Genomic DNA, 70,918 nt, shown 5'->3' on the forward strand with positions numbered 1-70,918 from the left:
TGTCATGACGTTGGCCTGTGGGTAAGGTTTATGACCCCCCCATAAATACCTTTCTCCCTTCCCTCTCTCTCTGACTCTACTGAAGGACTCTTGAATAGCCTTTGTTAAACATAGATAATCTGGGAACATCAAACAAGTGGGGGGAAAGGAACCATATTTCGGTAATAGAATCAGTTGAAAATATGCGTTGGTACTTAATGAATATGATGTCAGTTCGGTTGTCATCTGAGACATTATGACTGATGACATAAACTGTATCTGGTTAAGTCTACACATTCTAGATTCACATGGAATTGTTATGCAATTTAAATGTTTGAATATGAAACTATTTGTGAAAAGATTAAATGTAATTTTAGCTTCCAAATGAGAGAATTGGGTTTTCATAAGGTTAGAGCCCTGCTCAATCAGTGGTCTGCCCCTGTGAAGAGACATGGGTTATAAACTATGAAACACACCCTTCTCTCCCTCCACTATATAAGCCCTTGACGAAAATGTAACCTTCTGTTCCGAGGACGATAGGACGACGGTCCATACGTTAAAAACGACTAACATGTCAACTACAGAACTAAGCCAACCTCAGCGTGAGCTTTGGTTGTGAATGGTATGAACTTTGAACTCTTATTCACTAAAGACGTGAGATATCCTAGCCATTGAGTTAGCAACAGCAGCTGTAAACGTGGGCTAGGAAAGGACTGATGACGTATCCAGTCTAACACACAACGAAGATACTACAACGTATCCAATTTACCACCAGAGACATTATTCCGAGGACAGCAAGATCTCTGTTGGGCAACACGACCAGCATCTACGACCAAACTATCGAAGCGCAGCTCAGTGTAAATATTTATTGCATTTCCCTTTTCCAAATGGGCGGTAATTTAGAATGCATAAGATACTGTATTTACGAAAGCTTAGCCTCTCCCTTTGTTCCTCAGTCTTCCCGCTCTTTCATTCAAGCCCAACCCCCTCTCTTTGTGTAACCAGCCGTCATACAGGTTCCGTCCATCAGGGACGTTTTCTCTATGACATAATTTGCATTCTGTGTGTATGTAATTCTGTGTGATTAGTTAGGTATTTAGTAAATAAATAATTAAACCCGATTTTGTATTGCTGATTCAACTTGTTAGCCAGGGTTCGTGAAGATAACCAAGAATTTACAACTTTCAAATGAGACTGAAATAAGGTGACGATTAATATTGACTGCTATTGATGTAAAATATTACTAGGTCTTTAAGAGTTTATTTGAAAGATAACAGCTCTATAAACATTCTTTCGTGGTGCCCCAACTTTGTAGTTAATTACATTTACATGATTAGCATAATCAGGTAATATTAATTACAGAGAAAGGATTTTATAGAATAGCATGTCATATCACTTAATTCGGCATAGCCAAAGACACGACACTAGATTACAGAGACATCATTTATAGATCGGCAGGTAAGGGTGCTCTTGAGCGGCTAGATGCGCTTTACCATTCGGCCATCAGATTTGCCACCATTGAGAGTCATGCTGAAACTACACTTCCAGGACATCTCACTCGTTCACCCTGTGTATGTTACCAGCCTCGAAACTGTACCCCTGCTACTGGGAGCAGACTTGATGGATCGGTTACTCCCATTGATGGATTGGAAAACCAACCAGGTATGGTCACAGGCTACAGTGCCTTCTCCACCGACCACACTGTCTTCCCCTAACGCTAGCTGCAACGCAGTCATTCACGAGGGGTATCTGTCTAAAGTACCCCTTGGGAAATAGACGTTTAGAAACCGCTTGGTGCAGAATCCGATCCAAGGAGATATTACGATATCTCGACACATTCCATCAGCCAATCTGATTGACCATTCTTTTCATGATTTCGAGCCAGCTGTCTCTGTGAATGAGCAACTTCCCTCCTCCTTGCAGTCGTGCAATATGGTAGTTGAGATGAACTTCTCTTGCCCTTCGGACACTTCCGCAAGCACTGCGGCCATCTCAGCAAGAAAAACATTGATGCGCAGAGTATACTCTGCTTCCGATGATACACCTTCCGCTTTGTGGGGGACTGTCAGCCCTTACAATGACACTAATGGCGTCAGTCCAGCTTCTGACCCGATGACTCCCACTGGTGAAACACTTTGCGATATCACAGACCGATATCCTCGTCTCAGTTTGCAGCTACTGAAGAGGTTGCCACACGCGGACGCGGTGGTGACTGACAGACCTCGACAGCCACTGATTGTTTTGAAGCACAAACACCAGGAGATTTGGTTGAAAGGTTACAGCTATTCTCATAACAACGCGGCCTCTGACAACTCGCACATAGGGTCCGAACTTTTAGTTTGCGCCTCGGATACCAACACCACCCACTGGTGGGGGGGTCCCGAGACACAAAGGGGGGGAATAGTAGCCCAGATCCATGATGAGCCTTATCGAGACCGGTGGGGGGGTCGAGACTACGGACAACACTGTACGAGGCCGCCAGAGCATAAATCAAATCTAGTTGTAAACTCCCATTTGAGAACAGTGAGGAGCACAGGCCCCTAGACGGGGATTATCTTAGAACACACCTAAGATAGTACGGAGGTGTACCACACTGGTCATAAAGGAAGTCCAGTGGACTTGTCCACCTCCAAAACAAATGGCAACAATAATCATTCCTTGCCATGTGTAGTAGCCACTACAAGACAACTAGTAAAATGCTCTAATCATGTATTCCTGTAGGATAACATTTCAGAATAAATCGGTAGGACAACTGGACCCCTTGAATACCAGTACCAATACCACAGTCAGTCCAGCAACACTCAGTAAGAGGATTAGTAACCTCACAAGTTAAATTGCTATTGATAATAGCGACATAGGAGTAACTCAGAGTGCAACACGGGGAAGGGAATCTCCATTGCACTCTTCCAATGGTTAACACACGCCACTAATAAATAGAACCCTCCGTTCAGGAGAAAGGTTATTAGAAGTCATGAACCATGATCACACCATGTACGACTGGTCTAATACTTAGAGTACTTCCGTCGTGAGGTTAACTCCTCCATGGATAACATAGCTATGAAGTAGCTATCGGCCATCAGATTTGCCACCAATGCTCCTTATGGGACACATCACTGCACTCTGTAAACTGGTCATCTCTGTATACCCGTCGCAAGACCCACTGGTTAATGCTTATTTATAAAACCGTCTTAGGCTTCACTACGCCCTATCTGAGATATCTACTACAGCCCTCATCCTCCACACACAACACCTGTTCTGCCAGTCATATTCTTGTAAAGGTCCCCAAAGCACACACAACTCAGGGTCGCTCCTCTTTTCAGTTCGCTGCAGCTAGCGACTGCAACAAACCCTCAAACTGGACAGTTTTATCTCAATCTCTTCATTCAAAGACTCAATCATGGACACTGACAGTTGTGGCTGCTTTGTGTGATGTATTGTTGTCTCTACTTTCTTGCCCTTTGTGCTGTTGTCTGTGCCCAATAATGTTTGTACCATGTTTTGTGCTGCTACCATGTTGTATTGTCACGTGTTGCTGCCTTGATATGTTGTTGTCTTAGGTCTCTCTTTATGTAGTGTTGTGTCTCTTGTCGTGATGTGTGTTTTGTCTGTCGCCGCAGGAGGCATTTTTGCCTTTTGGTCAACCGTAATTGTAAATAAGAATTTGTTCTTAACTGACTTGCATAGTTAAATAAAGGTTAAATACATAAAATAAAGCCTTAGTGTTCTTGGGCACAGGGACAATGGTGGTCTGCTTGAAACATGTTGGTATTCCAGACTCAGTCAGGAACAGGTTGAAAATGTCAGTGAAGACACTTGCCAGTTGGTCAGCGCATGCTCGGAGTTCATGTCCTGGTAATCCGTCTGGCCCTGCGGCCTTGTGAATGTTGACCTGTTTAAAGGTCTTACTCACATCGGCTACGGAGAGCGTGATCACACAGCCGTCCGGATCAGCTGATGCTCTCATGCATGTTTCAGTGTTACTTGCCTCGAAGCGTATGGTAGGCTCGTGTCACCGGGCAGCTCGCGGCTGTGCTTCCCTTTATAGTTTGTAATAGTTTGCAAGCCTTGCCACATCCGACAAGCGTCAAAGCCAGTGTAGTACGATTCAAGTGTATAGGTGCAGGGTTAGATGGTGGTCCTATTCTCATTTTCCCTTTTTTCGGTGACCAAAATGTGCAATTCGCACTCCAACCTGCGAAACGCAGCAATATGCAACTAGCCACACAACTAGCCACACGGAAAAAGCCACACAAAGAAGAAAGTCGATTGTCCAGTGTTCTGGTACAGAATTTTAATAAAGTTTCTTTTAGGAATATCCCGTGGAATTGTGGGATAGCAATGGCGGCTTCTGTCTTTGTAAACAAAAAACGCATAATTTACAAAAGAAAATAGCTAATGGTTTGAATCATTTCAAGTGGGTGTCACAGTTTTCGTACTTACATGAATGTTATTTTCCCAATAACTCGGGTTGTTAATGTTATTGAAGATCGTTTTTTGATTTACAATAAATACATGTGGCAGGTTTAGCTAGCTCGCTAAAAAAAATACTAGCTAGCTAGTGTAAGCGTCTTGATAGACTCACCACCTATTGTTAAAGGTAAGCAAGCCCGTGTTTTATTAAATGGGATTTTACAACTGTACTGTAATATCGGGTGTATAGTCGTACCTATTAGTTTAATTTCCTTTTTGTAACGTAATAGCTAGCTCGCTATTTAATTCATTGGCTGAGCGATATCCAGTTATGTAGCTAGGTAACGTTATCTACTTTAAGGTGTTTTATTTGAAGTCACGTCTGTCACTAAATTATAATCGTTTCTGCCGGGCGTTAGATGTAGGTGTAACAAATATAATGTAAGTAGCTAGTGTAGCTACAGTACTGACTAAATAGCTACGTAGCTAGCTACTGTAGCAATCTAAAATGCATTCCGTGAATTATTCAAGCGATTTTATACTTTTGATCGATTAGTTTAATGTATTAATCTCTCAAGTCGTTCAAATTTCCGTATGCAAAGTGCCTTTGGTTAAGTGTTTCGGTCTAAATTATCTGACACATCCTTAACGTTACAGAATTAGTAGTTGGCTAATCTCCCCAAAAATGTGGTATCCAATCCAGACAGTTGTTTGAGACCATGGAGGATGATGCGTCACTGCATCGACTGGAGGGCAGTGACCTCACTGCGCAGGTTGGCGGGCTGATTGTGAAGAAGAAGAGTGCAGCAGTAGAGCCTCATGTCTTTCGTGCACCCACTCCACGCACCTCTCTCCTGGGCCTGGATCTGCTGGCAGCTCAAAAGAGAAAGGAGCGTGAGGGCAAGGAGCAGGCTGAGGCTGACAGTGATGACAGGAATAACAAGAAATCCAAGGTATCCTCCTACAAGGATTGGGAGGAAGGGAAAAGTGATTCTGGGTCTGATGAAGAAGACAAAGACGAGGAGGACCAGGGTGGTAAAAAAGAGAGGTATGTGATTTGGTTTGAGTTACTGTAGCCTCTTTTCGTACTGGCATAGAATACAAACTCTCCCTATCAAGAGATCGAAACTGATGCGTTCAGCGTTGTCTTATTGACACTTTATTCTATGTTTCATAAAGCAGCAGGAAGTACCGTGTGACTGGCTCAGAGACACCCTCTAACCCTGGAGGAGTCAGTGAAGAGTTCCGTCGCAAACACCAGCAGAGGGAGAAAGACCGGCGTGAGCATGGAATGTACGCCTCCTCCAAAGAGGACAAGAACAGAGAGAGGGAGAAGGACAGAGAGAGGATCAGAGATACAGACAGAGATCAAAGGGGTGAAAGAGGTGAGCAAAAAATGTATACATCTGCATGCACATTGTTAATATTCTGGCAATAGCAATCTTTTCTATCTGTTGTGTATTTCTGACTGAAGTAATTACTAACTGTTTTGATGGCAGATGAGCGGGAGCGCAGTCACAGCCGCGGTGGCGGCAGCAGCCGGTCGGAGCGTGGAGACCGCAGTGAGAGGAGTGAGCGCTCACAGAGAGAAGGCTGGTCCTCCGAACGCATCAGCCGGGGGAGCAAGAGAGAGGAGCCTCCAACGCCCCAGACACGCCCCAAAGGTCAGTAACCCTGCCACACCCCCGGACAGGCAGTCCTTTAACGTCCTTAGGTCACGCTTACAATACACAAACCACTCTCTCTCCCTCCATTCCTCATACCCTTTGAATCAGATGGCACTCCCTCGCGCACCAGCTGGGATGAGGATGACAGCGGCTATGCCAGCTCACGCCGTTCCCACTGGGAATCTCCCTCTCCTGCCCCTTCACACAAGGATTCTGACAAGTCTGAACGGTCGGAGCGCAGCCCCCGCTCTGGACGGGAGAGCGAGAGGAAGGACAAGTAAGCAACTGCAGCTCAACACTTGTATGTTAATTTAACTGGGTTTAATAGTACTATTAAAAGACTCCTTTTCAGTGGCTATTAGAAATGTTATTTTCAGCTTTTAAATTAACTTTTGTTGTTTCTGTTCCCAGGTCAGTCAGAGGCCGGTATCCTGATGACACACCCCTTCCCACCCCATCATACAAGTACAACGAATGGGCCAATGACAGGAAGCACTTGGGCTCCACTCCTCGTCTGTCCCGTGGGAAAGGTAAGCCCCTCCTCCTTCCCCTCTCCCTCTTCCCCCAGTCACATTTGAGCTCTTATTAATGCTCTGATAAGGCTTGCTGATGTTTGTGGATTGTGTCTCTGTGCCCCAGGTAAGAATGAAGGAGAGGATGGCATCACCTTTGATAATGATGATGAGAAGCAGCAGTGGGAGGAGGACCAGAAGGTCAGTGGACATGTGGAGTCTTGGTAGTAACACAAATTAATAGCTTTCCCAACATTCATAAATGCACATTTCTATGTATTGACTATTGCCCTGCGGTGTTGCAGCAAGCGGACAGAGACTGGTACATGATGGACGAAGGCTATGACGAGTTCCACAACCCACTGACCTCCACCTCTGAGGATTACGTGAAGAAAAGAGAGCAGATCCTGCAGAAGCAGACACAGAAACGCATCTCTGCCCAGAGACGACAGATCAATGAGGTATGGCACTGTGTTGCTACTCTATGACCACCTCCAGCCCTGGGTCATGTAGCCCGTTTAGTTATCGTTAATACCATCCATGGGTTTAAATTGTGTGTGTGTGTTGACTGTGTTTAACGATGCGTGTTGTGTTCCTCCTGCCAGGATAATGAGCGCTGGGAGACTAACCGTATGCTGACCAGTGGAGTGGTCCAGAGGCTGGAGGTGGATGATGACTTTGAGGAGGACAACGCTGCCAAGGTCCACCTGCTGGTTCACAACCTGGTCCCTCCCTTCCTGGACGGGAGGATTGTCTTCACCAAGCAGGTAATACATCATTACAGCACGTTATGGGCCAATGAAATTACCAACACTCCGCTTCCTATTTATTTGAACAGGGAAACTAAAACTTTTAATTTGGCTCTATACTCCAGCATTTTGGATTTGAGATCAAATGTTTTGTGAGGCGACACTAGGGCTTTGACGATAACAGTGTCGCAATATTTTTTTTCCATGGCAAAAATGAAAACGCAAAGCAGACCACTCTCTTTGGTCCTTTAAAAACCTGCTGTATGTAAAATATTCTGTACTATAGCTTGGAAAATAAATAAAGGTGATTCTAGTTGACAGTATAATGATGTTTGTCTCCAACATTAGGGCAGTTTTCCTAAAGAAGTGAAATTTGCTTCTGGTTTTGTTTCCTTTACCAATAACAGGGGAGGGTAGCATTTTTGGGGGGTATGATATTTATGCCTCTAACTTTCTCTCTCATCATTATTCACGATTCATTCAGGACTATCTGTAATCATGCTAGCATCCACATTAAAGTAGAAGTGTTCAGAAACATATTCTATTCTTCTTTACAATGAAAGTGAGTCCAAAATGACACAATTTACCATTCATTTCTATTGGGCATAACATAATCCGAAACACACCCAAAACCAACTGCACATGCTAGGTTAGGTTAGATTACTTGTTAAATATTACTGCATGTTTGGAACTAGAAGCACAAGCATTTCGCAACACTCGCATTAACATCTGCTAACCATGTGTATGTGACAAATAAAATTTGATTTGATTTGACATGCATTCAACAAGTTTCTAGGCTCAAAAGCTTAATGTAGTCATTGCTTGCTAGGAATATGGGACCAAATACTAAACTTTCACAGAATTTAATACATTATTAGTGAATTTGTCCAAATACAGTGTCTTCAGAAAGTATTCACACACCATTACTTTTCCACATTTTGTTGGTGCCTACCGGTACATTAAAACAAATGAACTTTACACAGGCTTTAACGAAAATAAATAGGCTTTAACAAAACACGGCTTGTAACAAAAATAAATAGGCTTTAACGAAACACGGCTTGTAACAAAAAATAAAAAATTAGCAGTAAGCTTTAGTTGTCTTTTTGCACTGAGTCAATTCCTCACGCTGCTGTTTCCAACGTCTTATCATCGACTCATTAAGACCAAGCTCCCGTGCAGCAGCTCTATTTCCTTTTCCAACAGCCAGATCAATCGCCTTCAACTTGAAAGCTGCATCATATGCATTTCTCCGTGTCTTTACCATGATGAGGGTGACAAAATGACTACCGTAATCAGAATGATGGGAAGTTTGAGAGCGCTCGATTTAATCTAAACAGTAAACAAAAAAGTTGTTTGACCTTAACCCGTTCGGCAATTTCATTGGTCTAATGAAAGCTTCATGCCACCAAAAAACTGAGCATGTCACAGAATGTGTTTTTTTGGAGAAAAAAAATTTGAAAGCGGGAAAAATCCATATATTAGCCGCGTCATTGTTTAAGCCGAGAGGTTCAAAGCCTGGGAAAAAAGTTGCGGCTTATAGTCCGGAATTTACGGTACCTCTGTACCTCACACATACAATTATCTCGGTAAGGTCCCTCAGTCGAGCAGTGAAATTCAAACACAGATTCAACCACAAAGACCAGGGAGGTTTTCCAACGCCTTGTAAAGTAGGGCACCTATTGGTAGACTGAAAAAAAAATCAAAAGAAGACATTGAATATCCCTTTGAGCAAGGTGAAGCTATTAATTACACTTTGGATGGCATATCAATACACCCAGTCACTAACAAGGTACAGGCGTCCTTCCTAACTCCGTTGCCGGTGAGGAAGGAAACCACTCAGGGATTTCACCATGAGGCCAATGGTAACTTTAAAACAGTTACAGAGTTCAATGGCTATGATAGGAGAATACTGAGGATGGATCAACAACATTGTCAATTAAGTTAGTATTGTGTAGTAACTACAGAGTGAAAAGCAGGAAGTCTGTGCACAATAAAAAAAAATATTCCAAAACATGCACCCTGTTTGCAGTAAGGCACTAAAGTAAAACTGCAAAGAATGTGACAAAAATGTTTGGGGAAAATTCAACACAACACATCACCGAGTACCACTCTTCATATTTTCAAGCATGGTGGTGGCTGCATCATGTTAGGGGTCATGGCGAGGAATAGGGAGTAGTTTTTTTGGGGGGGCTAAAAAGAAAAGGAATTGAGCTAAGCGCAGACAAAATCCTAGAGCAAAACCTTGTTGTCCGCTTTCCACCAGACACTGGGAGATAAATTCATCTTTCAGCAGCACATCACAGCAGCCAAATATCCAGTGAAAGTATTCAGACCCCTTGACTTTTTCCACATTTTGTTATGTTACAGCTTTATTCTAAAATTGATTTAATCGTCCCCCCCACCCCCCCCCCCCAACAATCTACACACAATGCCCCATAATGACAAAGCAAAAACAGGTTTTTAGAAATGTTTGCAAATGTATTAAAAATCTAAAATTAAATCATATTTACATAAATATTTAGACCCTTTACTCAGTACTTTGTTGAAGCACCTTTGGCAGCGATTACAGCCTCGAGTATTCTTGGGTATGACGCTACAAGCCTGGCACACTTGTATTTGGGGAGTTTCTCCTATTCTTCTCTGCAGATCCTCTCAAGCTCTGTCAGGTTGGATGGGGAGCGTCGCAGCACAGCTTTTTTCAGGTCTCCCCAGAGATGTTCGATTGGGTTCAACTCCAGGCTCTGGCTGGGCCACTCAAGGACATTCGGAAACTTGTCCCAAAGCCACTGCTGCATTGTCTTGGCTGTGTGCTTAGGATCGTTGTCCTGTTGGAAGGTGAACCTTCGCCCCAGTCTCAGGTCCTGAGTGCTCTGGAGCAGGTTTTCATCAAGGATCTCTCTCTACTTTGCTCCATTCATCTTTCCCTCGATCCTGACTAGTCTCCCAGTCCCTGCCGCTGAAAAACATCCCCACAGCATGATGCTGCCACCACCTTGCTTCACCGTAGGGATGGTGCCAGGTTTCCTCCATATGTGACGCTTGGCAGTCAGGCCAAAGAGATCAATCTTGTTTTCATCAGACCAAAGAATCTTGTTTCTCATGGTCTGAGAGTCCTGTCATGTGCCTTTTACTGAAGTGTGGCTTCCGTCTGGCCACTCTACAATGGCCTGATTTGGTGGAGCGCTTCAGAGATGGTTGTTCTTCTGGAAGGTTATCCCATCTCCACAGAGGAACTCTGGAGCTCTGTCAGAGTGACCATCGGGTTCTTAGTCACCTCCCTGACCAAGGCCCTTCTCCCCCGATTGTTCAGTTTGGCCGGGTAGCCAGCTCTTGGAAGAGTCTTGGTGGTTCCAAACTTCTTCCATTTAAGAATGATGGAGGCCACTGTGTTCTTGGGGACCTTCAATGCTCGAGACATTTTGTGGACCCTTCTCCAAGTCTTTTTGCTCTGATGTGCACTGTCAACTGTGGGACCTTATATACAGTTGACGTCGGAAGTTTGCATACACCTTAGCCAAATATATTTAAACTCAGTTTTTCACAATTCTTGACATTTAATCCTAGTAAAAATTAGGATCAGTTAGGATCATCACTTTACTTTAAGAATGTGAAATGTCAGAATAATAGTAGAGAGAATGATTTATTTCATCTTTTATTTATTTTATCACATTCCCAGTGGGTCAGAAGTTTACATGCATTCAATTACTATTTGGTAGCATTGCCTTTAATTTGTTTAACATGGGTCAAACGTTTTGGGTAGCCTTCCACAAGCTTCCCACAATAAGTTGGGTAAATATTGGCCCATTCCTCCTGATATAGCTGGTGTAACTGAGTCAGGTTTGTAGGCCTCCTTGCTCCCACATGCTTTTTCAGTTCTGCCCACAAATTTTCTATGGGATTGAGGTCAGGGCTTTGTGATGGCCACTCCAATGCCTTGTCTTTGTTGTCCTTAAGCCATTTTGCCACAACTTTGGAAGTATGCTTGGGGTCATTGTCCATTTGGGTGACCCATTTGCAACCAAGCTTTAACTTCCTGACTGATGTCTTGAGATGTTGCTTCAATGTATCCACATAATTTTCCTCCTTCATGATGCCATCTATTTTGTGAAGTGCACCAGTCCCTCCTGCAGCAAAACACCCCCACAACATGATGCTGCCACCCCCGTGCTTCACGGTTGGGATGGTGTTCTTCGGCTTGCAAGCCTCCCCCTTTTTCCTCCAAACATAACGATGGTCATTATGGCCAAACAGTTCTATTTTTGTTTCATCAGACCAGATTACATTTCTTCAAAAAGTACGATTTTTTTTTTGTCCCCATGTGCAGTTGCAAACCGTAGTCTGGCTTTTTTATGGCGGTTTTGGAGCAGTGGCTTCTTCCTTGCTGAGCGGCCTTTCAGGTTATGTCGATATAGGACTCGTTTTACTGTGGATATAGATAGTTTTGTACCTGTTTCCTCCAGCATCTTCACAAGGTCCTTTGCTGCTGTTCTGGGATTGATTTGCACTTTTCGCACCAAAGTACGTTCATCTCTAGGAGACAGAACGCGTCTCCTTCCTGAGCGGTATGACGGCTGCGTGGTCCCATGGTGTTTATACTTGCGTACTATTGTTTGTACAGATGAACGTGGTACCTTCAGGCGTTTGGAAATTGCTCCCAAGGATGAACCAGACTTGTGGAGGTCTACAGTTTTTGAGGCCTTGGCTGATTTCTTTTGATTTTCCCATGATGTCAAGCAAAGAGGCACAGAGTTTGAACGTAGGCCTTGGAATACATCCACAGCTACACCTCCAATTGACTCAAATGATGTCAATTAGCCTATCAGAAGCTTCTAAAGCCATTACATAATTTTCTGGAATTTTCCCAGCTGTTTAAAGGCACAGTCAACTTAGTGTATGTAAACTTCTGACCTACTGGAATTGTGATTAAGTGAAATAATCTGTAAACAATTGTTGGAAAAATTCCTTGTGTCATGCACAAAGTAGATGTCCTAACCGACTTGCAAAACTATAGTTTGTTAACTAGAAATTTGTGGAGTGGTTGAAAAACGAGTTTTAATGACTCCAAACTAAGTGTATGTAAACTTCTGACTTCAACTGTAGACATGTGTGTGCTTTTCCAAATCATGTCCAATCAATTTAATTTACCACAGTTGGACTCCAAGTTGTAGAAAAAATATCTCAAGGATGATCAATGGAAACAGGGTGCACCTGAGTTAAATTTTGAGGTTCTTAGGAAAGCATCTGAAGACTTATGCAAATAAGGTGACATACTGTTGTCACCTCGTATAAAACATTTGATCTCAAATTCAAAATGCTGGAGTATAGAGACAAATATTTTTTCTTCACTTTCCAAATATTTTGGGGAGTGTATATACTTTTAAGATCTGAGCCATTGGCGGAGAGCTGTTGCAGGCTTGTTGAGGGATTGTGAGAGTCTGCTGTAAAGTATTTGGAACTGGTTGAGTAATAACTAGTGGTCTTACTATCAGAGTTGCTGTGTACTGAATGCGTACTGTTGCTGATGGTTCTCTGTGCTGTAGCCGGAGCCTGTCATCCCTGTGAAAGACGCCACCTCTGACATGGCTATCATCTCCCGCAAGGGCAGCCAGCTGGTCCGCAAGCACCGCGAGCAGAAGGAACGCAAGAAGGTAGGCTGAGTGGAGTGGAGGCAATGTTTAAAACAGCTATACAGTACTTGATGGTATGGTTACTGGCTGAATAGCTGACTGTTATTTTGATTGTTTCTCCAGGCTCAACAGAAACACTGGGAGCTGGCAGGCACCAAGCTGGGTGACATTATGGGCATCAAGAAGACCGAGGACGGGGATAGCTCTGGGGGCAAACCAGTGGGCGAGGATGGCAAGGTGGACTACAGGTAACAAACAAGCCTTTTGCTAAAGGCTTATTTTGTCTCCATACTGAATGTTTATTAAACATCTGTTGTGACAAGGACATGTGACAAGATCAAGCTCATTAATTCCCTCCCTCTCCTTTCCTTCCTCCCTCCAGAACGGATCAGAAGTTTGCAGACCACATGAAAGATAAGAGTGAGGCCAGCAGTGAGTTTGCTAAGAAGAAGACCCTGCTGGAGCAGAGGCAGTATCTGCCCATCTTCGCTGTGAGGCAGCAGCTGCTCAACATCATCAGGTAGCTACTCTACTGGACCCGGCCTGGCTGTCCTGGGACCACGTCAGGGTGTTGGATAAGACATGTATGGCAATGAAGGGGGGAGTTTGGGACTGTGAAGTCAGAATGTTCATATGTGATTTACCTTTGGTTAGAGAATGACCACATCAAAGGTGACTTAGGTAATGTTAGACAGCATTTGTAAATCATTGACGAATACACTTCTGGATCTGTTTTCGTGAGCCGTTATTCATGTTTCCACAGTTTCGTAAGGTTGAAAGTCCCATCAGGATTGGAATGTTATTGGTTGTGATGTGATTCTCTCCAGGGACAACAGCATTGTGATCGTGGTGGGGGAGACGGGCAGTGGGAAGACCACCCAGCTGACCCAGTACCTTCACGAGGACGGCTACACCAGTTACGGCATGGTGGGCTGCACCCAGCCCCGCAGAGTGGCAGCCATGAGCGTGGCCAAGAGAGTCAGCGAGGAGCTGGGCAGCAACCTGGGAGAGGAGGTGAGCATTCAGCTGGCTGATGGAGGAGCTACTAGACAAACATTAACTAGGTCTTAGAAACACTGATCTATGGATCAGTCAAAGCAGTGGATAACTAGTCTTATCAGTTAACCCAGTGTAACAGACCTGGCAAGAGTTTATGAACTGCAATTAACTTGTTTATCGAGGAACGGAAGTACTCCAGAACACAGTAAGTGTTTTTTCCCCACCGGATATCAATGTTCACTGTCTGTCAGGTCACTATCAGCTTGAGGTCAGAACGCCTCGATACAACCTGGAAGAAAAGGACAGAGTTCTACTACTGCTTACAAGACAACCAAAGCCTCCGAATAAAAAATATGCACACAAAAGAATTACAATTGAATAACATCCAGGGAGTTGTAAAAGTGTCTCCCTGGTCTGGCAGTCTAAGCCACTGCCCTGTTCACTGTTCACAGTTCACTGTCTGTCACTGTCTGTCAGTTGATGTTGAGTCATGGTGCTGTCTTGGTTTTTTCCTTATGGATTTGACGCTTGTATTCATATGTTGTGCAACACCGCTATCTAGTGGTGATTCAGAGATTGTACACCGCTTCCATTCTACAACTTGTAATGGAACTCTCCTCGCCAGCTCGTTTCTTTGGTTGACCCGTAGCACTGTCGTTTGAAGGCCGTAGTTCATACGTGGAATGTAAATGTATGCAGTTCACTACTAAACTATTCCGTTTTTTTGCTTTGCAGGTGGGTTATGCGATCCGCTTTGAGGACTGTACGTCGGAGAAGACTGTGATAAAGTACATGACAGACGGCATCCTGCTGAGAGAGTCTCTCAGAGAGTCAGATCTGGACCACTACAGTGCTGTCATCATGGACGAGGCCCACGAACGCTCCCTCAACACAGATGTGCTGTTCGGCCTGCTACGAGAGGTGAGGGAGACACTTTTTCCCCCCCCAAGTCTTTTGTATGTTTATTGGATAGAGTGGTATAGAGGTGAAGGTAGGATCGAGAGTGCTGAAAGAGCAGTGGGCCGTATTCAAACCCATACTGGCAGTGATACATGTGGTCCAGGGCAGTGGCTTAGACTGCCAGACCAGGGAGACACTTTTACAACTCCCTGGATGTTATTCAATTGTAATTCTTTTGTGTGCATATTTTTTATTCGGAGGCTTTGGTTGTCTTGTAAGCAGTAGTAGAACTCTGTCCTTTTCTTCCAGGTTGTATCGAGGCGTTCTGACCTCAAGCTGATAGTCACCTCAGCCACCATGGACTCTGACAAATTTGCTGCATTTTTCGGCAACGTTCCCATATTCCACATTCCAGGAAGAACATTCCCTGTAGACATCTTATTCAGCAAGGTATTGTGTCCAACTCTCCATTCAACATCCATTCATTATTCTATATCTTTTTTTACAGGGAGTCAATGCAGCCATTTAATTTGTATAATGACTTATACCCTGACTAGACCGGCCACATTTCCTTGCGCGAGGGTTGCAAAATAAATGTACACATGCATGTTTTTCAGTCATTTCGTCCACTCTACTTGGTTCTATTTCAGATGCCTCTCCCATCTCCTTATTGGTTTTCACGAAGATACAATGTGGGTGCTTTAAAGACTAACAAGGAGAGATTAATCAAAGATAACTAAGAAGTAACTTAGTTATAACTAAGAATTAACTTAGTTATAACTAAGAAGTAACTTAGTTATAACTAAGGATTAACTTAGTTATAACTAAGAAGTAACTTGGTTTCACTTTTGTCCGTGGGTTAATTGTCATAGTAGAGAAACACACACATTTGTCAAATTTACAAAAAGAAGCAGCTAAAAAGAGGACTATTTGCATGTTGGGTAAAATAACATCCCTGGAGAAACTGCGAGCCACGGCTATCTAGCTAAATGTCCATGAACGTTTCATGTGTTTCGACCTTTCCTGAAATGAATAGAATTCATTCACAGTTGGTTTTGGTATTTTAACCTGCGTGTAATGATCGCGCCTGGTGGGGATAGAGAAAATGATCACGCGCACAATGGACGCAGCCGCGGGGCTGGTTTAGTCATGGGGTAAGACTACTGTTATTTGTACCAAGGGAGTGTGTGGTTGCTGTGTATTCTAACAGTGTTGTGTGTTATCTGAGTGCAGACTCCCCAGGAAGACTATGTGGAGGCAGCAGTGAAGCAGGCCCTACAGATCCACCTTAGTGGTATGGGGGGAGACATCCTCATCTTCATGCCTGGCCAGGAGGACATCGAGGTGACGTCAGACCAGATCGTGGAGCGTCTGGAGGATCTGGAGAGCGCCCCTCCTCTAACTGTACTGCCCATCTACTCCCAGCTGCCCTCTGACCTCCAGGCCAAGATCTTCCAGAAGGTAACCAATAACACCCAGTTACTGTTACACTAACATGTACAGTTGGAAATCTTAACATATTGCAGTATCCTTTGTACACAAGCATACTTGCTGTTAGGTTGTTGGAATGCATATACAGTGCATTCAGAAAGTATTCAGACCCCTTGACTTTCCACATTTTGTTAGGTTATAGCTTTATTCTAAAATGTATTAAATAAAACATTTCCTCATCAATCTACACATAATACCCCATAATGACAAAGCAAAACCAGTAAAAAATGTAAATTCTTTGGTCTGATGTAACCAAGATTGAACTCTTTGTCCTGAATGCCAAGCGTCACGTCTGGAGGAAACCTGGCACCATCCCTACGGTGAAGCATGGTGGTGGCAGCATCATGCTGTGGGGATGTTTTTCAGCGTCAGGGACTGGGAGACTAGTTAGGATTGAGGGAAAGATGAATGGAGGAAAGTACAGAGAGATCCTTGATGAAAACCTGCTCCAGAGCACTCAGGACCTCAGACTGGGGCGAAGGTTCACCGTCAAACAGGAAAACGATCCTAAGCACACAGCCAAGACAATGCAGCAGTGGCTTCGGGACAAGTTTACAAATGTCCTTGAGTGGCCCAGCCAGAGCCTGGACTTGAACCCGATCTCTAACATATCTGGAGAGACCTGAAAATAGCTGTGCAGCGACCATCCCTATCCAACCTGACAGAGTTTGAGAGGATCTGCAGAGAAGAATGGGAGAAAATCCCCAAATACAGGTGTGCCAAGCTTGTATCTTCATACCCAAGAAGACTGGAGGCTGTAATCGCTGCCAAAGGTGCTTCAACAAAGTACTGAGTAAAGGGTCTGAATACTTATGTAAAACATTTATTTTTGTCATTATGGGGTATTGTGTGTAGATTGATGAGGGGGAAACAGAAATGTAATCCATTTTAGAATTAGGCTGTAACGTAACAAAGTGGAAAAAGTCAAGGGGTTTGAATACTTTCCGAAGGCACTGTATATTACACAAAAAGAAACACGTCCTTCTTACTGGTAAAGTGACGTGTAGCTAATGTCTTTATGTTTTCTAACCGCCAGGCTCCAGATGGTGTGAGGAAGTGCATCGTTGCCACCAACATCGCCGAGACCTCCCTGACTGTGGATGGTATCATGTTTGTTGTGGATGCTGGATACTGCAAACTCAAGGTACCCTGTCACCCTCACTATCTTCCCCAGACTATCAAATGAAATAAGACACACCATGTTAGGATAGTATTTCTCTGTGTTTGTTGTTGATGTGTTCTCTTTGACAGGTGTTCAACCCTCGCATTGGCATGGATGCCCTGCAGGTGTACCCCATCAGCCAGGCTAACGCCAACCAGCGTGCAGGCAGAGCAGGACGTACAGGGCCGGGCCAGTGCTACAGGTCAGTCACTGTCTACACACTTACTCACACTCACGCAGTCTCACACTCCAAATGTGCAGTCCTCCCACTTTCCTCAGTTTCCAGAGGGCTTCCTTTCTCCTCCAGTTGTTGTAGAGAAGTATGGAGCCATAATGAAGGTGTCACCTTGGTGTGATGTTTGAGAGTTCCAGTCAGGGCTAGCAGGAAGGGAGTATTCACATGTCAAGAGTGTCCTGTCTTCTAGAAGGATACTTCAATACTCCTCTACATCTGACTGAAGCAGTCTGGAACTACAATATTAGATCAGCCATATCTTCCCCCTTTCATGTCTTTCTGGGCCTAGATATAGGAATAAACAGGCTGAATTACACAATTCTCCTCACTCTGCCTGCTATCTCATTCCAACCGCTCCTATCCACCAAAAAGGTAAAAAAACAGCTAACAACATTAGCATCCTTTTGTATGGTAAGCCGTGCTGAAACGGGTGTCTATCTGAAGCGTGATTGTGTGTGTGTTGTGTGTAATGCCGCCGCTGGTGTTTCATCCTCTGGCTGATGCACATCAGAGCTCCCCTCAGATGGGCTGTCCAGGCCTCTGATCTGCAAGGCGGCTGGGCTGCTTTCAAAGCCATCAGTGGCTGGGAGGGAGAGAAGGAGGGAGAATCCTAATCTCTACAGGATTTCATGCAGTTTAACTCTGTTTACAGCAGGGAGAATGTGACACAAAAGCCTGTTCTCTCTGAGATTTCACCTGACCTTTCACCTGACCTTTCACCTATCTGTCATACTTCCCCAAGTTGAGGGAGATGGTGACAAACACACCAGGCACATGATTGTTTTGCCTTGTAAATGAGCTGGGAATTTTATAAAAGCCCCCTCTACCAAGATTACCCCCCCCCCCCACACACACACACACTCTCTCAGATCTGTGAAGAATCTGCTACTCAAAGCACCTCTTAGCTGTGACTGCACCCAACACACACACACACCGCACATCTCCAGCCCCGAGGATAATCACACAACCCGGCGTAAACAAACGCAGATCATTCCCCCATAATGCACACACTTCAGAGGGATTAGCCACTAACTGAAATGGTTGAGAGATGCTTTGTTAGGCCAGACCTATCAGTCTGAAGCAGCAAATGGAGCTGCTCTAAGTAGTTTGGATAGTAAATACTTCATAAGTAGCTTGGTTAAATGTTTATAATGTGCAGTAGGCCTGTCTCTTTGCCCTTCTCTAAATGTCAGTTGGGGAGCGTTCAGCTTTCATGGAAACGGAGGCTTCTCAATCACGGTGCCATTGTTACAGGGTTAGAGCACTGTGCCATTGTTACAGGGTTAGAGCACTGTGCCATTGTTACAGGGTTAGAGCACTGTGCCATTGTTACAGGGTTAGAGCACTGTGCCATTGTTACAGGGTTAGAGCACTGTGCCATTGTTACAGGGTTAGAGCGCTGTGTGAAATCATATCGGTGCCATGCAGAGCGGGTTTAACCAGGTGGTGAAGACAGCATCTCCAGACCTGTCACTCTATGGAGCATTTGTGCATTTAGAAAAAATGTGTCTGCTAGATTATTCGCTCTCACTCCATCTCTCCCTCTCTCCTCCTCTGTCCATCCAGGCTGTACACCCAGAGCGCCTTCAAGAATGAGATGTTGACCACCACCATCCCAGAGATTCAGCGGACCAACCTGGCCAACGTGGTGCTGCTGCTCAAATCCCTGGGGGTCCAGGACCTGCTGCTCTTCCACTTCATGGACCCCCCGCCTGAGGACAACATGCTCAACTCCATGTACCAGCTGTGGATCCTGGGGGCCCTGGACAACACGGGTGGGTCTCTGCCCTGGCCTGGACCACATCACTCAAGATTAGGCCACTAAATGTACAAATTGATCAAATATAATAAATAATCTCAGAAAACAAGGTTAAAATAGGCTGGGATAAGTATGTGTTCCCCACCAGCATACAGCCAACAGATTAACAATAACTACTTCATGTGCTGCGAGGAGAGACTTGGATGATGGAACTAGTCAATAGTTTGCTGTAATGGTATGTACATGCACTGCACACCGTAAAGTACAGAGCTAGGTAGCACTGTGGTGTAGGTAGTGGAGTAATTGCATAGTGCTTTATCCTCTGTTAGATTTGACTGGCTGAGTCTCATCTCTGTCTCATCTGAGCCAGATCCCTGGGGATTAGGGGATTTGGTGTCTGTGGAGGACTTTTGACGTTTGCCTGTGTGGTGTGTTAACAGCAGATTATCTCTGATTAAGGTTTACCTGGCCATTACAGCCTGTTCTGCCTCTGCACTTTCCCTCTAAGCTCCTTTATAGTCTGTCATGTAATCATTTAAATCAGAGCTGGCAAAGTTTGATTTAAATATGTTTTTGTAACCATCCTCCTATGTTAGCACTTTATCTCTCTCTCTCTCGCTCGGTCTCTCTCTCGGTCTCTCTCTCTCTCTCTCTCTCTCTCTCAGGGCTATAGACAGGAAGGTGTCACCTTTATTGTGTTGCCCCTCTCCTCTGTAGACAGGAAGTGTTATTATTTGTGTCCCCCTCAGGTGCCCTGACGCCCACTGGGAGGCTGATGGTGGAGTTCCCTCTGGACCCGGCTCTGTCCAAGATGCTGATCGTATCATGTGACATGGGCTGCAGTGCTGACATCCTCATCATCGTCTCCATGCTGTCTGTACCGGCCATCTTCTACAGGCCTAAGGTAGATGTCATTGAGACCGCCAACCAATCAATGTCTTAATGTGTTGCCAATATTTGTTTATCTTACTGTTAAGAAAAATTCACATTACACACTGGACAGTTGTGACCCCTGTATTTCCTCTGTGTCCCGACCTTTCCAGGGTCGTGAGGAGGAGAGTGACCAGGTGAGGGAGAAGTTCTCGGTCCCAGAGAGCGACCACCTGACCTACCTGAACGTCTACCTGCAGTGGAAGAACAACAACTACTCCAGCATCTGGTGCAACGAACACTTCATCCACACCAAGGCCATGCGTAAGGTCAGACCACGCCCCTGTCCTTCACCCTCTCTGACCAGTCTCCCTGGCTTAGGATCCAAATGCACTTCATTACCACTTTGCATCACAATAGTCACACACTGAGCAATGCGTATTGAATGTCCTGTTGTGTTGGTTCTCCGGTAGCTAACGTGTCTCTGTGGGCGTTTCAGGTGCGCGAGGTGCGCTCCCAGCTCAAAGACATCATGGTGCAGCAGAGGATGAACCTGGTGTCCTGTGGCTCAGACTGGGACATCATCAGGAAGTGTATCTGTGCTGCCTACTTCCACCAGGCAGCCAAGCTGAAGGGCATAGGGGAGTATGTGAACGTGAGGACAGGCATGCCCTGCCACCTCCACCCCACCAGCTCTCTGTTTGGCATGGGCTACACCCCAGACTACATCACCTACCACGAGCTGGTCATGACCACCAAGGTAACAGACCCAGCCTCCACACAGCTATGCTATGATCTGGACTGTTCAGAGACGATGTTCTACACCTTGACTCACCAGAAAGAGCTGTCGTGTATATCATCCTTCTAGCTCTGTTACTGTGTTGTAATGGGTTGTAACCTGTGTTTGATGTCCCTCCTGTAGGAGTACATGCAGTGTGTGACTGCGGTGGATGGGGAGTGGCTGGCTGAGCTGGGGCCTATGTTCTACAGCGTCAAACAGGCAGGGAAGAGCAGGATGGTAAGCTCTTCGGCCTTTACTTCCTCCCTCCCTACGTCTCATGGTTAATTCCTCCTCCCTCTGTCCTTTTCTCTCCTCTCACCCCTCTGTTCCTCTCTCTCTGTGTGCAGGAGAACCGGCGGCGGGCCAAGGAGGAGATCACTAACATGGAGGAGGAGATGTCTCTGGCGGAGCAGCAACTGAGGAGCAGGAGAGAGGATCAGGACAGGAAGAGCAACGTGGGCACCGTCAGGTATACACTCATCTATTCTTCACAGAGAGGTTTCACTCTGACAATAGTCCCAGTCGCTATTAAATAGACCAGGAAAATGACCTGTGGTTACCTTGGTTACCCAATTGGTAAAATCTTGACCTTTCTGAAATGCAGGTTTCTTACAAAGCTACATTTTAAGAAAAGTACATGTCTAAAGATAACTTTTCAACATTGCCAAGCGTTCCCGCTACTTAGAAAAACGTAATATTGAAAGGCTTCCCTCATGGCCCTTTTCATGACGGCGCTAACGTTAGCCATGTGAGTGCTAGCTAGCTACCAACCAGAACATTAAGCTAGCCAAGACCAACACCACAAACAAATAGACTATACAGCTACAAGTGGTGAGTGGAATTACAACCAGACTGTACTTAACAAGTTAAATGTCTTACCTGTGATTAAATGTTTTACACACACATAGCTACGTGTAGCCTACTTGGACACCGCGTCCCTACATTTCCCACGCCGAATAGCCTGAAGCCACAGTGCTCTCCTCACAGGCTCTATTTCCCTACGTGGGAGCATTGCGAACCGTAGGTTGTGATTTTTGACCTGGCTACATGTACATTGAGCAATACTGCAGCTTTTCATCATGTTTTGTTATTTCTGTATAACAAAAAATCGACGGCGAAGTTTGCTCTTACAGTGGGGGTCAATGGGAAATGTTCGTTTTCCAGAATGGGCCCCTTCCGAGTCGTAGAAACTGGTTAATTTTGCTGCTTCTCTACCCATCTCTTTCTAATTATCTCTGCCTCTCCTCTCTTATCCTCTCTGTCTTCTCTACCCATCTCTTTCTAATTATCTCTGCCTCTCCTCTCTTATCCTCTCTGTCTTCTCTACCCATCTCTTTCTAATTATCTCTGCCTCTCCTCTCTTATCCTCTCTGTCTTCTCTACCCATCTCTTTCTAATTATCTCTGCCTCTCCTCTCTTATCCTCTCTGTCTTCTCTACCCATCTCTTTCTAATTATCTCTGCCTCTCCTCTCTTATCCTCTCTGTCTTCTCTACCCATCTCTCTCTAATGATCTCTGCCTCTCCTCTCTTATCCTCTCTGTCTTTTATACCTCTCTCTTTCCATGATGAGCTTTTCTCACCTCCAGTCCCTCCAGACGAGACAAAAATAAATAATATTGACTCCTGGCTGACCCCCATTACTGCTGCAATTTAAATGGTGCCACAGCAGAGGGGAGAAAGGAGACAGCGTTTATTTTCAAATTAGAAGGGACACTTTTTTATTTATTTTGCACCCGTTCCATAAGGCTCACAAAAGAGAGATGGGTTTGGGAGGAAAAAAATAACACTTTGATATAGCAATAAATCTGCTTATTAATTAACAATAAGAGTCTGTGTCTGTCAGACAGTCTCCAAAATAATCACCTTAAAACGCAGAGGATTAAGGAATAGATTAGAGAGCGAGCACCTCAGAATTATGATAATAAACATGGCCGGCTCTCGTGGGCTGTCAGCTGCTTTTGTCCGACTCTGCCTGTGAACACAAGCATCCCTTCACCGTGCCGGGGCCCCATGAAACACTTCTACTCCACTTTTTGATCTGGTTCCTGTCTGTCATTCAGCAACCCCCCCACCCTTACTCAGATAAGTGGACTCAAAGCTCTAAGTCAGTGATTTTATTCAATGTAAATGCAGAGCTGTGCGTAGTGTTCTGTCCTTGTATGTGAAGGTGGTGGTAGGAATGAGGGTGCTGTCTTCCCTCTGTGCTGTGTTCACCAAACACCTGTGTGTGGAAAGAAGAGTGGCCCTCAGACAGAGAGCTCTTAAAGCACTTGACAACAATATGTCTGTCTACTAGACCTAGAATGATCCATCCTGCTTCCAAACTCTGCTTTTTACTGAGGATTATGGAAAGGGAGGCACATTACTTATGGTTTGGCTTTAATCTCAGCCAGGCTGTCCTCCTCACTTCTCCATATCCTCCTACCAGCAGGCCTCTCAGGATGTGTGTGTGTGTGTGTGTGTGTGTGAAAGACATTGGAAAATAAAGGTGAAAGACTTTCTTAGCCTCTAGAAATAACCTTGTTAAATTAAAGTTTAATTTAATAAATAAATATATTTTTCAAATGTGACTTTAGCTGGGGGGGGGACTGAGGGATGAAGGGAAGGACTGGGTTATGACCTGATGGCTATAATTGCTGGTGTGTGTGAGGACTGAGGAGGGAATCCTGGGTAGTGTCAGTGTCGCGCTGCTGTAATTAAAGATTATAGATTTTGCTGTCAGCGGCGTCTGCTTATCCCTCCCTACTAGCCTGTCCCTCCCCCTCTGCTAGCCTGTCCCTCCCCCTCTGCTGGCCTGTGTCTCCCCCTCTGCTGGCCTGTGTCTCCCCCTCTGCTGGCCTGTGTCTCCCCCTCTGCTGGCCTGTGTCTCCCCCTCTGCTGGCCTGTGTCTCCCCCTCTGCTGGCCTGTGTCTCCCCCTCTGCTGGCCTGTGTCTCCCCCTCTGCTGGCCTGTGTCTCCCCCTCTGCTGGCCTGTGTCTCCCCCTCTGCTGGCCTGTGTCTCCCCCTCTGCTGGCCTGTGTCTCCCCCTCTGCTGGCCTGTGTCTCCCCCTCTGCTGGCCTGTGTCTCCCCCTCTGCTGGCCTGTGTCTCCCCCTCTGCTGGCCTGTGTCTCCCCCTCTGCTGGCCTGTGTCTCCCCCTCTGCTGGCCTGTGTCTCCCCCTCTGCTGGCCTGTGTCTCCCCCTCTGCTGGCCTGTGTCTCCCCCTCTGCTGGCCTGTGTCTCCCCCTCTGCTGGCCTGTGTCTCCCCCTCTGCTAGCCTGTGTCTCCCCCTCTGCTGGCCTGTGTCTCCCCCTCTGCTGGCCTGTGTCTCCCCCTCTGCTGGCCTGTGTCTCCCCCTCTGCTGGCCTGTGTCTCCCCCTCTGCTGGCCTGTGTCTCCCCCTCTGCTGGCCTGTGTCTCCCCCTCTGCTGGCCTGTGTCTCCCCCTCTGCTGGCCTGTGTCTCCCCCTCTGCTGGCCTGTGTCTCCCCCTCTGCTGGCCTGTGTCTCCCCCTCTGCTGGCCTGTGTCTCCCCCTCTGCTGGCCTGTGTCTCCCCCTCTGCTGGCCTGTGTCTCCCCCTCTGCTGGCCTGTGTCTCCCCCTCTGCTGGCCTGTGTCTCCCCCTCTGCTGGCCTGTGTCTCCCCCTCTGCTGGCCTGTGTCTCCCCCTCTGCTGGCCTGTGTCTCCCCCTCTGCTGGCCTGTGTCTCCCCCTCTGCTAGCCTGTGTCTCCCCCTCTGCTGGCCTGTGTCTCCCCCTCTGCTAGCCTGTTCCTCCCCCTCTGCTAGCCTGTTCCTCCCCCTCTGCTAGCCTGTTCCTCCCCCTCTGCTAGCCTGTTCCTCCCCCTCTGCTAGCCTGTTCCTCCCCCTCTGCTGGCCTGTGTCTCCCCCTCTGCTGGCCTGTGTCTCCCCCTCTGCTGGCCTGTGTCTCCCCCTCTGCTGGCCTGTGTCTCCCCCTCTGCTGGCCTGTGTCTCCCCCTCTGCTGGCCTGTGTCTCCCCCTCTGCTGGCCTGTGTCTCCCCCTCTGCTAGCCTGTTCCTCCCCCTCTGCTAGCCTGTTCCTCCCCCTCTGCTAGCCTGTTCCTCCCCCTCTGCTAGCCTGTTCCTCCCCCTCTGCTAGCCTGTTCCTCCCCCTCTGCTAGCCTGTTCCTCCCCCTCTGCTAGCCTGTTCCTCCCCCTCTGCTAGCCTGTTCCTCCCCCTCTGCTAGCCTGTTCCTCCCCCCCGCTAGCCTGACCCTCCCCCCGCTAGCCTGACCCTTCCCCCGCTAGCCTGTCTCTCTCCACCCCCCCGCTAGCCTGTCTCTCCCCCCCCCCCCGCTAGCCTGTCTCTCCCCCCCGCTAGCCTGTCTCTCCCCCCCCGCTAGCCTGTCTCTCTCCCCCCCGCTAGCCTGTCTCTCTCCCCCCCCGCTAGCCTGTCTCTCCCCCCCCCGCTAGCCTGTCTCTCCCCCCCCCGCTAGCCTGTCTCTCCCCCCCCCGCTAGCCTGTCTCTCCCCCCCCCGCTAGCCTGACCCTCCCCCCGCTAGCCTGACCCTTCCCCCGCTAGCCTGTCTCTCTCCACCCCCCCGCTAGCCTGTCTCTCCCCCCCCCCGCTAGCCTGTCTCTCCCCCCCGCTAGCCTGTCTCTCCCCCCCCCGCTAGCCTGTCTCTCTCCCCCCCGCTAGCCTGTCTCTCCCCCCCCCGCTAGCCTGTCTCTCCCCCCCCCGCTAGCCTGTCTCTCCCCCCCCCGCTAGCCTGTCTCTCCCCCCCCCGCTAGCCTGTCTCTCCCCCCCCCGCTAGCCTGACCCTCCCCCCCACTAGCCTGACCCTCCCCCCGCTAGCCTGACCCTCCCCCCCACTAGCCTGACCCTCCCCCCGCTAGCCTGACCCTCCCCCCGCTAGCCTGACCCTTCCCCCGCTAGCCTGTCTCTCTCCACCCCCCCCGCTAGCCTGTCTCTCCCCCCCCCCCGCTAGCCTCTCTCCCCCCCCCGCTAGCCTGTCTCTCCCCCCCCCCCCGCTAGCCTGTCTCTCCCCCCCCCCCCCCGCTAGCCTGTCTCTCCCCCCCCCCCCGCTAGCCTGTCTCTCTCCCCCCCCCCGCTAGCCTGTCTCTCTCCCCCCCGCTAGCCTGTCTCTCTCCCCCCCGCTAGCCTGTCTCTTTCCCCCCCGCTAGCCTGTCTCTCTCCCCCCCGCTAGCCTGTCTCTCTCCCCCCCGCTAGCCTGTCTCTCTCCCCCCCGCTAGCCTGTCTCTCTCCCCCCCGCTAGCCTGTCTCTCTCCCCCCCGCTAGCCTGTCTCTCTCCCCCCCCCGCTAGCCTGTTCCTCCCCCCCCCGCTAGCCTGTTCCTCCCCCCCCCGCTAGCCTGTTCCTCCCCCCTGCTAGCCTGTTCCTCCCCTCTGCTAGCCTGTCCCTCCCCCCCGCTAGCCTGTCCCCCCCCGCTAGCCTGTCCCTCCCTCTCTGCTAGCCTATCCCATTATCTTTGACATGGCAAGTTTTTAAAAATGTTTATTCTCTTCTGCCATTGACAATTGTTTATTCTTTTGTCTCGATAGGGCTGTGAAAATCTGCACCCCGGGAAGGAAGGAGGAGGCACCCATGACCCCAAAGCGCACCCCAGCTCGTTTTGGGCTCTAGATCTTCTCTGTTAAGACTTAAACACTTGAACTCATCACTAAATATCACCTGTATGTGTACCATACCATCACTGGATGAGCCTTGCTGAGAGGGCTTGGAAAGCTCCCCTCCTATTGTTCGGTACCAGCCGCAGTTCAGACATAGGCCAGCAGAGGTAGAACTTGTATAAGGCATGAGGCTCCCGTAACAGACATTTTCTGTCAGCAAATCCACATAGCGTCCCTCCATTTTTACGTGCAGAGAGATACAGTATACGGCTGTTAGAATGCAGTATTTTCTATTTCTGTGATAGTAAGAAAACAAACAAAAAAAAATGATGAAACATTGAAAAGGTATTGTCTTTAAAGGGTATTTGATATACCTTGAAAATCTGTCAAAGCCTTTATTATAATCCTTCACTGGCTACAGTGTCCAAGCAGGAAACCTTTAGTTGTTCCATCTCCTACTGTACCCTACAAGGGGCTGTTTTCTTGATGGTAGTCTCTCCAGATCAATATAAACTATGTTCAATAAGGCTGGGAATTGCCAGGGACCTCACGATTTAGGCATGATGTGCCGATTCGATATGTGTTGCGATTCGATACTGTGATTTTTATTGTGAGTCGATGTTCCGAACATATTGCTCACCATATATCTGCTGCAGAGGGACAAGAGAGAGATCCATGAGGAACGAATTTTGATCAGTCATGGAAATAAAAGTTGTGAATTCAAAATAAAATGGAGAACAAGAAATGGAAGGAAAAATACTGGTGTTTTGGTGCAGGTACAGGCAACTAGCGCCAAAATAATATTGCGATATTGTCAAAACAATACAAAATATTGTCAAATAATATCCCAATATGTAACTGTATAGACCCCCCCCCTTCCCCATCACTAGTGTTTAAGTAGTGCTGCATTGTGCTGTCAGTCATAAGTGGACAGCTGGTCCCAACTAGTCTGATCCCATAGTGTGTTCATTGGGCTGTATGTCATTCAGTGTGAGTAGAGAGAGGAGGCAGAAGTTGTACTGTCGTGTGTCCATGAATTCTGCCAGATTTTTTTATTTTTCAATTTCATCATGTCCCTCTCAAATCTCCTTCAAGAGATCATTTCCACATTGTACAACTGGCTGACCTCTGTATCCTTTTGTATGTCGTGTGTAGCAAATGGCCTGTGCCATGGTGAAGTGCCCCTTCACTGACTGAAGCATTATCCAAACTGTGCTTGTGGCATGAGTGGTTCAGACCTTCTATCTGGAGTTACCTTAACAACACCCTTCATGCAAACTGTTTGGAGGACAAGCTTTAGCAATTGAGCTTTTCCTAACCCCATTAGCCCTTCAAAGCACTGTAATATTCCTCAGCTTCTCTCCGTTTACACATGAATGTCAGAACCTGGATGAAACTCATGACGGCCTCAGCCTCTCATGGTCCTTGTGTTGAAAATGCCCACCAATTTTATCTTGAGATTCCCCTCCAAGTCAAGTGGGTGAATGATCCCAGAAATGTATTTTGCAGGGCCCATGGTTGGAGTTGATATGTGTGTGTAACTGTGGCATGTCTCCTAGATCAGGGTTTCCCAAACTTGGTCCCGGGTGCTGGTTTTGGTTGTTGCCCTAGCACTACACAGCTGATTCAAATAATCAAAGCATAATGATGAGTTGGTTATTTGATTCAGCTGTGTAGTCCTAGGGCAACAACCACAACGTGCACCTGGGGGGCCCCAGGACCGAGTTTGGGAAACCCTGTCTTACATCATGTCTCTTCACCAGACTGATATGTCCTGCACTTGAGTAGTCAGGTTTAGCAAGGTGGTTCAGCAAGTTCCAAGCGGTGGACTTGATTCTGAAGTCATTCATTCTCTGTGTACTAGATTTGACTTTGTATAGTTTTGTACAGACCAGTATCTTGTCTTGTTGGTGGTCAGTGATTCTGTTTTGTGATGTGAAATTAGGCTCTGGTAACACCAGCCCATGGTTTGCGAATATAATTTTTAACTTGACTACAGTTTGGGAACTGAAAATAAATTGTCTTATTTTTTACTCTGTTGGTTTATGTGTCCTTGATTCCCTCACCACAGGTAAAACGAAGTAAACACTATCTCAGTCAGAGCCTAAGGTCTCGATTCAATCTGCATTGCGGAAGTTCTGTAGTAAAGTGCAATTGAAATGTGAAGGTCATTTCTGATTGAGCCGACATGCAGCGTTTACTGTGAATGCAGTCTCCGTGAACGCGGGAGCATTGCCTTTAAGGGCTGGAATCAATCTGTAGCGCCGAAGATCAGCATTATGACGTGATTTGAAATTTAAAGGCAATGTATCCGCAGAGACTGCATGTACTCAATTGAAAATGATCTTATCATTTCTACTGCGCTACAACGCTAATCTTCGGTGCTACGGATTGAATCCAGCCCTACATTTCAATCATGCTATACCACGGAACTTCAGCGATTACGGATTGAATCCATCCCCTAAACCTCAAATCTGAGCTAATGATCAACGCTTGAAGGGCTGGATTCAATCCGTATCACGGAAGATCTGCGTTTTATAGCTCAAATTAAATTTTAAAGGCACTGTTTGCGGAGACAGCATTCACGGTAAACGCTGCATAGGCTATGTCGGCTCAATCGAAAATTACCTTTACATTTGAACACGGATCTTCTGTGATACAGATTTTACCCAGCCCATAGTCCATGTTTATGTAGTTTACATACAAGTAAAAGACTTGACTAATCACCTGCTAATGATTGACAGGTGGATAGGTTTTCATGTATATAACCTGCTAATGTCTGACTAGTAGTGACTACAGTTCCAACAGCTTTTCTGCCAGAGAATGGTGAACCTTGCCCAACAACCCAATGTGAATAAATATGCAGCTAATCATGGCCCGCTCATTAGTGGCGCCAGACCTGTGCGTAATTAATTTTGCTTTTCCCAGCAGCCCTTGGGTTTTACACACATGCTCGCACATACACACACAATTCAATTATTGGCTGCAGCCAGAGAATATTTAATCAGCCGCTGATCTGGCAGAAAGGTGAGGTGACACTTTCTAATTATAATTATGATGGATGACCCTCCTTGGCCAAACAAAGCAGTGTCTTTTTTACTATTTTCTAAATGTTTCTCCCAACCTGCTAGCATGAATTTTTTGGGTTATTTGTGCTTTCGTCTCATATGTTTGACCATAGGGGTGAAGTGCAAAGGTCATGATGACTGATTTCACTGTGATGTAGAGTAGAAATGGCTCAACACCTAGCTCTGACAGAAGATCAGATTGCGGTGACGTTCTGTTGATATAGGAGAGAGTGAACCTGTCAGATAAAACAAAAGAAATCAGTGCATCCCCCTCACACAAACACCGGTAGGTCGCCTGTCGGTTAGCAGTGTTGGGTCAGTAACCGAAAGGTCGCTGGTTAGAATCCCCAAGCCGGCATGGTGGAAAAATCGGCTGTTCTGCCCTTGAGCAAAGCAGTTAACCGCAGACAACTGTTCTGTGGACGTCGATTAAGGCAGCCCACCGCACCGCTCTGATTCAGAGGGGTTGGGTTAAAGTTGTGCAACTGACTAGCTATCCCCTTTCCCTTCAGATATGCAGTGGTTAAATTGAGCTGGGCTTCCCAGAGCCAGACTCCTGCACCTTGTTAAAGAGAGTGCCATGCTGAGCTTCAGCACCTTACGGGTCCAAAAAGAAAAGTAGGATAAAAGTATGATAAACCAAGGTTATGCCAAAATTAGGGTTGCAGGCAGCTAGGGTTAGGATTTAACCATGGTTTGGACTTAAAGCTAGGGATGTGGTTGATGTTAGGTTTGAACCTTGATGTGGACTTGAAGATAAATAGGGTTGTGGTTTAGGCTAGGGTAAGAGTTGAACCGTGATTGGGACTTGAAGCTAGGGTTAGAGGTTAGTTATTATTATATTTTTTTATTTCACCTTTATTTAACCAGGTAGGCCAGTTGAGAACAGGTCCTCATTTACAACTGCGACCTGGCCAAGATAAAGCAAAGCAGTGTGACAAAAACAACACAGTTACACATAAACAAATGTACAGTCAATAACACAATAGAAAAATCTATGTACAGTGTATGCAAATGTAGTAGAGTAGGGAGGTAAGGCAATAAATAGGCCATAGAGGTGAAATAATTACAATTTAGCATTAACACTGGAGTGATAGATGTGCAGATGATGTGCAAGTAGAGATACGGGTGTGCAAAACAGCAAGCGGATAAGTAACAATATGGGGATGAGGTAGTTGGGTGTGCTATTTACAGGTTGGCTGTGTACAGGTACAGTGATCTTGATTAGTGTTATGTTAGCTAGCTACATAGTTGCCTTTGTACCATGATAAAGGTGTAGTACTGAAACTATCGAGGTTAACTAGCCAGCTACACTTTCAAACAAAGTCAACAACGCAGCCACTGCTAGCTAGCCTACTTCACCAGCCAGCAGTACTGTATCATTCTACTCATTTTAGTCTAAGGTTTTTGCAACGTAAGCTTAACTTTCTGAACATTCGAGACGTGTAGTCCACTTGTCATTCCAATCTCCTTTGCATTAGCGTAGCCTCTTCTGTAGCCTGTCAACTATGTGTCTGTCTATCCCTGTTCTCTCCCCTCTGCACAGGCCATACAAACGCTTCACACCGCGTGGCCGCTGCCACACTAACCTGGTGGTCCCAGCGCGCACGACCCACGTGGAGTTCCAGGTCTCCGGCAGCCTCTGGAACTGCCGGTCTGCGGCCAACAAGGCAGAGTTCATCTCAGCCTATGCTACCCTCCAGTCCCTCGACTTCTTGGCGCTTACGGAAACATGGATTACCACAGATAACACTGCTACTCCTACTGCTCTCTCCTCGTCTGCCCAGGTGTTCTCGCATACCCCGAGAGCATCTGGCCAGCGGGGTGGTGGCACTGGAATCCTCATCTCTCCCAAGTGGACTTTCTCTCTTTCTCCCCTGACCCATCTGTCTATCGCCTCCTTTGAATTCCATGCTGTCACAGTTACCAGCCCGTTCAAGCTTAACATCCGTATCATTTATCGCCCTCTAGGTTCCCTTGGAGAGTTCATCAATGAGCTTGACGCCTTGATAAGTTCCTTTCCTGAGGATGGCTCACCTCTCACAGTTCTGGGTGACTTTAACCTCCCCACGTCTACCTTTGACTCATTCCTCTCTGCCTCCTTCTTTCCACTCCTCTCCTCTTTTGACCTCACCCTCTCACCTTCCCCCCCTACTCACAAGGCAGGCAATACGCTTGACCTCATCTTTACTAGATGCTGTTCTTCCACTAATCTCATTGCAACTCCCCTCCAAGTCTCCGACCACTACCTTGTATCCTTTTCCCTCTCTTTTCCCTCTCTCTCCAACACTTCTCACTCTGCCCCTACTCGGATGGTATTGCGCCGTCGCAACCTTCGCTCTCTCTCTCCCGCTACTCTCTCCTCTTCCATCCTATCATCTCTTCCCTCTGCTCAATCCTTCTCCAACCTATCTCCTGATTCTGCCTCCTCAACCCTCCTCTCCTCCCTTTCTGCATCCTTTGACTCTCTATGTCCCCTATCCTCCAGGCCGGCTCGGTCCTCCCCTCCTGCTCCGTGGCTCGACGACTCATTGCGAGCTCACAGAACAGGGCTCCGGGCAGCCGAGGGGAAATGGAGGACAACTCGCCTCCCTGCGGACCTGGCATTCTTTCACTCCCTCCTCTCTACATTTTCCTCTTCTGTTTCTGCTGCTAAAGCCACTTTCTACCACTCTAAATTCCAAGCATCTGCCTCTAACCCTAGGAAGCTCTTTGCCACCTTCTCCTCCCTCCTGAATCCTCCTCCCCCTCCTCCCTCTCTGCGGATGACTTCGTCAACCATTTTGAAAAGAAGGTCGACGACATCCGATCCTCGTTTTTTAAGTCAAACGACACCACTGGTCCTGCTCACACTGCCCTACCCTGTGCTTTGACCTCTTTCTCCCCTCTCTCTCCAGATGAAATCTTACGTCTTGTGACGGCCGGCCGCCCAACAACCTGGCCGCTTGACCCTATCCCCTCCTCTCTTCTCCAGACCATTTCCGAAGACCTTCTCCCTTACCTCACCTCGCTCATCAACTCATCCTTGACCGCTGGCTACGTCCCTTTCGTCTTCAAGAGAGCGAGAGTTGCACCCCTTCTGAAAAAACCTACACTCGATCCCTCCGATGTCAACAACTACAGACCAGTATCCCTTCTTTCTTTTCTCTCCAAAACTCTTGAACGTGCCGTCCTTGGCCAGCTCTCTTGCTATCTCTCTCAGAATGACCTTCTTGATCCAAATCAGTCAGGTTTCAAGACTGGTCACTCAACTGAGACTGCTCTTCTCTGTGTCACGGAGGCTCTCCGCACTGCTAAAGCTAACTCTCTCTCCTCTGCTCTCATCCTTCTAGACCTATCTGCTGCCTTTGATACTGTGAACCACCAGATCCTCCTCTCCACCCTCTCCGAGTTGGGCATCTCCGGCGCGGCCCACGCTTGGATTGCGTCCTACCTGACAGGTCGCTCCTACCAGGTGGCGTAGCGAGAATCTGTCTCCGCACCACGTGCTCTCACCACTGGTGTCCCCCAGGGCTCTGTTCTAGGCCCTCTCCTATTCTCGCTATACACCAAGTCACTTGGCTCTGTCATATCCTCACATGGTCTCTCCTATCATTGCTATGCAGACGACACACAATTCATTTTCTCCTTTCCCCCTTCTGATAACCAGGTGGCGAATCGCATCTCTGCATGTCTGGCAGACATATCAGTGTGGATGACGGATCACCACCTCAAGCTGAACCTCGGCAAGACGGAGCTGCTTTTCCTCCAGAGGAAGGACTGCCCGTTCCATGATCTCGCCATCACGGTTGACAACTCCATTGTGTCCTCCTCCCAGAGTTCTAAGAACCTTGGCGTGACCCTGGACAACACCCTGTCGTTCTCCACTAACATCAAGGCAGTGACCCGATCCTGTAGGTTCATGCTCTACAACATTCGCAGAGTACGACCCTGCCTCACACAGGAAGCGGCGCAGGTCCTAATCCAGGCACTTGTCATCTCCCGTCTGGATTACTGCAACTCGCTGTTGGCTGGGCTCCCTGCCTGTGCCATTAAACCCCTACAACTCATCCAGAACGCCGCAGCCCGTCTGGTGTTCAACCTTCAAGTTCTCTCACGTCACCCCGCTCCTCCGCTACCTCCACTGGCTTCCAGTTGAAGCTCGCATCCGCTACAAGACCATGGTGCTTGCCTACGGAGCCGTGAGGGGAACGGCACCTCCGTACCTTCAGGCTCTGATCAGTCCCTACTCCCAAACGAGGGCACTGCGCTCATCCACCGCTGGCCTGCTGGCCCCCCTATTTCTGAGGAAGCACAGTTCCCGCTCAGCCCAGTCCAAACTGTTCACTGCTCTGGCACCCCTATGGTGGAACAAGCTCCCTCACGACGCCAGGACAGCGGAGTCAATCACCACCTTCCAGAGACACCTGAAACCCCACCTCTTTAAGGAATACCTAGGATAGGATAAAGTAATCCTTCTAATCCCCCCCCCCAAAAAAATATTTAGATGCACTATTGTAAAGTGGTTGTTCCACTGGATATCATAAGGTGAATGCACCAATTTGTAAGTCGCTCTGGATAAGAGCGTCTGCTAAATGACTTAAATGTAAATGTAAATGTGATCGGTAAGCTGCTCTGACAGCTGATGCTTAAAGTTAGAGAGGGAGATATAAGACTCCAGCTTCAGTGATTTTTTTGTTGTTGTTGTTGTTGTTGCAATTCGTTCCAGTCATTGGCAGCAGAGAACTGGAAAGAAAGGCGATCAAAGGAAGTGTTGGCTTTGGGGGTGACCAGTAAAATATACCTGCTGGAGCGCATGCTATGGGTGGTTGTTGCTATGGTAACCAGTGAGATAAGGTGGGGCTTTACCTAGCAAAGACTTATACATGACCTGGAGCCAGTGGGTTTGGCGATGAATATGTAGTGAGGGACAGCCAACGAGAGCATACAGGTCGCAGTGGTGGGTAGTATATGGGGCTTTGGTGACAAAATGGATGGCACTGTGATAGATTACATCCAGTTTGCTGAGGCCATTTTGTAAATGACATCGCCGAATTCAAGGATTGGTAGCATAGTTAGTTTTACGAGGGTATGTTTGGCAGCATGAGTGAAGGATGCTTTGTTGCGAAATAGGAAGCCGATTCTAGATTTCATTTTGGATTGGAGATGCTTAATGTGAGTCTGGAAGGAGAGTTTACAGTCTAACCAGACACCTAGGTATTTGTAGCTTTCCACATATTCTAGGTCAGAACCGTCCAGAGTAGTGATGCTAGTCGGGCGGGAGGGTGCGGACTGCAATCGGTTGAAGAGCATGCACTTAGTTCTACTAGCATTTAAAAGCAGTTGGAGGCCACGGAAAGAGTGTTGTATGGCATTGAAGCTCGTTTGGAGGTTTGGTAGCACAGTGTCCAACGAAGGGCCAGATGTATACAGAATGGTGTCGTCTTCGTAGAGGTGGATCAGAGAATCACCAGCTGCAAGAGTGACATCATTGATATATACAGAGAAAAGAGTCGGCCCGAGAATTGAACCCTGTGCCACCCCCATAGAGACTGCCAGAGGTCCGGACAACAGGCCCTCCAATTTGACACACTGAACTCTATCTGAGAAGTAGTTGGTGAACCAGGCGAGGCAGTCATTTGAGAAGCCAAGGCTATTGAGTCTGCCGATAAGAATGCGGTGATTGACAGAGTCGAAAGCCTTGGCCAGGTCGATGAAGACAGCTGCACAGTACTGTCTTTTATCGATGGAGGCTATGATCTCGTTTAGGACCTTGAGTGTGGCTGAGGTGCACCCATGACCAGCTCGGAAACTAGATTGCATAGTGGAGAAGGGACGGTGGGATTCGAAATGGTTGGTGATCTGTTTGTTAACTTGGCTTTCGAAGATTTTAGAAAGGCAGGGCAGGATGGATATAGGTCTATAACAGTTCGGCTCTAGAGTGTCTCCCCCTTTGAAGAGGGGGGGATGACCGTGGCAGCTTTCCATTCTTTGGGGATCTCAGACGATACGAAAGAGGCTAGAAATAGGGGTTGCAACAATTTCAGCGGATAATTTTAGAAAGAGAGGGTCCAGATTGTCTAGCCCAATTGATTTGTAGGGATCCAGATTTTGCAGCTCTTTCAGAACATCAGCTGTCTGGATTTGGGTGAAGGGGGGGGGGGGGGGGCTTGGACAAGTTGCTGCAGGGGGTGCTGAGATGTTGGCCGGGGTAGGGGTAGCCAGGTGGAAAGCATGGCCAGCCGTAGAAAAATGCTTATTGAAATGATCGATTATCGTAGATTTATCGGTGATGAGTGTTTCCTAGCCTCAGTGCAGTGGACAGCTGGGAGGAGGTGCTCTTAATCTCCATGGACTTTACAGTGTCCCAAAACTTTAGGAATTAGTGCTACAGGGTGCAGATTTCCTTTTGAAAAAGCTACCCTTAGCTTTCCTAACTGACTGTGTATATTGGTTACTGATTTCCCTGAAAAGTTGCATATCACGGTGGCTATTCGATGCTAACGCAGAACACCACAGGATGTTTTTGTGCTGGTCAAGGGCAGTCAAGTCTGGGGTGAACCAAGGGATATATCTGTTCTTAGTTCTACATTTTTTGAATGGGGCATGCTTATTTAAGATGGTGAGGAAAGCACTTTGAAAGAGCAACCAGGCATCCTCTACTGACGGGATGAGGTCAATATCCTTCCAGGATACCCGGGCCAGGTTGATTAGAAAGGCCTACTCGCTGAAGAGTTTTAGGGAATGTTTGACATTGATGAGGGGTGGTCGTTTGACCGCGGACCCATTACACACGCAGGCAATGAGGCAGTGATCGCTGAAATCCTGGTTGAAGACAGCAGAGGTGTATTAAGAGGGCAAGTTGGTCAGGGTGATATCTAAGAGGGTGCCCATGGTTACGGATTTAGGGTTGTACCTGGTAGGTTCCTTGATAATTTGTGTGAGATTGAGGGCATCTAGCTTAGATTGTAGGACGGCCGGGGTGTTAAGCATGTCCCAGTTTAGGCCACCTAACAGTACGAACTCTGAAGACAGATGGGGGGCAATCAATCCACATATGGTGTCCAGGGCACAACTGGGGGCTGAAGGGGGTCTATAACAAGCGTCAACGGTGAGAGACTTGTTTCTGGAAAGGTGGATTTTTTTAAATAGAAGCTCGAATTGTTTGGGCACAGACCTGGATAGTATGACAGAACTCTGCAGGCTATCTCTGCAGTAGATTGCAACTCCGCCCCTTTTGGCAGTTTTATCTTGTCGGAAAATGTTATAGTTAGGGATGGAAATTTCAGGATTTTTGGTGGCCTTCCACAACCCTTCCTATAGGGTTGTGGTTGAGGTTAGGGTTGAACCGTGATGTGGACTTGAAGCTAGGGATAGGGTTGTGTTGGGATTGGGCTAGTGTTCTCCCAAGCCTTATCTTTGAATGCTAGCTCAACCATAACCCAGGCTCCAACCCTGACCCTAACCGTAGCTTAATGTCCACATCCAGGTTTCCTAGTTGATGCCCACATACCGGTGTAACCCTAGCCACAACCACAACCCTAATCTTCCGTATTGCGGAAGTTCATTTCTTTAGCGCAATTTAAAGGTAAAATGTAAAGGTCATTTACAATTGAGCCGACATATGCAGCGTATACCATGAATGCAGTCTGCACAAACGTAGGAACATTGGCTTTAAATTTCAATTGCCCTATAGTGCTGAACTTCCGTAATACGGATGGAATCGAGCCCTATGCCTAATCTTGGCATAACTCTCCAACCTCTGAATTCCGAATTAAACCCCAGCACATAAGGTCCAATTCAGACATAGGAAATGTATGCCTTTTTACGCATTTTGATTAAAGAACTTCTCAGTATTTGGTATTCAGACTTACCCTATGCATGTGCGTAACGAGGTTTATGGGTTTGGCTCCCTTCCACGCACTGAATACATTTTTATTAAATCCCAGAAAACACACCCACTGGGTGGCCTACCAATTTGGTCAGGGAGTTTTTCTTCAATTTGCTTTTCTCTTCATTTATCTAAAGCAATCCCTTTAAATACTGTGTACCTTTTCATTTGAATTGGATCAGCACAACAGTAGAATGTAGCCTATGGAGCACAAAAAAAATGAAACAGTGGTTGGATTCATTCTGAAAATGGCCACATTCAGTTCTTCAACCCATGGTAATGTTGGAATATTAATGTACATATAATTATAATAGGGAGAACAGTATACCCTGGCCTATTGCCCACACTGACCATGGAACTGTGTGATGACACACCAAGTTTTACACCATGCATCAGTTTCAATGCAGCATTTTTTATCTCAGTATCAAGTCATTTCTGGGTAACGATTAAGTACCTTACTGTAATTGTTTTAAATTAAAATGGTAAGAAAATAAAATAAAAATAGCTTCTTAGCAAAAAGCAATTTCTCAAGTAAGAGCTTTGCTAGGACTGTCTGTGAGTGGTCTGTCATTGGCAGAGAGGTTTGGAACTCTTTTATTAGTCTATTAACTAATTGATCGCCTGGTAATGTCACCAGGCAAGCCAAAACATGCAGAAATTTCAGGTGGCCTTTTCAACTAACACTAAAAGGGCATTATCATAATTTCTACAATTTCACAGTATTATTCCAACCAAATTGGCAGTTAAATATGTGTGGTTATTACTGACAGTCAATACTGATAGAGGCTAATATTTGACATGAATAAATAGAAAAAGTCAGGGCATTTAATTAAAACATTCGAGAGTGCCCAAAGGTTAAATATGGTGTGACTGTCATTGTACAATGCTTGCATCATCATCACATGCTCCAGGCCTACCCATTTGGCTTGCATCTCCAAGTATCTTCAAATGTCATACAATAAAAATGATACATAAGGCATTTTATACTTCACTGTGGAAAGGAAAGGGGCGGGAATGCTTGTCATGTTGATATGCTTTTCACTTTGTGTCCATGACATTCATCTCCAGCGATCAGAATAAAAAATGATCTAAAACAATTGCTAATTGTATTTAAAATCCCCTTCTCCAAACGGATTACTCATTTACTTAGCCTTATTAATAGCTCTTATCAATTTATAAATGACAGTGCATGGAGAATGGTGTTATTTCTTCGAACCGAAAGGTTCGCGCAATCTTATTAATGGTTTCCTTGCGCGTAAAGGTGGTGGTATTATGAGAGAATTAAGTCAAGGTCAGAATGCGGCATATCTGTAGACACTCAGTGGTGTGTATTCATAGATACCAAGGGAAGCCAGGCAAAAAAAAATACCAAGGAAAAAATATATACCAAATAATTTATCTTTTGTCTCTGTGTTTCATAAAATTCCTTCAATTCACAAGAGGCTGAATGTATCTCACTGGAGAAAGCATCCAAGCGAACGAAACAGCGCTCCTCTATCTCTGTATGTGTATCCCATCTATGCTGTCTGGTCAAAAAGAGTATGACAGGGCCTCCCGAGTGGCTCAGTGAGATACATAGCTGTGGCACAGCTAGCAATCCTAGATCCTGGTTCGAGTCCAGGCTCTGTCGCAGCTGGCCTCGACCGGGAGACCCATGGGGAGGGTTTGGCCGGCAGGGATATCCTTGTCACATCGCGCTCTAGGGACTCCTGTGGCTGGCCGGGCACATGCACGCGCCAGGTGTACGGTGTTTTCTCTGACACATCCGGGTTAAGTGTGCATTATGTCAAGAAGCAGTACGGCTTGGTTGGGTCGTGTTTTGGAGGATGCACCTTCTCTCCCGAGTCCGTACGGGAATTGCAGTGATGACTGTAACTACCAATTGGATACCACGTAATTGGGGAGAAAAAGGGGTAAAAGTATAAAAAAAAGATTGACATTGTTGCCACTCGTAGCATTTGGCCTCTCTTGGCCTCTCTTGATATTTTCGTAAATTAAAAGCTCAGCTGTGAATGGTCCTGGCGCCCCCAAAAAAGTCTTAACGGAAGCCAGTTTTGATTTGTCTTCACACCAATCACATCACATTAGAAGCCAAACGTCATTAACAAGACTTGAATTGTGTCGTTGTCTGGACTTTCTTTAACTTAATTCTCTGCACTGGCCAATGATTATAAAGGCGATTCTGATCCAACCATAAATTCATACATTTGCTCCTGGCCTGAGAGGATGGAAGTTAAACATGCAGCTAGATGTAGTAACGTTAGGCTAACGTTAGCTGGACACGGCGCATCGTTGCCCATGAAAGGAATCTAAGCTAGCGAGCAAGCATTTTAGCCAGGTAGCCTAGGTAGGACAACAAAAACTAAAAGTGTGTATGACAGAGTCATAGACCGCTTAGGCAACATGAAAGAGGAGGATGGCATTGGCATTTCTCTAAGTAGGGTGAGTAAAAAATATATCATTTACTTACACACATCAGTACCATGGACATCCACATCATATTTAGCTTACGTTAATTGGACTAAATCATTTTTGGTATCTTTTAGTTGGCACTGTATTAGACTAAGCATAGGTGATTGTTAAACAGCCACAGAGAGGTAACTGCCTACCTACAGACTTGACATCACTGGCCACTTTAATAAATGGAACAGTAGTCACTTTAATAATGTCACTTTAAGAATGTTTACATATCTCGTATTACTCATCTCGTATGTATATACTGTATCCTTCACTATCTATTCTTACTGTCTATTGCATCTTAAACACTCTGTCACTGCTCATCCATATATTTTATACTTATATATTCTCATCCCATTCCCTTACTAGATTATGTGTATTAGGTTTTGTTGTGGAATTGTTAGATATTACCTGTTAGATATTACCTGTTAGATATTACCTGTTAAATATTGCTGCACTGTCGGATCTAGAAGCACAAGCATTTCGCTACACTCGCAATAACATCTGCTAATCATGTGTATGTGACCAATAAGATTTGATTTGATGTTGAAATGGTGCTGGAATAATAGTGGAGGCAGCTCTCCATGGTTCTAAATCAATAGTTGTTTAGTAGTCCGAAAATGTTGGAACATGAACTTGCTTGACCATGCTGTAGGTCATGCAACTGTTTGTTACATTCAATATGTTTCTGGACTTCACTGGACAGATGTTGCTCTCCGGTTTTGTGATGAAACAAAGGTGTGGTTGAATTTATTCTGCCACTGTGTCTTCTTATTGTCTCGGCCTCAGGCCTATATATCACGGTGGGAAGACATATGAACTAACAGGTTATAGAGCAAACAACACAATTATCACAACACAGGTTATAATATGCCTTTTTTTCTGGCTTGGCTTCCCCGGTGATTTTACCCACACACCACTACTGGTAGAGTAGACACACCGCTGACACCCCAAACAAATACCTGGCTGGCACATGCATTTCCCCAAGGTCAGAATACGTGTCTCGAGAGAGAGTGCATAAAAAGGGAAATAAGTTCCATTTACATGCACGTAACTCGGGTCTGAATTCCTACCATAATGCACCAACAGCTCTACATGAATGATTCCAGTGCTTTGGATTTTCTCAGCTGTGAGATGCTGAGTTTTGGAGATAAAGAGAGGAGCAATGTAGATGTGTCTCTTGAGTCTGAGGCCATATGTAAATCCTCTGAGGTCATACCCAGTATGAAACAAATAGCCTTAATGATGTGCCAGTGTCATCATTGTGTTTCTGATAACATGTCTTGATGTCCTTGTTTTCTAGTTGAAACCTTTCATTCTGCTCGGCAACCATTTGGAGGACTAGATGAAAAATAGATGCTTTGTTGAGAATTATTCCTCCTTGAGTGGTGTGCAACAACTTGCTGCCTATTCCCCTGTGCTGTGTGGAGACAGCCTCCCTCTTGAATTTTAATTTCTACTTGGTCAATTTAGTTCTCTCTCCCAGTAACCCTTATGCAAATGCAGATGATTGTGAACATTTCCTTCAACCTCTCAATTCCCCAAGTTTGCTTGATTGAGAGTAGGCTAACGAAGGAGAGGGTGGCTATAATGGACTCCACCGACTTTAATGAGACAAATCTGGGCTATAGGCTGACATTTTGAAATAGTCCTTGTGTGTTAGTGTCAGCAGTCACCTTTTTTTAAATTAGATTTGCCAATTTAAAATACATAAACATTTAACACCCAGCAAAAGACATACTGTATACCCCAACATTCTATTCAATCACAACTACTACTACCATAACCCGTTCAAAGGCACTTGAATACAATCCATTTCTCAATTGTCTCAAGGCTTAAAAATCCTTCTTTAACCTGCCTCCTCCCCTTCATCTACACTGATTGAAGTGGATTTAACAAGTGACAAATCAATAAGGGATCATAGCTTTCACTTAGATTCACCTGGTCATTCTATGTCCTGGAAAGAGCAGGTGTTCCTAATGTTTTGTACACTCAGTGTAGACAAAAAGGCAAATATACACGCATAGAAAATCCCATCAATAGAGCAGGGTGATTTACATTATTAACCAAGCCCTGCAGGGGTGTTTGAACCTATGACTGTCAGAAACTGTTTTTATCGCAGCCGGGATTTTGTCCAACTCTACCAATGCCGTATATAAAAACGTGTTTTCCCCAGTACAGCTCTTAAAACAACATCACGTTTTATTTGTCACGTGCCGAATACAACAGGTGTAGACCTTACTGTGAAATGCTTGCTTACAAGCCCTTAACCAACAATACAGTTCAAGAAATAGAGTTAAGAAAATATTTACTAAATAAACAAAAGTAAAAAATATGACACAAAGTCTGTGGCATTGCCTCATGGCATAAGAGTGTGAGTCCCTCACTGAAGTAAAATAGCTTTTTAGATACCGGGGGACTGTGCCATACAGGATTTTGTGAGTCAATCCCAACAATTCCCTTTTATCAACTGTTAGCCACGAGTTCTCTGAGTTGAGAAGGGCCAACCTGAGAACAAGGGCTAAGATTCAGTATCACCTGTACCATTTTATTCTGTGCCGTTTGCAGTTTGCTCTTAATAACCTTAGGGGAGCTACTGTACCAGTAGTACAATCATAGTGAGGCTGCACTAATGCTGTTGAAAGTATTTTCAAGGTACCCTAATCCAGAAATGTGACTTTCTGGTTCACCTTGGCAATAACGTTCTGTCCACTGCCCTCCTTGGTCAAAAACCTCTTGGCTGTCACCAACCATGACTCTGAAGCGTAGTGATCTACCTAGCCTAATCTAGAGCCAATTAAATTGACTCAGTTTTCCCCAAATTAATAGACAATTTGTTATCTGACAGCTAGTTACTGATACCCTCCAGTTCTGCAAAAGCTGGCTCCCTAGTCTCTACCATACTCTTGTCTTTGTGTGAGACCAAAATAGCTGAATTGTTTGCATACATAAAAAGCTGACAGGAACAAGATGATTTCATATAGTTGATATATAACAGGAAGAGGGGCCCTAAAACACTCCCTTGTGGAACTCCACAACTGATTAACCTGGCAATAGACAAAAGTGCCATTGACATCAACCCTCTGATACCTTCCTGAAAGATACGACTTGAGCCACTCTACTGCCATGCTGTTAAAACCTAGGGCCATTAGCTTGTAGAGCAGAATAGGGTGGTCTACTGTATCTAAGGCTTTCTGGAGGTCCAGCAACACCGTGCCACAGAAATGTCCATCATTATTTACCAGAGATTGCCAGAGGTTTCCAGGGAAAGTCTGTGTAATGATGAAAGGAATTAAAATGTCCTCCCAAGGGAGTTGCAGGATTAGGGGGTAAAGACTGGTCCTCAGCCTCAACACCCCTGAATGAAGAAGAGGGCTGTCGTCCTCTCACAGCGCTGCAGTATCTACACCCACCCCCCACCTACATCCTCAACGGATGTTGTTGACCGCTGAGAGATTTGCTAAAATATTTGTCCCTCATACCTCGTACCCCCTCTCTTCCCCAGCTGTGTGGCAGACCAGGACAAGCCCCACTGTCATTACAAACGTAATAAGAGCACAAGTGAGATTGATGAGGAAAACAGTGGCATCAACTCCTCTTTTAATTAACTCCAATCCCATAATGGCACTGGGACAGAGAGGAGGGCACAGAGTGGAGCGAGGCATTTATTTCCTTTCCACCCCTGTTTTGTTGCCTCAATAATGAACAGCCATGATAATGAACAGCCTTCTGGGACCCAATTACATCCACGGCTGCATTAGGAGCCCAGCAGGCCAAGTGGAAACTTAAGTTGAGTTTTCCCTCATCTCCCCCATCCGTCCCCTCTCTCTCTCTCTGTGTCCCTGCCTGCCAGGGACGGCCTTTGCTTGATTTAATTTAGAAACCCCCCCGCCCCCCTAACTTGTGGTTTTCAATGGAAAGTGGAGGTAGGGAATGTATACATGGAGTTTACTGTCCTTCACTTTCCACTGCTAGAGCGGCTGTTGTGTCGTGTGGAGTGGTGGTGCTTGAGTGAAATAAAAGCAATTCCGAGGGCCCCTCTCCCTGAGGCGGTCCTACTCTTTCTGCTGCAGCCCACCCAATGGGAGATCTTGTCCTTGTAACACCTACGTACAGTATGAATTTAGGCCTTGTGAAATGACGATGGCTTACATTTAAAACCTGTGAACTCTGACCCTGTGCTTTCAGAATGAATTAACACACAATTGGATGGAATTCAAAAATCCATACAGGACAGCCCACGTCCATGCTGGAGTAGATACTCATGGTAAAGTCAATTTTGAAGTTGTATTCTTTGTTACATCCTGGAATCTTAACAGACAGTAGATGAAAAACGGACTTCAGGAGGTAGGGTTGATGGGAGAAAGGTCATATTTACATATTTTAATTTATGTAATGCGATCTTATTCATTCTATTTTTTATCTTCCTGACAGAGCAGCTTCAAAGTGGCAGAGGTATAATTATGATCCTTGAGCAATCAGACAAAATAATCAATGCCTTTCTTTGGCTCTCAGAAAAAATCCTCTTGATCTTGGAGGCAAGGAGAAAGGCATTAAAATGTGCTATTTCTTTAAAGTCTGTCATCATGTTTCATAACACTCCACAATCAACACAAATCCATTCCTCAGCACCTGGCCGGAATAACATCTGCTATTAAAGACACAGACACACACACACACACACACACACACACAATGTTCAACATTTTATTAAATGCCATTATAAACTGGGCAGTTTGGGTCCTGGATGCTGATTGGCTGAAACAGCATTCCAACTGTGCGTATATCAGACAATATACCACTGGTATAATGCAAAACTACTTGTTAACTGTTATATTTATGTTGTTAACCGGTTTATAACAGCAATAAGGCACCTCTGGGTTTGTGGTATAATTAAGCAATTAGGCACGAGGGGGTGTGGTATATGGCCAATAAACCATGGCTAAGGGCTGTTCTAACGCACAATGCATCGCGGAGTGCCTGGACACAGCCCTTTGCCGTTGTATATTGGCCATATACCACACCCCCTCGTGCCTAATTGCTTAATTATACCACAAACCCAGAGGTGCCTTATTTCTATTATAAACTGGTTACCAACGTAATTAGAGCAGTAAAAATGTTTTGTCATTCCCGTGGTATAAGGTCTGATATATCACAGCTGTCAGCCAATCAGCATCCAGGGCTCGAACTACCCAGTTTCTGTATCGAACCACCCAGGGCTGTATCCAGGCACTCCACATTGCATTGTGTCTAAGAACATCTCTTAGCTGTGGTATATTGGCCATATACCACACCCCCTTGTGCCTTATTGCTTAAATATACCACACCTCAGGCCGTATTGCTTAATATACCAAAGGCACATCAGGCATACTGAATAAACTAGCACCTTGGGCAAATTATTGGATTTCAGTGTGACCAATTTCTCCATAAGGCCTGAACGGGCCAAGGTTTTACCTAGAGCACGGCGCTGTAGTTCACTACTCAGTACCATTTATAGTATCGGACTCAAAAGAGCAATACCATTTATAATCAGGCTACAAAACACTATACTTATTTGAAAAAAGGGTGCACTTCCATTTTGTAGATTTTTTTTCATCTTTGTATTTGTGTATAGGTTTCTTAAAATGTATACAATCTGTCTCCGGAGGGCATTGGTGTTGTGTGTGTGATGTTGGTTGAATGTTACACTGGAATTACCCTATAAATGCAGTACTTGGGGAAATCCTAGGCATTAATAACAATTATTGGCATTCTTTAGTTTCCTCAGACACCTTAAGTGTTGTGTATTGACTGCTGTGCTGGAGAGAATGTTGCCTATTGATCTGACCAAGGCAGAAAAAGATGGTGTCTTCCTGTAAGGCTGGGATTAATCCTAGCAGGCTGCCAGTGAACAACAGCCACTGCTCGATCCCATTGACTGACTAGGGCCTCTTTAGGACACATACCTTCCCTGTGAACACACCTCTAAAGTTCGCCCTGGATCATTACAATGTGGATCATTACAATGATGGGTGTGGTTTATTACTGTAATTGGGGGGCACTATAGTTTGGATATCTTTAATATCGGCAAACAATAGTATTACATTTCGCTTTTAACTAGATTGATAAAATGTAATTGTTTAATTTACTGTTGTCTATGTATATAACGTTATGTTAAAATAAAACCACTGACCTCTATCAATAAATTAAGATCTAATCTCCAGTCTTGCTAGTATCGCCTGTTTCACATGTTTTATTCTTCACCACTGCACTATGTATAGTATGCTGCCATGTTGTCTCTCTCCCAGTGGACTGTGTGCTTACTAACAGCTCATCTACTATTGCTTAGGGCTCTTATTTTCTTCTAGTCAGAAAAAAAAGACTTTCTACTGTCAAGCTCCGACATCCCCAGTTATTGAAAGCTGGTGGGCATGGAACTGTCAGAGTTGCTCTCAAAGCTGCAGCAATGCCTGGATTCACACAGCCGACTCATGATGAATGGAGTAGTGCTAGAACAAAGGGACACTTGTTATGGGTTTAGATGCCTTTACCAGACTTTTATTTGGCCACAAAGACTTCTCTGCCTACACAATTCATTAGGATTTACATGAACTCAAGAATGTATTGCTCTAGGTGACTGAAAACATGAAATCCCCCACAATACATTTTTAGGACTTTGATCTAGACATCAATTCCTCATTTGACAACCTCAGAAATAAGCAGGACTATTTCTCATACCACAATAAAAGGCTGGACACTTTTTTTCTAATTCTTTCTAGGTTTCAATAAAAATGTAAATGTAACTAAAAACCCTGAATGGATAGATACAAATATTCGTCAGATGGGTCGTTCCACGAAAAGAGTGCCTTTTGATATTAAGTAGAAATTGTGCACCAATATTGATTTTAAAAGCCTGTTCTATTCAATGAAGTGCCCTTTAATATATAAATAAAGGCTTGCTAAATTCAGCATTTTGACATGTCCCTCCGCCAACCTTGTGTCACTTCTAGGAAGACTTCAACCCCCTTAATCCAAACATTTCTCCATCATTGTAAATCCCTAGTTATTTTAAGTCATTTCTGAATATTATATTTATTTCATTTGATTAGTAATTCATTTACATCTGTCCCTCATTTTAAGGTCAACCCTCTAGTTTTAAGATGGTGAAACTATTCATTTAAAATGTGTTTTTCAAAAGATACATTGAACATCAAATAGTCAAATCATAGTGTAAAACCTTGTTTGGCCATTTTCTGTTTCGTGATAGAAAACTAACATGTCAAGCATAACACGAATAACCCTGTTACCCATAGACAGACAGGCTAGAAATGTTATAGCAATTAGATTTTTTGTTGTTGTGAAGCTTGCATTCAATTGCCACTCCCTGTTGCACACAACAAGCTTCCATTCCCCCTGTCTCGAGAGGATTTATGGCTGATTTAAGACGAGACGGTCAACCCTATAGTCTTTTTAATTTAACCTCTTGGAATGGCAACATGTGTTTTTTAGGACAGAATGTCAACATTTTGTGAAATCACAAGTTACACTTCTAAAAAGGCACCGAACTGGTGGAAGGACCCAGATACTGTACAGGTAAGATTCTAATCTCTTACCATTACTCTTTCAGCCCAGTTCTACATTATGATTGTCTACTTATTCACCACAGATTTTCTGTACATTCATACATAAAGTTGTAAATTACAATCTAAGTACTGAGCTGATTTCTCAATAAATTGTAAGGCAATGGTAGCAGTGCCACAAAATCACATGAAGTCATCAAGAACACAGGAAAGAGAACATATTGTGCCACAAAGATAAGATTTTGAAAAAAAAGAAAATACCAAAGAAATTTAATTATTTAAGTTTAGTATTGTCATTAAATAATCTTAAATATAATACAATCATTTATTCATATCTATCAAGCTACAAAATCATAAATATTTGTGTGCTGTATTCTCTTGAGTCATAATAACTACCTGTACTTCCCTTCTCACTGGTTCATACTAGCACCCACCAGTGTCCCTCCTGAGAGAGCGGGTCTGCTCCAGCGGTGGTGGCCACATGGCAGGGGTCTGCGCTCCAGGGCCCTAAGTGCCACTCTTCTGGCCACCTCAGCAGCAAACGTGGCCCCCCTCCCTGCCAGGCAGGCCCAGGCTGAGTCTGGGGCTAGCGCAGATGCAGGTTGGCAGCCAGAGCTTTCCTCATCCACAGGTTGTCTCCCGGACCACTCAAGGCTCCTGTCGCAGTCAGAGCAGATCTGAGACAGAGCAGAGGCAGACAGAAACAGATTATTCAAATAAGATACCGTCAATAGTCAGCCTCAGAGCTCAGTGTTACTATTGGTATGTTGGCATCTCCTTGGACCTTAACTTTGCATATTTGTCAGCATGAATATTATCCAGAGAATTACTGTTAATACATGACTCATGAGGTATCATTCACCTCCCACTGCAGAAATACTGCCAATCATTCCCCTACCTAATACTATCCCTCTGTGTCCTCTGTTGGTGAGTTCATATCCATTTCAGTGTATTAACCTACCGGTACACTACTGAACAGGTCTCCTGCTGCTAGCTTGTCTGTGTCTCTGCTCTGGTACTGGCTCTGTTCTCTAAACTGCTGAGTCTCTCTAGAACTCTCCTCTTGGTCTGGGGCAGAGAGGGTCTCCCCACTGTAGGGGAGGAGAGGGCTGATGGTGGTCAATGGGTCAGTGTGGAGTGGATCTGCACTACCCACCTTAACCATGACCTCTATTGACTACAACTAGTTTAGCTCCACCTCGCTGCATATAGCCACGTCAAAACAGAGCCCGTCTCATTACCTGATGGACCAAATGTTGATGGCTCTGTTCGTCAACAGCCCTCTAACCAAATGCAAATTCAGGCTGCTTATTTTGGTAAACCTTCCACGATGTCCCAATCCCTGTTAAGCTTCTTGTTGACCGCGTCTGCCAGCTTTGTGTACACAACTGGCTCCTCGGCTATTCCAGACACATCGTTAATGTGTGCCCTTTTGTGCCGTTTCAGTCCGCTGGGATAAACAGGCTCACAGATGCAAAATTATTCCAACACAGATAATTAGACGAAGAAACAATCACAAGTATGAATAATAATCTGCACTGGGAACATTAGAACTTTTAAAACATGGGAACAGGGGGGATTCTGGGCACCAAGGGAAATGAGCTTATCAAATAAAGCTTGGCAAATGTGCAGTGAATGAAATAAGTCAATCATTTTAATGTGAGAGAGGAGCCCTGAGGAGAATAAATAAGCAATCGCCACATCATGCAGGGAGAACAAATGAGCGTGGTGCACAATTAGGCAAGGTCACAATCTGCTGGAGCTGTGAGCATGGGGTGCGCTAATGAGCTCCCTGTGTGTGTGTCGAGGGAGGAAGGAAGGAGAGAAGAAGAGTAAGCAATCCAAACCCCTTTCCATCAAAATTCTGATAATGTACAGACTCCTTTAAGGCAGACAGATAAGCTAGGTGGTAATTCAGGTGAGGGACAGGCTTGAAAGTGAGAGGGCTTGTGGAAGAGAGAGGTGGGCTATCAGACAATCTGGCATCTGGGCCAAGTAGACATGTAGTCAGGCAGTCAGTCAGTCAGTCAGACAGACAGACAGAGACAGACAGAGAGAGCAATAGGCAGGTGTGTCAGCCAGACAACAGGCCATTCAGTAGGAGCCACGTCACAGGCTTTCAAAGGAAAGTCAAAGTTATTAACTATTCAATCACATGAAGGGGAGGTGAAGGTGTGAAAGGTTGCAGACCAAAGCGCTTTCTCTCCCGCGCATTAAGAGCCTGGTCCAGCGCTCCGGTGCTCTGAGTGGAAGAGAAATAGATTGCCTCCCAGGAAAACGACTGCTCACACAGTCTCTTTTCACCTTTTTCTCCTGTAATAACAGCAATCTGCTGTGAAAATCTAATCCCAAGTACCATTTACGCTGCATCTAGATAACTTCTGCTTGGGAGAGCGTACGACATGAATATTTCATTCGCTGATATCCAAATAAACAGCACAAGCCATCAATCAGCCGTCCTTCTAACAGGAAGTGAACAGGAAAGGGACATTGATAATGAACACCATGCGTAGAAGGAAATGCACATCTCACATCAGCTGCATGCCTTTATTTCTGCTACTGGCCATTAGGGCTGGGAATGGCTCGGCATCTCACCAAACAATATTATTGTGATACTTAGGTGCCGATACGATATGTACTGCGATTCTCACGATTCTATATGTGTTGCGATTCGGTATTTGTGATTTTATTGTGATTTGATGTTCCAATCGTATTGCTCACCATATGTCTGCTGCAGTGACAAGAGTCATGAGAAAACGAGTTTTGATCAGTCATGGAAATAAAAGTGCTGAATTAAAAAGATGAAGGAAAAATACTGGTGTTTTGGTGCAGGCACAGCCAACTAGAATATCCTGATATGCATCCTAGTCATCCTGATCTACAACACACTGCAGTGTACATGGCCCTTACAATCACCAGTGTACAAGTGTACAAACACTTTAAATGTGGATAACCCGACCCGTATGACATTTTCATGACAACAAATCAGGCATGAATACTGTCCTTCATTTAAGTAATAGCTATATCCTGGCCATTAAAGTCAGATATGGCTGCATCCTCCTCTCCTCTCCCTCCTCCCCTCCCTCCTCTCCTCTCCTCTCCTCTCCTCTCCTCTCCTCGGCCTAATTCTCCCTCCTCAGTGGCGGATAAGAGGGATCAGCAGTCCATCCATATGCACACATATCTATGGAGTGGATGTCAGGTCTCAGCTTGGCTCTAGCGCTGAAAGCCCTGGTAATGACACTCAATGAAAGCTGGGGAGCAGAGCCAGGCATGCGTAAGGAAGGAGAGGCCCAGTATCCTCCCCCAGCCCCCCCCCCCCCCCCCCCCCCATCAGCCCTGCTCAGGACCTCAGACGCCATAAATAAACAAACGCAGTGCGTGCGCAAGAATGGACGACTGTTCCCTCTGCTCCTCTCATGCCATTCACTTATCTATTTATTTGTATTTACTCTCTCTCCCTCCCTCCCTCCGGCTGCTTTTTAGCGCACCTCTGTGTTCTCCCAGCTCCCTACAGGCTTCCTGGATGTCCTGGAACATTAGCTGAGTGAAGTCGCAGTCATCCAGTGGGCCTTTATGGGCTGAGTTTGCATCTGCCCTCCATTGGTATCAGGCCAGGCAACATGCACAACGCACGCATACACACTTATTAGCGTACAGTACTCTCTCCAGAGCAATGTCCATCCTCAATGCCTCAGTGCTCCTCAACTACATATTGCAACTTTTTAAAATGTTTTTTTTAACACTCAGCCAAACAGTGATTTTTTTTCCCAAAGCATGCTAACTGTTCTTTCAAAGCAGGTTTAAAGTTCTAGAGGGACTTTTGGTACATTACTCACCTTGCATAAGACGTTTGAGAGAGATCAGTGCGGTGTGCTGTAAGTGACAGTATGAGGATGAGGTTAGGGACATGATGAGTGTTGAGGTTCCGTTATCAGAGCAAACACAGGGAATGATGGGATAGAATGGATCCCACTCACTACAAGCCTCTAATCAGCACAGTCAACACAGGGCTCTGATTGGGTTCACAACCAGTCTAGTCTCTTTCTCTCTCCCTCCTATCTCACACTCACCAAAAGTAATCCCTCCAATCAGCCCTAACTTTACCGCATTTCAATTTAGAAGGAAATCAGACGGGAACGTATTACAGGGAAATGCCACGGAGCACAGGACTGGCTTACTTTAAAGCGAGGAGGTATAGGCAGCGCAAAATGAGAAGGCTTCAACTGTCAAACAACCATATGGAACACAATTTCACCAATAAATCGCCTTTTCTCAGCATCACATATAAAATGCAAGTTCAATTTTAAAAAGATGTAGTCGGTACCATGGCAATGTGTGGGTGACGTCTGTCTGAGTGTCTAGACTGGTTTCTGAAAACAGACATGACTAAGACATGTCTGGCCCAGAGGAGAGGAGACCGTGTCCTTGGATGGCTGTCTGTCCATCCGTCTGTTAGGTGGGATGATCGGACCTGATAGGAGGCTAGACTAGAGGTCATCTCTAAGCCCTCCTCCAGTCCTCAGTGTCAGAGCACCAGGTCTTTGATTACCACCGTCCATAGCCACCTCTAGGATTTCCCGCCTGACTGCACAAATGTATCTTCGATGTTAACAAGCTGCAGTGGTCCTGTGGGGCAGGAAGGGCCGGTGGCATCTGGGCCCCGGCGTGAGGAGACTGCAGTGGGGGTCACCCAGGGTGCGGAGGGGGAACTCGGAACAGCGAAACTGTTCTACTCTGGGAGATGGAGGGAGTGGCTGAGACAGGCTGGGCTGCATTAGAGGGGGGGTGGGGATTTGAAACACCAATCTGCAGGCTTCTCAGAGGCTCTCAGGCCACTGATTTCACAGCCGGACGACACGGACCATTAGCCCCCAGAAACACAGATGCTAATCCCAGAACAACAGAAATCAACATGGTTGCCAATAGCTCTTATGAGTTACAGACGAGCTCCCGCTCTTAACCAATACTGTCTGAGATGTGTTGGTGATTGTTGCTATTGACCCATGTCTCAGCTCTAGTCTAGAAACAGAGAGGAATTCACTCAGTCCGGGAAGTCACTGCTTTGTCACTGACGCTGTCTCTAGAGCCCCGGCAAAGAAACTAGTGAGGAGTTAGAGGACATGTAGTCATTAGTCTCGTATGAACCTGCTGCTTCTTGTTCCTGGAGAACTGGGAAGTTGCCAGGGGATGGACTAGAGCCAAGCCCACTGATCCAGTGTCTCAGGTCAGTGCCAGTAGTACAGTACTCACTCTGTGTGGAGCAGCTGGATGGGAAGTCTGGCCACAAGTCTGATACAAAAACAAGTGTCATTACTCAATAGAAAGGAACAATGCTCTTAAATTAGTGTTGTTATATTACAATATATCAGGGTTGTAAATGTGTGGAGGTCTGGCAGTGTTATCCAGTGTGTGTAACTGTGTATGGTACATCTCTCGGCTTCAATCCTGCTCTCTTCCAGCTCAGCCTTCAGCCTCATCTCCTCCTGCAGACCTTCCACACTCTCCTGCAGGTGACTGGACACACAGTTAATAAACCGGGTCACAACTCCTGGGTGGCTCCATTTACACTTATTTCACAAGTATAGCATGTTCCCTGCTCCATCTAATCTAAAGCCATCTAACTCCTGTACACTTGTTAACCAGTGCTCTAAACATGGGGACCTAATCATAATTAAAAACTGGGTGGTTTGAGACTTGAATGCTGTTTGGCTGACAGCCGTGATATATTTAAGCAATAAGGTCCGAGGGGGTGTGGTATATGGCCAATATATCACGGCTAAGGTCTGCTCTTAGGCACGACGCAACAAGGTGCCTTATTGCGATTATAAACTGGTTACCATGTAATTAGAGCAGTAAAAATACATGTTTTGTCATATCCGTGGTATACGGTCTGATATACCACGGCTGTCAGCCAATCAGCATTCAGGGCTCGAACCACCCAGTTTATAAACAGACCATATACCAAGGGTATGACAAAACATTTATTTTTACTGTTCTAATTACATTGGAAACCAGTTTATAATAGCAATAAGGTACCTCGGGGGTTTGTGGTATATGGCCAATATACCACGGCTAAGGGCTGCATCCAGGCACTCCGCGTTGTGTCATGTGAAATAACAGCTCTTGGCCATGGTATATTGCCAAGATACCAAACCCCCTCAGGCCTTATTGCTTAAGCATAGCACCATTTATCACTATCATGTCTCCTGTGAATAAAATAAGTAAACAATGTGAGTCGAACAACAACAGGGTAGGTTGGATGTGTGTGGAAGAGCTCTTACTCCTTCTCTGCAGTGAGATGGATGATCTTTTTGCTCTGGTCTTTGATCTTGAAGTTCAGTTTTTCATTGCCTTGCCTGTCGACAGGGTTAATGCTGCTTAGTGAATGTAGAGTAGAAAGTGACTGGGCATCAGTGAGTGTGTGGAGTTAAGGTATGCTCTTACTTCTGCTCCTTCACCCACTGGTTGACGTTAGTTACCACCAGCTCAGTCTCCCTGTGTAGAAAAGAACTGTCTGAACGAGCGTTACCCAGAGACTGGTGCAACACCTCCACCTGAGACAGAGAGATGGGGGGGAGGAAGGCAGAGAGAGAGAAAGAAAGAGAGAAAGAGAGAAAGAGAGAGAGAGAGAAAGAGAGAAAGAGAGAAAATGAGAGAGTCTATCTGACATATCTGGAGGTTTTAAGGGTTCACTACCTCATTAGCTGCTGTGCTGTACTTGTGCTCCATGGAATCGCTCTGTAAGTGTAAGGCATCCACCTGAACAGAGACACATGAACAAACCCCTACTGCACATCCTAATGGCTATACAGCTCATTTTCCATTGAGAGGTGATTACTAACTATGCTGTTTGGCCTTTCTGTGCCAGTGCAAAGTGTGAGGATATGTGTCATAACTAGAGCCAAGAGGTTTTCATGAGCACATCAATTGATCAGGAAAACTTTGGGCCTAGTTACACAGTTAGGCTACCGGCTATAATAAGGGCCCAGAGTTTTTCCTGATCAGGTCACATGGTCAGCTAAACCTCCTATCCTTAGTCATAAACCCTACCAGAATGTCCCCAGAACCCATTGTGTAAGTGTGTGTCTGACCTGGGCCACCTTGGCATGGTAGTTCTCCCTGAGAGAAGCCATCTCCACCTTAATCAGCACCACCCCCTCCTCCAGGGCTACCAGCTGCTCCTGGCCCCAGCGCTGAGACCTCCCCAGCTGGGCACTCAGCTCTGCCAGCCTGCCCTCACAGGACCGAGTCTAGGTGGGACAGGGATGATACCTGTCATTGGCATTTCCTAATATCATTTTTGTTCTCATTTCTGAAGACTGATGGACCTTTTAAATGAATGAATGAACAATGAGTCACAGCAACATGCAATGTATATTCATGAGGCTTTCCCATAACCCTGCCCACGTAGGAAACTGGGAAACGATAGTTCATTAGTTAATTACATTGTAGGGAACTATTCCATAAACATCTCCTTCTAGTAACATTGTCTTGTCATAGTCACATTCATCTGACTCTAAATCACTCTTAACAATGCTTGCGTATGCTAATATGCATGTACATGTTGAGCCACTACATCAAAGAACTGATCACCATAAAATACACGTTTTTCTTTATAGGAACAATGTGAAGATCAGCAGTAACCAGTCCTCCCTAGCTACATCCCCCGCCCTATCCTCTGCCTGCTTGGCTGGGACACACGGAGACTGTGCAGTGTTCACATCCCCCGCCCTATCCTCTGCCTGCTTGGCTGGGACACACGGAGGCTGTGCAGTGTTCACATCCCCCGCCCTATCCTCTGCCTGCTTGGCTGGGACACACGGAGGCTGTGCAGTGTTCACATCCCCCGCCCTATCCTCTGCCTGCTTGGCTGGGACACACGGAGACTGTGCAGTGTTCACATCCCCCGCCCTATCCTCTGCCTGCTTGGCTGGGACACACGGAGGCTGTGCAGTGTTCACATCCCCCGCCCTATCCTCTGCCTGCTTGGCTGGGACACACGGAGGCTGTGCAGTGTTCACATCCCCACCACAATGACCTTTCCACACGCCCAGGGAGCACGCAATACATGTAATGAAAGAAGCAAAGGCAATTAAATTGGTGTGTGTGTGGGGAGTGGGGGAGGGGGGGTGAGCCTGACTGGGGGCTCCAAACTGCAGTACTGCAGCTCTGTATTCCCCCTAACCCCTGTGTGACAGCATCGCAACCCCACTCTGGTCATCCTCTTGCTGCGTTTACCTGCTAATCCGCGCAAAAGGGCAGCCGTGCACACACACACACACACATAGTATGTAGATACACATCAAGCACATAGACACCACAAACAGGTTACATGCTGTACAAACACACTAATGTTAACACATTCACACACAAACACACACACTCACATTTAGGTGTGTGAAATGAGTTGCTCTCCCCCAGCCCAGTGTCTTCCCTCCCCAGAACCCAGCCATACCGCACGGCCAGAGACAATCATTATACCCTTCCTCTGATCCCACCGAGCAACCAGCAATTATTTCTAAAAGTGGAAAGTAAAAGACACACACACACACTCATTATTTTTTGTGGGACGGGTTGCGCGGGGAGGGTGCAACTCACACTTCATTTTCTCTGGCGGAGTTTGCTGACCGCAAAATGACAAGGATGCTCTTCCTAAACCAATTAAGAGGGTAGAGCGCCGCTGTTACCATGCAACATTGACAGCACTTAAGGAGGATGACGTGAGACCACAGCGATGAGCCACAGAGATGTGCCCTCGGCTAAACACACATACAAACACATTGTAGAGAGGTTTGGCACTGCAGAGCAAGCACACACAGCTCCCTATGTGCCTGTGTACACAAACAGAGTGCTTTGGATTTGTCACAATACAAACACAATGCTTAGACTATTTGAACCATAAAGCCTCTTAGACATTTTCACTTGAAAACCTGTTACTACATTTCTGTACTGTATGAGTATCTCAGATAAACTGTGATTTATATTTTGGCTATTATGTGAGGCAGTTCCTCTAAGCAAAACTGTGTGTTTAAATGTTTGTGTCTTTGCAAACTCTTTCTGTATGTACAGTTGAAGTCAGAAGTTTACATACACTTAGGTTGGAGTCATTAAAACTCATTTTTCAACCACTCCACAAATTTCTTGTTAACAAACTATAGTTCTGGCAAGTCGGTTAGGACATCTACTTTGTGCATGACACAACTCATTTTTCCAACAATTGTTCACAGACAGATTATTTCACTGTATCACAATTCCAGTGGGTCAGAAGTTTACATACACTATGTTGGCTGTGCCTTTAAACAGCTTGGAAAATTCCAGAAAATCATGTCAAGGCTTTAGAAGCTTCTGATAGGCTAATTGACATCATTTGAGTCAATTGGAGGTGTACCTGTGGATGTATTTCAAGGCCTACCTTCAAACTCAGTGACTTCATGGGACATTCTTGACATCATGGGAAAATCAAAAGAAATCAACCAAGACATCAGAAAAATAATTGTAGACCTCCACAAGTCTGGTTCATCCTTGGGAGCAATTTCCAAACACCAGAAGGTACCGTGTTCATCTGTACAAACAATAGTACGCAAGTATAAACCCCATGGGACCACGCAGCCGTCATACCGCTCAGGAAGGATACCCGTTCTGTCTCCTGGAGATGAACGAAAAGTGCAAATCAGTCCCAGAACAACAGCAAAGGACCTTGTGAAGATACTGGAGAAAACAGGTACAAAAGTATCTATATCCACAGTAAAACGTGTCCTATATCGACATAACCTGAAAGGCCGCTCAGCAAGGAAGAAGCCACTGCTCCAAAACCGCTATAAAAAAGCTAGACTACGGTTTGCAACTGCACATAGGGACAAAGATTGTACTTTTTGGAGAAATGTCCTCTAGTCTGATGAAACAAAAATAGAACTGTTTGGCCATAATGATCATCGTTATGTTTGGAGGAAAAAGGGGGAGGCTTGCAAGCCGAAGAACACCATCCCAACCGTGAAGCACGGGGGTGGCAGCATCACGGTGTGAGGGACTGGTGCACTTCACAAAATAGATGGCATCTTGAGGAAGGAAAATTATGTGGATATATTGAAGCAACATCTCAAGACCTCAGTCAAGAAGTTAAAGCTTGGTCGCAAATGGGTCTTCCAAATGGACAATGACCCCAAGCATACTTCCAAAGTTGTGGCAAAATGGCTTAAGGACAACAAAGTCAAGGTATTGGAGTGGCCATCACAAAGCCCTGACCTCAATCCTATAGAAAATGTGAGGGCAAAACTCAAAGCGTGTGCGAGCAAGGAGGCCTACAAACCTGACTCAGTTACACCAGCTCTGTCAGGAGGAATGGGCCAAAATTCACCCAACTTATTGTGGGAAGCTTGTAGAAGGCTATCCGAAATGTTTGACCTAAGTTAAACAATTTAAAGGCAATGCTACCAAATACTAATTGAGTGTATGTAAAGTTCTGACCCACTGGGAATGTGATGAAAGAAATAAAAGCTGAAAAATCATTCTCTCTACTATTATTCTGACATTTCACATTCTTAAAAAGAGTGTGAAAAAAAAGTGGTGATCCTAACTGACCTAAGACTGGGAATTTTTACGAGGATTAAATGTCAGGAATTGTGATAAATGTATTTTGCTAACGTGTATGTAAACTTCCGACTTCAAATGTATGTATGAATATGTGTGTGTGTTGTACATGCAGAATCTATGGGGGTCTGGGAGAGAGGTCTCATTATCCAATCAGCTTTAGGAATACAGCCCCGCACACACAGAAAGGGCACTGCTACAAGTCACACCTCTTTTCTCTACAACATAACCTGCTCTCGCCTGTAGTGGTCAATTAGTGTACAGCGCGACCTGTGGAGGTTAAGTCTCTACTTCAGAGGGGCTGTGTGTTCTACACTAATGGCCAGGCATTCTAAGGGTGTAGTGTTCATTTCCAGCCCTGGGCATATATTACACTAGATAACCCCCTTTCTTATTGTACAACACATAAGGTTGAAAGATTGAGCAATCACACTTCTAATCATGTGATGGTGTAGTGGTTGGCTACTGGCTGTAACAGTCTAGGATTTAATGTGAGGTTATCTGGTCCATGACCTAATGGTTGGATACAGGCTGTAACAGTCTAGGATTTAATGTGAGGTTATCTGGTCCATGACCTATTGGTTGGCTACTGGCTGTAACAGTCTAGGGTTTAATGTGAGGTTATCTGGTCCATGACCTAATGGTTGGATACAGGCTGTAACAGTCTAGGATTTAATGTGAGGTTATCTGGTCCATGACCTAATGGTTGGATACAGGCTGTAACAGTCTAGGATTTAATGTGAGGTTATCTGGTCCATGACCTAATGGTTGGATACAGGCTGTAACAGTCTAGGATTTAATGTGAGGTTATCTGGTACATGAACTAATGGTTGGCAGTGTCAGATCTAGAACCAGATCAGTGGTTATTGACAATGAAATGAATGGTTATTGGTTAATTGCCATGAGGATGAATGGAAATGTTGATGTGTAGATCCTTCTCTCTCACCTCGTCCAGTGACTGTCTGCTGGCGGTGCGTAGTCTGTGGAGCTCTGCAGCCAGCTGCCTGGTCCTCTCCTCCCAGCCCCCTCTCTCCTCTGACAGCTGGGAGCTCCTCGGCTGCAGGCAGGACAGCTCACTACGTAGACCTGCAGCCTCACCACTCTGCTCAGCCAGCTGACCAGTACCACCATACGCACAGCCACACACCACAAAACAAACATCCACACAAAATATACATTGTTAGCCCCACTACACATTATTTCCTCCACAGTCATTAACCTAAAACAAGTTGAGAGTTAGTGTCATTGTTTTAACGTCAGTATTTTCAATACATGCCTGACAGAGTACCAGTGTGTAAGCAGGGCCCGCACCAGCTCCATGCTCTCTCTATGGGAAGCCTGGGTGGAGGCCAGCTCCAGTCTCAGCTCTCTGAGGCTGTGTTGTGCTGCTGCTGTGTCCCTGGTCCCCTGCCTGCTGCTGGCCTGAGCCTCCTCTACACTCCCTCAGCCTGGACACCCTCTCCTGAAAGACGCTCATCTGGAGAGGAGAACACACACATGGAACATGGGCCCCAAACTACACACAAAATACACTCAACATATGGACAGTATGTGACTGTGACCTCTGACCTCTTGGCTGTGGCTCTGGCCCTCCTTGCTCTCCAGCTCCCTCCTGCACTGCCGCAGCTGAGCCTGTCAAGCTGTCTGTTCCTCCTGCAGCCTCTGGGTGGTGCTCTGCAGCTCTACCACACGCTCCTGCAGGCACCCCAGTCCTCTCCCGCTCTCTCAGCTGTAGGACAGACAGCAGACACACCCCTATCAAAGCTCCCATCAGGTGTGTGTGCCACTGTGTGTATATCAGGCTCAGAGATAGATGGGACTAAATCTGACAATCGCAGCGCCATTTTAGCTGTCTGTTCCAGGATTAAGTCACATGGATGGGCAGAGAGATGAGAGATCTGTACTTATATGCATGACAGATTTTAAATTGGGATTAAGGAGATTAATTTCAGGCCGTAATTGAGTGGGAAACTTTTTGATCAGATCGATTTAACTTTCTAAAGATATGAATTATGTGCTTCAATTTAATTTCCTAGCAGCTGAACAGTTGGTAAATTGCCACGCTTCAGGCTTGTATCCCTTTGGCTGGTGGAAAACTATTATTTCACAAAATTCATGACGTGTGCAGATCTGACTCATTTCTCTTGCTTCCTTTGGGGGTTAAAAAATAATTACTATTTTTGAAACACAAATTCAGAGACAGAAACTAATTCAATTTGCGAGCATGGCTGGAGGGGGAATCTGAGTGGATTGTAGATGAGTGTAGCCAGGCTTCAGTCAGACACTATGTGAGGAGAAGACACTCTTCTGATGAATGGAAAAACAACATGTAAAGCCAAAGAATGCCTCTTGAAACTTTTAACTGTCAGCAAGCACAGGTTTAATTCATGACGTTCACTGACACTAAATTATTTGTGTTGGGATATTGCCTTTAGTCATAAATCAACAGACAAACACTACAGTATGATTAACATTTGTTGTGTGAGTGTGACATGCATTTGCAATATGTGTGAATTTATTGATTGCATATTTCTAGTTGAGCGCTAGCTTTTGTATACATTAGTATGTGTGTGAAAGCACCTGGTTGAGTGCTGAGTTGTTGTCTGCACATGTCTAGTTGAGTGCTAGTTTTATATACATTATTATAAACTGGTTGGTTCAAACCTGAATGGAGATTGTCTGACAGCAGTGGTATATCAGACCGTATACCACGGGTATAGCAAAACATTTAATTACATTGGTAACCAGTTTATAATAGCAATAAGGCACCTCTGGGGTTTGTGGTTTATGGACAATATACCACGGCTAAGAGCTGTATCCAGGCATTCTGCGTTGCGCCGTGCATAAGAACAGCCCTTAGCCGTGGTATATTGGCCATATTCCACAAACCCCAGAGGTGCTTATTGATTAATTATAGTGTTTGACTCTACCTGGCTGTGAGCTGCTTCCATGCTGGTTCTGAGCTGGTTTCTCTCTGACTCCTGCCGGGCCTCTCTCTACCTGGACCCCTGGTTCCTCTCCTGCAGCTCCTGCTGCCTGGCCTGCTCCTGGGACAGCTCTGCCCGCAGTGCCCGGCTGGCATCAGCCTGCTCCTGCAGCTGGAACACAGAGAGACAACCACAGTCACACAGCCAACCAACTGACCACACGTTTACAGGCAATATTCTGAGGTTAGGCTACATTTACATTTTAGTAATTTAACACAGGGGTTCCCAAACGTTTTCACTCAGGGGCCCCCCTTCCAGCATTGGGGAACATCCTGCGCAGGCACCACGTCTATTTCTATGGGCACAAGCACTGTTCATAACAAACGGTTCACAGCCCTCTTGTTGGTGGAGAGAACTTTGCAGGTGTAAAGTATCATGACACAAGGTGAGACCCAGATGCAGAAACAGGAGGCAGATGGTTGGAGTTTAAGATGTTTAATAAATCCAAAGGGATTAGGCAAGAGAATGGTCGTGGACAGGCAAAAGGTCAAAACCAGTTCAGAGTTCAGGAGGTACCGAAGGGCAGGCAGGCTCGAGGTCAGGGCAGGCAGAATGGTCAAGCAGGCGGGCATGGAGTCCAGAAAACAAGCAAGGGTCAGAACCGGGAGGACTAGCAAAAGGCGAAAAAGGCCAAGCAGGAAACTGGGAAAACCGCTGGTAGGCTTGGACACACAAGACAAACTGGCACAGAGAGAAAGGAAACACAGGGATAAATACACTGGGGAAAACAAGCGACACCAGGAGGGGGTGGAGTGAAAAATAACGAGGACAGGTGAAACAGATCAGGGTGTGACATAAAGCTTATTTCCTTCAATTCTACACATTTTGTAATGGGGTGTAAAGACCATTTTGGAGTTTTAAAGCATATTTTCTTTCAATTCTATACATTTTGCCATGTCTAATGTGTATTCATGCCATATTTGAGAGACCAAAAATTACAACAATATATTAGCTGACATGGGCTAGTTGATCTGGAGATTTCTGACAAGTTATAAATAGCTCTAAGATATGCAGTGACTGATATGACAAGAGGAACTGATGATGCACTACCCAATTTATAAATTGCACCTTGTGCATTCTACTATTACAACTTTCAAGTGTAAGCTTAAAGCCAGACTGAGTTCCTTTAAAAAAAATGGAATAAGGGCCTCCCGAGGGGCGCAGCGGTCTAAGGGCTGTATCACAACTGGCCGTGATCGATAGTCCCATTGGGCGGCACACAATTGGCCTAGCGACGTCCGGGTTAGGGGAGGGTTTGGCCAGGGGGTTTTACTTGGCTCAACGCGCTCTAGCGACTCCTTGTGGCGGGCCGGGCGCCTGCAGGCTAACCTCGGGTCGTCAGGTGAATGGTGTTTCCTCCGACACATTGGTGCAGCTAGCTTCCTGGTTAAGCGGGCAGGTGTTAGGAAGCGCGGTTTGGTGGGTCATGTTTCGGAAGACACATGACTCGACCTTCACCTCCCGAGCCCGTTGGGGAGTTGCAGCGATGAGACAAGAAAAAAAAATTGGGGAGAAAAAGGGGGTAAATTATTTTAATAAAAAATTATTTGTATAAAATTATTTAAAAAATGTAAAACAAAACAATTCTCAATAAAGAAGTTATCAGCAAAGTCACTGCTAGTAGGAGAAGTCTAGTGCAAGGCTACTGGGTCATTAGCTATCCCAAATCAATATATTGATCTAGTGTAATGGGAGACCACTTCGATACAAAGTGATTTTCATGGCAGGTTAGGAGAGTATTTTCCCTAAACCTAACCATTTTCCTAACCTTAACCTCAGTCTCCTAACCTGCTACGGCTAATTCACTTTGGTATCGAAGTGGCGTTAAAAGACTGTTCCTCTAGTGCAGTGGTTCCCAAACTTTTTATAGTCCCGTACCCCTTCAAACATTCAACCTCCAGCTGTGTACCCGCTCTAGCACCAGGGTCAGCTCACTCTCAAATGTTGTTTTATGCCGTCATTTTAAGGCTGCCACACACACACACTGTACAATATATTTATTAAACATAAGAATGAGTGTGAGTTTTTGTCACAACCCGGCTCGTGGGAAGTGACAAAGAGCTCTTATAGGACCAGAGCACAAATAATAATAATATAATAATCAATAATTTAGCTCTTTATTTAACCATCTTACATATAAAACCTTATTTGTTCATCGAAAATTGTGAATAACTCACCACAGGTTAATGAGAAGGGTGTGCTTGAAAGGATGCACATAACTCTGCAATGTTGGGTTGTATTGGAGAGAGTCTCAGTCTTAAATCATTTTCCACACAGTCTGTGCCTGTATTTGGTTTTCATGCTAGTGAGGGCCGAGAATCCACTCTCACATAGGTACGTGGTTGCAAAGGGCATCAGTGTCTTAACAGCGCGATTTGCCAAGGCAGGATACTCTGAGTGCAGCCCAATCCAGAAATCTGGCAGTGGCTTCTGATTAAATTACATTTTCACAGAACCGCTTGTTGCAATTTCGATGAGGCTCTCTTGTTCAGATATCGGTAAGTGGACTGGAGGCAGGGCATGGAAGGGATAACGAATCCAGTTGTTTGTGTCATCAGTTTTGGGAAAGTACCTGCGTAATTGTGCACCCAACTCACTCAGGTGCTTCGTTATATCACATTTGACATTGTCCGTAAGCTTGAGTTTATTTGCACACAAAAAAAATCATACAATGATGGAAAGACCTGTGTGTTGTCCTTGTTAATGCAGACAGAGAAGAGCTCCAACTTCTTAATCAGAGCCTCAATTTTGTCCCGCACATTGAATATAGTTGCGGAGAGTCCCTGTAATCCTAGATTCAGATCATTCAGGCGAGAAAAAACATCACCCAGATAGACCAGTCGTGTGAGAAACTCGTCATCAAGCAAGCGGTCAGACAAGTGACAATTATAGTCAATAAAGAAAACTTTAAGCTCGTCTCTCAATAAAAAAAAAACTTGTCAATACTTTTCCCCTTGATAACCAGCGCACTTCTGTATGTTGTAAAAGCGCTACATGATCACTGCCCATATCATTGCATAATGCAGAAAATACACGAGAGTTCAGGGGCCTTGCTTTAACAAAGTTAACCATTTTCACTGTAGTGTCCAAAACGTCTTTCAAGCTGTCAGGCATTCCCTTGGAAGCAAGAGCCTCTCGGTGGATGCTGCAGTGTACCCAAGTGGCGTCGGGAGCAACTGCTGGCACGCGCGTTACCACTCCACTACGTCTTCCTGTCATGGTTTTTGCACCATCAGTACAGATACCAACATGAGCAGCAGCTACGTTTGGCTACATACGGACCGTTAGTGGAATTCCCGTGAGAGAGTAACGGTTAATGTGATTGGATAATTATTTGACTAGGCTACCTGTATTTGACATTGTGTTGTTATTTCGCTGAACACTAGATGGTTTAATTTTATTTTTGGCAGTGAAATGAGGCTACTCAGGCGAGAGAAAAAAACTCACCCAAATGTATAGCCCCGTTTGTAAAATATAAATGGACTGTTCTTTTTGGGGGGGGGGGGTGTACCCCCGACGGCATTGCACATAACCCAGTTTGGGAATACCTGCTCTAGTGTTACAGGCCCTAAATGACTTAGGGTGGAGGAGGTGTTGTCCTTTCAGGACACTGTTTGTTGGAACTTGTTGGTTGGTTTGCTGTATGTGTTAATGTTAGGTCTTACCTGCTGCTGTAGAGTCCTGAGTGTGTCCTTGGTGTTGGTCAGGTCTGCCTCCAGCTGCTGAGCCCTCTGCTGGTGTGTGTTGGCCTCCTGCTGAGCACTGAGCTGGGCCTGCCTGCTCTCCCCTGCCTCCTTCTTCAGACTCTCCACCTGGGTCCTGATACACACACGGCGACTGACACACCGTCAGTCAGGGGCTCCCAGTCTTTAAACGACCACTACTTTCAAACTGGCATGTTTGATACCTCTATCTGCCATAGCTACCCCCCACATGCTGTAAACTTTGTTTTCACTCTTGTTCACATTTTCAAAATCAAAGGGAATTTCATTTATCTTGTGATGTAATGCGAAAAACGTGCTCATTTGAGAGTAATGCGTGTGTGTTTGTGTCTGCCAGATTTAATCTGAGTAGGCAAGCCTGAACATTTAATGAGAGGACGTTGCACTAATTCTGTCTGTGCGGTGCTTTGCGGTGTGGCATGGTGTAGTGGGGCGAGCATTGGGCTGATGGGGAGCCGGGGCGTGAGTGATGGGATCAGAGCTGTGTGTGAGGGGTGGCCATGGCCTGTTTACCGCCAGGTGAAGCAGCTAATCAAATCCCCGAGAGCGGCCCAGTTCGCGCCCTCTCTCCCTGAGACATTAACTCAGACCACAGCCAAGCGTCAAAGCCCTCGCCTGCCCAGGGAGGGACACACCACGCGTTAGGGAGGGGGAAGAGGGACACACCAGCAGAGGGTGAAGGAGGAACTTATACTGTACGTAGAGCAGAGTGTGAAGGAGAAACTTATACTGTACGTAGAGCAGAGTGTGAAGGAGAAACTTATACTGTACGTAGAGCAGAGTGTGAAGGAGAAACTTATACTGTACGTAGAGCAGAGTGTGAAGGAGAAACTTATACTGTACGTAGAGCAGAGTGTGAAGGAGAAACTTATACTGTACGTAGAGCAGAGTGTGAAGGAGAAACTTATACTGTACGTAGAGCAGAGTGTGAAGGAGGAACTTATACTGTACGTAGAGCAGAGTGTGAAGGAGAAACTTATACTGTACGTAGAGCAGAGTGTGAAGGAGAAACTTATACTGTACGTAGAGCAGAGTGTGAAGGAGAAACTTATACTGTACGTAGAGCAAAGTGTGAAGGAGAAACTTATACTGTACGTAGAGCAGAGTGTGAAGGAGAAACTTATACTGTACGTAGAGCAGAGTGTGAAGGAGAAACTTATACTGTACGTAGAGCAGAGTGTGAAGGAGAAACTTATACTGTACGTAGAGCAGAGTGTGAAGGAGAAACTTATACTGTACGTAGAGCAGAGTGTGAAGGAGAAACTTATACTGTACGTAGAGCAGAGTGTGAAGGAGAAACTTATACTGTACGTAGAGCAGAGTGTGAAGGAGAAACTTATACTGTACGTAGAGCAGAGTGTGAAGGAGAAACTTATACTGTACGTAGAGCAGAGTGTGAAGGAGGAACTTATACTGTACGTAGAGCAGAGTGTGAAGGAGAAACTTATACTGTACGTAGAGCAGAGTGTGAAGGAGAAACTTATACTGTACGTAGAGCAGAGTGTGAAGGAGAAACTTATACTGTACGTAGAGCAGAGTGTGAATGAGGCGTTCTACCAAGGAGCTGCCTCTCCTCTCTGCCAATACCCATCCGATAAGCAACACCTTTAGACAGTCTAAGAAAAAGAGATATGGAGAGGAGGTGGATGGGGTTGAGGGGTAACCCTTTCAGAAGTGAGTGAGTGAGTGAGTGAGTGAGTGAGTGAGTGAGTGAGTGAGTGAGTGAGTGAGTGAGTGAGTGAGTGAGTGAGTGAGTGAGTGAGTGTGTGTGTGTGTGTGGGGGGGGGGAGCCCAGAGCCTTCTCAGTGCTCACCTCCCTCTCCCATTGACAAGGCGGCCGCAGTAACAGCAAATCGATGGCTCGTGAATCCCCTGCACCCCCCCCTCGCCAGCCTGATCAATATCCCTGACAATTAGAATCCCCTATCTGCATGGCTGTGGGGACCTCTGGGTGGCTCGCCAGCCCACAAACACCCAATTTAGTCCTCAGCCTATCACTTAATTACTAAATCCTCCCTAATGCCTATTGGCAGGCGGCGGGCGCTCTCCTAGCAGCAGGACGGCTGACTGAACAGGAGACCTTTGGCAAGGTGCTGGTTAAGACGCTCCCATCCCTCTTCTCCTGGCCAGTTAAACATCTGATTTCACAAGAGGGCCCCGACCTGGAATGATCCGCCTATCGAGCGGCCGGTGCACACACAGCCCAGATGGACAGGGGGGAGGAGGGGGAGAGCGGGGGAGGCAGCGTGCCAAGGGTCACAATGCCAAAACACTTTTCTCTCTTTCTCTCACAGCCACTAAGATACAGAAAAGATTGAGAGTGTGTGTGTGGCACAGTGGGTTTTTAAAACACATTTAACATCAGATTTTCATCAGATCACATTTTTTTCACAGGCATTATTTAGAGTGATTGTTTGAGAGGCTTGTCTGAGTCATAAAGGCACTGTGGCCTTACAGACCAAAAGGTTCAGTTTGGATCTAAATGGGAATAAGACAGTCTTACAGACTCATGGCAATCAGTAAATACTCAAGTCACTGTTGAACTAATGGCTCAGTGAAATGTGAAGGATTGGGGTTAAAGACAGGGTTCATGACATGAAGTCATGCTGTGTGCTTGGCGGTGGAGGGCTGCAGGTCCCGACAGAGATCACTGTCATCCTGCGGCCAAATCTTTCCAAGGAAATTAACTTAAATATGATTAGGCTGTTGTTTACTACAAGCGTCTGTAAATAAATATTGATAATAATGGCAAGAAGCGGAGGGAGCTCAACCAACGTGAGTCAAGGTGCAATCCAAAAATATGATCATCATTGAAAAGGAAACGGGACAACGCGCAAATACCATAGTGAGCATTCTGCCTTTTTTCTTTTCAATAAATATTGATTATTCCTTTATTTGTCTCTGCTTACAAATCGTCCCGCTCCTAAAAGGTACAGCTATATCCTATATGCAAAATGTAGCGCAAGAGAAAGTGCAAGTGTCAGCTGTCATCATTCTTGCTGCTTCAAGTTCAGTAGCCATACCTCTCCTAGTTGGGCGTGTGAGATCAGGTGCGCGTTTGGTCTCAATTTAATAGAGTAGGCTGTAGCCTATGCATGGCTGGAGAAGCATGGGGCAGTTCTCTTTCCAAGGAAATTAGCTTCATAAATATAATTAGGCTATAGTTTACTACACTGCCTAGTAATAAATATGAATCACCCATATTATTTTGTCACCGTCAGAAAATCGTCCCGACCCTAAAAGGTAGGCTATTAAACGTAGCTCAATAGAAAATGCAAGTGTCCGCTCTCTCTCCAACTCTGCTCTCTTCAAACAACGTCTAACCTATTGGCTAATATAGCCCAGTAATATAGATAGCCTAATATAATGGAGAATGTGAGAATCTCTGGTAATTTAACATATTTCTTTGGTTATTTTTGGACATTCTGATATTGACAATAGAGCACAAAATTGCTAGGACTATGGCTAGAAAGCTAGCTGCAACACATATGCCTAAAATAACATTGCGGGACTGCGGTTGGGTTCGGGACCAGTTCTTGTGGGAGCGGGTGGGAGTCGGACAGAAAGCCAGCGGGAGCGAATAGGTGCGGTATGAAAAGCTGTGGGTGCGGGTGGGAATGGCATGAATAAATCAGTCATGCGCAGACCTCTACTTGGAGTCAGATAGAGACAGACAGTCAGAGTGCGTTAGGGAGCCCAAAGCCCTGTAGAGTACCTGTAGCCCTGCTGCTCATGTTCTGTGGTGCTGAGTCTCTCCTTTAAGGTGCGTAGCTCTGCCTGTAGCTTCCTCTGGGCCTGCTCTGCCCTCACCACCTCTGCCACCCGCTCTGCCAGGTGTTCCTGTGTCCGATGCTGCCCCCCCCGATGCTGCCCCCCCTCCCCCTAGCAACACCTTCTCCTCCTGACGAGCCAGCTCCTGGGCTGAGACACAGACACAAACATAGACACATAACATATTCAGATCATTTACTATCAACAACGCTATTATATTACATATCTTATCTGTTATCTTGTGTGTTGATATGCCCTTCTACATTCATGCATGTTCCGTTTCTTATTTCTATGGTCCCTCTGAGTGCATATGCATATGTTAGTATGCATGTGTGAGTGTGTGTGTCAGTCAAAAGGCCCCAGGCTGTGAATTGATGGGCTGTTTCATTGCTGGCTAGCTGCTGAGGCTTCTGGGGCAGGCAGGACATAAACAGGTGACTGTCTCAGACTGCTCATTAAAGTCAGCCCTAGAGGCTGCACTGCTGCTGCTGCCACTACAACCATGTCACTCTCCTCTTTCTCCCCTTCCCTCCTTCCATCAGCAGCATCACTCTCATTCCTTCTTCCTCATGCCTCTTCTGCTTTTAACTGTTTTTAGAACCTATTCTACATCAAGGAATGAGGAAGGAGAGAGAGACAAACAGACAGACAAAGAGAGATAGAGCAAGACAGAGAAATAGGGAGAGAGATAGCTACAAATGTACCTGACTACACATGAGTCCAGCTTTATAGACACCAGTCTCCCAGCCCACCCCCCAGGACTGTGTAATCCTCCTACCTGTGTCCCTGCAGCATCCCTGGGCCTCCTTTAGTTCCTCCCTGAGGGTCATCAGCTGGATCCTGAGAGAGCCACACTCTGCCTCTCTGCTGTCCTTCCCTCCCGGCCCTCTGGACGTCAGCCTCCAGGCCCATGGCAGCAGCCGCATGCCGCTCCACCTCCACAGCTCGACTCCTCAGAGTCTCCCGGGCCTCCAGCAGGTCAGCCTCTGAACGCCTCAGGAGGTTATCCCGCTTCTGCACCGCCTGGGAGGGAAAAGAGGGAAGGCTCAGTCAAAGTGTGAGTGTGTGTGTGTGTGTGTGAACATACACTACCGTTCAACAGTTTGGGGTCACTTAGAAACACCAGTCTCAACGTCAACAGTGAAGAGGCGACCCCGGGATGCTGGCCTTCTAGTTAGAGTTGCAAAGAAAAAGCCATATCTCTGTCAGGTGTCTGTGTTCTTTGGCACATCTTAATCTTTTCATTTTATTGGCCAGTCTGAGATATGGCTTTTTCTTTGCAACTCTGCCTAGAAGGCCAGCATCCCGGGGTCGCCTCTTCACTGTTGACGTTGAGACTGGTGTTTTGCCGGTACTATTTAATGAAGCTGCCAGTTGAGGACTTGTGAGGCGTCTGTTTCTCAAACTAAACACTAATGTAATTGTCCTCTTGCTCAGTTGTGCACCGGGGCCTCCCACTCCTCTTTCTATTCTTGTTAGAGCCAGTTTGCGCTGTTCTGTGAAGGGAGTAGTCCACAGCGTTGTACGAGATATTCAGTTTCTTGGCAATTTCTTGCATGGAATAGCCTTAATTTCTCAGAACAAGAATAGACTGACAAGTTTCAGAAGCAAGTCCTTTGTTTCTGGCCATTTTGATCCTGTAATCGAACCCATAAATGCTGATGCTCCAGATACTCAACTAGTCAAAAGGCCAGTTTTATTGCTTCTTTAATCAGGACAACAGTTTTCAGCTGTGCTAACATAATTGCATAAGAGTTTTCTAATGATCAATTAGCCTTTTAAAATGATAAACTTGAATTAGCTAACACAACGTGCCATTGGAACACAGGAGTGATGGTTGCTGATAATGTGTAGATATTCCATCAAAAATCTGCCGTTTCCAGCCATGTCTACACTGTTTTTCTGATCAATTTGATGCTATTTTAATGGACAAAAAAATCAGCTTGCCTTTCAAAAACAAGGACATTTCTAAGTGACCCCAAACTTTTGAACGGTAGTGTATACTCCTGTGTCTGTATCCTCTTATCCAGAGTGTTATATTTATGTGTGTGTGTGTGCGTGTTTTACACTTCCTGAAGTTCTGAGTGAGTAGGTGTATGTAAGGTCTTTCTATCCTATCCTCCAGACATGTTGGAGGTGAGGGGGCCTGGCCTGGCATCGTGCCGCAGTGTGTACCTGCTGTCTCTTGGC

At 45.8% G+C, this 70,918-nt stretch overlaps 4 protein-coding genes across 7 annotated transcripts in view; 1 reads left to right on the plus strand and 3 right to left on the minus strand.

Moving 5' to 3' along the window:
* Positions 1-4,280: 4,280 nt before the first annotated feature.
* LOC106587179 (pre-mRNA-splicing factor ATP-dependent RNA helicase PRP16) lies at positions 4,281-28,737 on the plus strand. Of its 3 annotated transcripts, none has more exons than XM_014175264.3 (25): positions 4,281-4,576; positions 5,093-5,437; positions 5,569-5,774; positions 5,889-6,053; positions 6,165-6,333; positions 6,468-6,586; positions 6,696-6,769; positions 6,874-7,029; positions 7,174-7,335; positions 12,858-12,965; positions 13,068-13,192; positions 13,327-13,464; positions 13,772-13,958; positions 14,679-14,864; positions 15,153-15,293; positions 16,077-16,304; positions 17,371-17,478; positions 17,586-17,698; positions 19,298-19,506; positions 20,240-20,394; positions 20,534-20,689; positions 20,860-21,120; positions 21,283-21,378; positions 21,489-21,610; positions 26,636-28,737. In XM_014175264.3, exons 2-25 carry the CDS (start codon positions 5,109-5,111, stop codon positions 26,715-26,717), a joined length of 3,795 nt encoding a protein of 1,264 aa, XP_014030739.2. In that variant the 5' UTR covers positions 4,281-4,576; positions 5,093-5,108; the 3' UTR covers positions 26,718-28,737. The 3 variants fall into 3 exon arrangements, with proteins under 3 accessions (XP_014030739.2, XP_014030740.2, XP_014030738.2); XM_014175265.3 differs by having other exon boundaries at positions 5,572-5,774; XM_014175263.3 differs by having other exon boundaries at positions 4,297-4,393.
* Positions 28,429-28,735, minus strand: lat3 (Large neutral amino acids transporter small subunit 3; the record flags this gene model as incomplete). The annotated part of the gene is given in 1 exon segment (NM_001141825.2): positions 28,429-28,735. A coding segment is annotated over 1 exon segment (126 nt), but the record flags the coding sequence as incomplete, so codon positions are not given.
* Positions 28,738-46,614: 17,877 nt separating the features above from the next.
* On the minus strand, positions 46,615-61,211 carry LOC145864227 (polyamine-modulated factor 1-binding protein 1). 2 transcript variants are annotated; one of them, XM_082969494.1, is made up of 8 exons: positions 61,179-61,211; positions 59,818-59,977; positions 59,560-59,725; positions 59,195-59,362; positions 54,753-54,911; positions 54,106-54,215; positions 53,943-54,017; positions 46,615-48,335 (listed from the first exon to the last, which is right to left on the minus strand). In XM_082969494.1, the coding sequence occupies exons 3-8, from the start codon at positions 59,566-59,568 to the stop codon at positions 48,245-48,247; spliced, it is 612 nt and encodes a 203-aa protein (XP_082825620.1). In that variant the 5' UTR covers positions 59,569-59,725; positions 59,818-59,977; positions 61,179-61,211; the 3' UTR covers positions 46,615-48,244. The 2 variants fall into 2 exon arrangements, with proteins under 2 accessions (XP_082825620.1, XP_082825619.1); XM_082969493.1 differs by lacking the exon at positions 46,615-48,335 and adding an exon at positions 51,001-53,175 and having other exon boundaries at positions 61,179-61,200.
* A 61-nt stretch (positions 61,212-61,272) lies between these two features.
* Positions 61,273-70,918, minus strand: part of LOC145850402 (uncharacterized) — a 65,618-nt gene continuing 55,972 nt past the window's right edge. Inside the window, exons 17-21 of the mRNA XM_082969933.1 lie at positions 70,904-70,918; positions 69,507-69,751; positions 68,673-68,878; positions 64,901-65,054; positions 61,273-61,346 (exon numbers count right to left, since the gene is read on the minus strand). The exon at positions 70,904-70,918 is cut by the window's right edge and continues 143 nt beyond it. The gene's annotated coding sequence lies outside the window, so the exon portion shown is untranslated. The remainder of the gene's footprint in view (positions 61,347-64,900; positions 65,055-68,672; positions 68,879-69,506; positions 69,752-70,903) is intronic.

This window comes from Salmo salar, chromosome 26 (assembly GCF_965601325.2).
Source record: "Salmo salar chromosome 26, fSalSal1, whole genome shotgun sequence".
NCBI classification, from domain to species: domain Eukaryota; kingdom Metazoa; phylum Chordata; class Actinopteri; order Salmoniformes; family Salmonidae; genus Salmo; species Salmo salar.

Excerpts from the sequence above, each read along its gene's own strand:
- LOC106587179 (XM_014175264.3), top strand. The coding sequence starts at position 5,109 with ATGGAGGATGATGCGTCACTGCATCGACTGGAGGGCAGTGACCTCACT. Across the intron at positions 7,336-12,857 it reads GGATTGTCTTCACCAAGCAG|CCGGAGCCTGTCATCCCTGT; the intron begins GTAATACATCAT and ends TCTGTGCTGTAG. Across the intron at positions 16,305-17,370 it reads AGGCCAAGATCTTCCAGAAG|GCTCCAGATGGTGTGAGGAA; the intron begins GTAACCAATAAC and ends TCTAACCGCCAG.
- LOC145864227 (XM_082969493.1), bottom strand. Across the intron at positions 54,912-59,194 it reads GCAGACAGTCACTGGACGAG|ACTCGGTCCTGTGAGGGCAG; the intron begins GTGAGAGAGAAG and ends TGTCCCACCTAG. Across the intron at positions 53,176-53,942 it reads CATCTCACTGCAGAGAAGGA|TCACCTGCAGGAGAGTGTGG; the intron begins GTAAGAGCTCTT and ends CTGTGTGTCCAG.